We start from the raw sequence: 71,183 nt of genomic DNA, 5'->3' as shown, positions 1-71,183 counted from the left end.
TTTAATGTTTCACAGATAGTGATTTTCATGTCATATATGATGGTGGTGATTCATTAAGTGAATGCAATATAACATGCAAACTTTAATATCAAAGAGAGAGAGAGAGGGAATTCGACAGAAACGTACCGATTCAGACGTTCAGATGAGAATTACTCGATCACGGAGGTTCTGCGACAACAGAAGAGCAAGTAAAAAAGAAACAGTACACCAGGGAGTTTCTGTGAGAAGAGATGAGGAATAGAGAACTTGATGTCTGGTAGGTATTTGGGTGTTATGACTAGGGTTCATTCATAACTCCATTGACAAGAAAGGCGCCACTGTCAGGAATAAGAAAGGCGCCATTTTTTCGAACCAGGAGCGACTTGACACCTCTGATAAGGGGAAACGGTAGCCAACCGGTATGCAACATAAGCTTGCTTTTTCTCTTCAACCGTTCAGATGCATTTCAATGACTGCGAGTGATTCTTATATAATGTTCTCACATAAGCGTTCTCACCTTATCCGGATGGTTTAAAAAATCCCTTAATGAGTCTTGATCCATTTTAGGCCCAATCCAAATTTTCTATGCACACCATTTGCTATTAATTAGGTTTAATTATTGATTTGCCCTTGAAATTCAATTTTGAGTCTTACTTGACCCCTTACTCTCAATTTGCCTTACTTTTTTTATTTTGGTGAAGAAAAAGAAGGGGATACGACAAGAAGAAAAAAAGGAGAAATGTAAACATCATTTCAATTTGCCTTACTTTTTTTTTTTTGGTGAAGAAAAAAAGAGAATGCGACACCAAGAAAAAAAGGAGAAATGTAAACATCCTCTCAATTTCCCTTACTTTAACCCGTAAATGTGTATGTTTTATTAATATCGACTAAAAAAATACTAAATACATCCTTGTAAAAACAATATTAAATATAATTTTCGCTTTTTTTAATAAAGAAATTAGTTTTTTTGCTCGAAGGAAAAATTCAGTAAACGGTTTTAAATCTACTCTCGTTCGACCACAATTCCCAAACGCCTGACTTCCAATTCGTTCGTGCACATTCTCACCCCCAACTACAGAATGTCTCTCTTCTCACCTAATATTGAATTTATTTGATATTTATATTCAAGCCAATATAATTCTTAAATATAAATGGATCTAAAATATAAATACTCATACTTAATATTGGTTTTAGGATTTGCCGACCAGGTCTAGTCCAATGAAAAAATTGCATTGACTTGCGGACCAGAAGTCTCGGATTCAAACCCTCATGCCATCTTGGGTGTGTGTGTGAGAAACTCCCTCCCCTCTAGTTTAGACTATCGCTTGTACTCAAACAAACATTGGTTTTATGATTTTTATCAGAAATGGTCCCTAAACTTTTCACTTTCCAAATCCTAACTTCCCCTAAGTTTACGAATACATAAGAAATAAAAAATTTATGTGCGTTTTAATGTTAAAATTCGTAATCAAATACCCTCAAAACAAGAAAATTGTCAAACAAAGTAGGGCAAATATTCAGTTATTTCAGATATGTATTCTTCTCCAATATGGATGTATTGTAAAACCCTAAATAAAAATATGAAATAAATCTAAATTACAATATAAAATAAATCTCTATTATAATATGACTAGACAAATAGTTAAGTAACCAAAATTCTAATATAGTAAGGAACCAAAATCCTAACTAAATAAGGACTCGCCAACAGAAATTATCTCAACTTAGGGGGTAGTTGATCCATCCACTTCCTTAAAAGTAGGGCAAATATTCAATTATTTCATATATGTATTCTTCTCCAATATGGATGTATTGTACAACCCTAAATAAAAATAGGAAATAAATCTAAATTACAATATAAAATAAATCTCTATTATAATATGACTAGACAAATAGTTAAGTAACCAAAATTCTAATATAGTAAGGAACCAAAATCCTAACTAAATAAGGACTCGCCAACAGAAATTATCTCAACTTAGGGGGTAGTTGATCCATCCACTTCCTTAAAAGTAGGGCAAATATTCAATTATTTCATATATGTATTCTTCTCCAATATGGATGTATTGTACAACCCTAAATAAAAATAGGAAATAAATCTAAATTACAATATAAAATAAATCTCTATTATAATATGACTAGACAAATAGTTAAGTAACCAAAATTCTAATATAGTAAGGAACCAAAATCCTAACTAAATAAGGACTCGCCAACAGAAATTATCTCAACTTAGGGGGTAGTTGATCCATCCACTTTCTTAATTCCCTTATTTTCAAGTTCCTTGATTCTTGACTTTCACATTCCTATAAGTAAACATGTCTTCAAATTGATTAATTTTTTTTTTAAAGATGACCTCAAATCAATTAATGTGATCCTTCATACTTTGGTCCACACATCAGGTTGGTCCCTCTCATCGTATTTCGTCAAAATCTTAGATAAAATTAATGACGTGACAAATTTTAAAGGGGTATTTTCGTCAATATACAAACTATCCAAACATTACACAAAGTAAGCTCACATAATTTGCTCAATAAGGCTATCTGCCCCAAACGTTGGAGGGAATATGGCCTTATTCACCAAAAACGTGGATTTTAGAACTAAAATGAGCTATATTTATATGACAATATCCCTTTAAAGTTGTTCACGAGATGACACATAATCAATTTTACTTGACGTTTATCGGAATGCGATAGGAGGGACCAAATTGATGTGTAGATCAAAAGATGAAGAACCACATTGATTGATTTGAGAGTTTGAGAACTAAAATGAAGACTTTTAAAAGCTAAGGAACCGCTTGTTGTTTTTATTTTTCCGGAGACAAAATATATAATTATTTTTCTTTCTTAATTTGAGTTTTGTAGTTAATTGTGAATTTTTTTTAAAATTTTTATTTTTTTTGAGAAAGAGATTAATTGTGTTAAATATTCATTCCGGTTTAGCTTCATTGAAATTTGACAATGTGCCCATTTGAGGAAAAGAAACAAACATATGTTTATATATTTTAGGATGATGTTCGACAATAATTATATAGATTATAGATTTGACAGCTACAAGGTATTCCTGGTTTTTTTCTTAACCCCTAATCTTAAATGAATTACATTTAATTTCTCAATATTACGTGGGAAAGTTGCCATAATTCACTGGCTGAAGTGTTCATCGCCCAAAAACCATCCAATTGCTCAATTGTCCAGAACCAGATATTCATACGTACTCATTGCCATATACAATGCCTCTCGTCATTTTGCATCCCCTCATACTTCTCCACATATCCGCCGAACCCGCTTCCCCTCTGTTCTTCATTGTCTCAGTGATCACCTGCATTTGAAGTTTCTTCACGAACCCAGGTTTTTATTTCTCTCACCCTCTTCATTATTCGGCCATTTTTGTTCACCAGTGCCAGTTATTGATTGCAACGTTATAATAAAGGTCTGATCTTTGCGTTTCGTTTCTGCCTTTGCCTTTTGGTGATATTGAATTGATATTCGTGTTTTTCATGACAATTTCTCAAAAGGGTATTCATTAAATTGTGCAATTAATTAGATGATCCTTTTGTTGTATGATCTGAAAACGCGTTTGAAATGGTCTTCTCTGTGTTGCAAGTTTCAGCTTCCATAGTTCAAATCGAACACAACTTGGCAACAACGCAGCAAAGAATGCGAAAGTTGGTCTGAATGAGAGGTTCTGTGTTGCCTTCGGTCCAGATGAAAAAATCCTTTGCATGGCGGCCGCAATTGATGAAGGATATTATGATCATGTCCAAGTCAAGGCCTCGTCCACCATTGAAAAGACCAACATGGATTATTGCATTGGTTTCGTTCGTCTGTGTTTTTTTAATTGTAGCCTATTTCTACCCACCGAGAAGCTCTGCCACCTGCTATCTCTTTTCTTCTAGTGGTTGTACTGTGTTTGGAAAGGATCCACCTGGTCCTGCAAGGGAATTGACTGATGATGAGACTGCATCTGATGTTGTAGTTAAGGAAATTCTCAAGACACCTCCTCTTCAATCAAAGAACCCCAAAATTGCTTTCATGTTTTTAACTCCTGGTACATTACCTTTTGAGGAGTTATGGGAAAATTTCTTTCAAGTAAGGTTTTACCTTTATGTTATTCTTTTTTCCCTTTTGAGTTCATCACATTTTGGTATTTTTTATTTCCATATGCGGTCGTTCTTTGTTCATATATTTACGAAAGAATCGTATGAATGTATTTGTTGAACTGCATTAAGAAGTTTGGTAGTCAGGCGCTGCAGTTTAGGCATATTTCCTTGAGCTGCCATTCACTGAGAAGTACTGGCAGATGTTTAGTAGCTAAAATGCTCAAGTAATTTGATGGAATTGATGCTCACCTCTGCAATGTAATGGTCTCTCATGAGATTACAGTTTCTCTTTTTCCAGAGTTAGAATTAATGTCGAACTAGGGCCAGTCTTTTGACCACCTGAGGAAATGTCGAACTAGGGCCAGTCTGTTAACTCAAGAGACTTATCGGAGGAGTATGTTATGCAGGAGATATGATAAACATGTGCCAGGCTTGGTGTGTTCAACACCATTTTCAATGAAAACAGTACGAAATTCGTTTTAATGTAATCTATATATAGCTCTTGAATCTCCATTTCTTTATGCTTGGTGTTGAGTTCTCTAGCATCTAGTGAGAACTGGAAGTAAGAACTCAAGCTAGGGTAAGTAATTGGTTTACCTTTTTATGATTATATTATAGATACATGCTAAAGTAAAACGCAGTGCCTACTTGTGTTGATATTTTCCTAAATTATATAAAAAGCCATTTATTTTGTAAGCTAATTCACAGTCTAACAAAAATATCATGGTGCCTAGGGCCATGAGGACAAATTCACTGTTTATGTACATGCTTCTAAGCAAAAACCAGTACATGTGAGCCGTTATTTTGTTGACAGAGACATACATAGTGAGCAGGTACGTAGAAGCCCTCTATTAGCATTCTTACAGTTCAACATTATTTTATCAGTAACCAGTACACATGGTTTTCTTTAAAGATGCCATTAATAATAAATTTGCAGGTCGTTTGGGGAAAATTTTCGATGGTTGAGGCAGAGAAAAGACTTTTGGCAAATGCACTTTTAGATCCTGACAACCAACATTTTGTCTTGCTGTCTGATAGGTCATTGCATTGTAAACATTTACAATTGTGACTTCTGCATAAGGTTCTTATGATGGAATTTTGCTAGTTCTTTCATTGATTTTTTTTTTTACATTTTTGGTTTCAGCTGTATACCACTACATAACTTCGATTATGTATATAACTATCTCATGTACACAAACGTCAGCTTTATTGATTGGTAAGCAAACTATATTTTAGGAAGTACACCAAATGGAACTCTAAAAATACTTTCCAATTATTTATGTTAAATCTCTTATTCTGGTGTACTTGAACAATTGCTTATTCCATGTATTTAGCCCTCTATCTCTCTCTCTCTAGTTTTGTTGATCCTGGTCCACACGGAACTGGCCGGTATTCAGAACATATGTTGCCTGAAGTTGAAAAGAAGGATTTTCGGAAGGGTTCACAGGTACATTCGTGAATTTATGTAGAAACTTGTGGATAAAGAACTTTCATGAATTTATTTACTGGTGTCTCATACAAGCCTGCTTATATAATCAACCGTCGAGCCAACTGCTAAAGTCCCCTCTACTATAAGAATTTCTTAGAAGTCAAAGGTTCTAAGGGGTATAAAACAAAGTTGGTTACTGCAGGTAGTTTCATCTATGTCAATTTAATAACCTTGTTGTTGACTCAGCTAATTGCTGTAAGCCTATTTCTTGAATGATAACTGGAGTTTGAAGCACTGGATTACATGACCTGTAAGTTAACCTATGACCTATGCTAAACGTATAGGATTTGACTAGTGCAAAATTTCAGACTGGCTTTAATTTAGATCTGGTGTCATCTGGGAAGTAAAATTTAGTCTCAATACAATGTGGTAAAGCTTGGTGGATGGGGCAAGATATTCCTTTTCAGGCTCCATGTGGAGCCACAAAAGAAGATGGATTACTTGCTATACTTACAAATATTTGCCTTCCATTGAATTATCAATACGTTTCTAAAATCATTTCTTAAGTGTATATTTCCATGTTGGACACACAGGTGCAAAATTTCAAATTGGCTTCATTTATATCTGGTTGCATTTGTGAACTAGAATTATTTCTCTGTCAAATTCCATGCAATATGTTATGTTTCTTGGATGGAATGGATGGGGGAGATTTTCTTTGTTAGCCCCACCCCCCCTCTCCTTTATTGAAACCAGAAAAGAAGCTGGATTACTTGTTTTGCAAATAGGTCTCAGAGTTGTAAAATCAGTTCTTATGAGTATATTCATGATTCGTAGAATCTTGTCACTTGTTCTTTATAAGTCACATGAACTTGCTTCTTTATCCTATCTTTCTTGTCCCAAGTGTATGAATGATTGCAATGTTTGGATTGATTTCTTGTTCTTGAACACGTTTATTGTCTCCTTTTGACAGAGCATTTGATCAACAAGAGCTTTGGTATATAATGCGCTCATTGATCAGATGCAGATTTGTGCAAGGACAGTTGATATGTCTCGTATATGGTTGGTTTTAACTGACATTTGCACTGCAGTGGTTCTCTATGAAGCGGCAGCATGCAATTGTCATGATGGCAGATAGTCTTTACTATACAAAGTTCAAGCTTTACTGCAGGGTAATCTGTTTGTTGTGATATGCTTTTGGCATCATTAAGTTAGGCCTTGTCTAGAGTAAATTCTTTGAACACCAAATATTTTTATTTTATATTTTAAGAATCTTACTTCAAAATTCAAACTATTTACATCTGTTAGTCCTGGCTTGCTAGTTTTGGATTGAACTCGATGCTGTTTCTGACTTTCTCAGCCAAACATGGATGGGCGCAACTGCTATTCGGACGAGCATTACCTACCAACTTTCTTTCAAGTCAGCACAACAAACCTTCTCCGTTTGCTTGCCATTACGACTACACTTCATTCCTTTCTAATTTCTTTGCTGCCACTACTTCTCGTTTTCTTTTTCCATTAATGGTTTTCAGATGAAAGATCCTAGTGGACTTGCGAATTGGTCAGTAACATATGTTGATTGGTCTGAAGGGAAGTGGCATCCAAGAGCATATAGAACTCAGGATGTTACTTATGACCTCCTTAGGAACATCACGGTATGGTTTCCAAATTTTTTCTTTCTTAACCCTCACTTCATTTTCATGTGACATGCCATTCACTTAATGCCACTCTCTCACCCATTTCAGTCCATCGCTGAGAGCACACATATTACAAGCGAAGACAAGGTACAAATAACCCTTTTAGAGTTGGATCAAACAAGTAGGCTTGCTTGTGGTAAAAGTAATCAGTAATGCTAGGGTCATTAAATTTGTTTGCAAAATGATGTGGCAGCGCTATCGCACTTCATTCATTTCTAACTACATATCGTATCATCCTGCACACATCATTTGGTGAATAAATTTGACAACTCTAATAACATTTTTGTTGTGATAATGCTTTCTGTAATTTGGGAAGACAGTGTTTGAAATTTTGATTTCGGTCTGCACTGAATGCTGCAGAAGCAATTACTGACCACTCCTTGCTTGTGGAATGGGATGAAGAGACCCTGTTTTCTATTTGCCAGAAAGTTTTATCCTGAAACTTTGGGGAAACTGCTGCAGCTTTTCTCCAATTACACAAAAGTCTAAATTTTCTTTTGGTTCTGTCAATGTCAAATGCTTCCTTGTCATCCCTCAGTTCTGGTACATAGCTCCCTTGATTATACTTTGCCACTTTAAACACACATTCTTCGGATCCTTGGTTGGATAGATTTTTGCCATGTCAGTGAAGCTGTCAAGAGATATGGCTTGGATTGGTGGTTGAGTTGAGAGGATGCTTGTTGTAGATTGGTTTTTATTTATGTATTCTAAATTACTGAATATTGAATGATAAATGCATTCAATTTCAGGTTTTTGACATTGTTCCAAATCTCCCAGCCTTAGAAATAGGCTAGAAGTTGTATTGAATTGCAAGTGTGCCACTATTAGCATTTTAAAACCCTAATAGACTTGAATAAAATTAAGTAACTTGCGCACCAAGAAATCTGACTTCCAACCAAGCAATTGTGTATTGAATGGGGAATTGGTTCAATATTGGTTCTTTTCTATGCCTCAAGACAAATGAGGACTTTAATATTTCTCTAATACAAACTAAAGGAAATAAACGACAATATTGAGCAAACAATGGGCCAAATCTAAGAGATCTGATTAGAACTGAGACTGCTATCACCTTGGGCTACTTCTTCATTGCAACAATGGTTTCATAGTGTTGAGAGGTCTAGTAACAGTCAAAAGATGAGGTCAAAACTTTGTACTGCAATTGAGTACAACACCTTCAATTGATATAGATCAATTGGGAATCGATACCAGCGTCGGAATATCAATAACCTATGTGCCTTGAAGGAAGGATTAAGGTTTGTATTGAGGCTATTGTTGATAAGTTGTGTGTATAGGCAATGAATTATTCTCTTATTTTTATATTACTTTTAACTTAACTCATAGGTAATGGTCAGCTAGGGATAGGGAATGACATTGATGAAGATCATACCTAATCAATTAAGATAAATTGTCTAAGGCTTATTTATGGATATGCCCCTGTGCTTTTAAAATAGTCTCAGATTACCATCAATTATTTGAAATGTCTCAGTATACCACCCATACTTTCATTAAGTGTCTCACATAAGCGATTCCGTCAGATTTGAGAGAAGTTCCGTTAACTGATGTGGCCCCCACTTCTTTTGAATCTCTTAACAAGTGAGAGGAATGGTTAATCAGGTTGAGAATAGGGGGAATTTGGGAGAAGAAGGTTAGGTTGAGGGAATTTCATATTTGGGAATCTCTGAAAGAAGGGCTTGAATCTTTGAATAGGGAGGAAGGCCGCTTTTTGTCTGTATGAATATTGATTGAGTCAATGTGTTGGGTTATCTGGGAAGGGGGTCGCACGATTTACTTAAGAAACTGTTTGGCGTTGGACTTTAAGGTGGAGGTTCAGATTTGGGAGAATCTGGATCTTCATATTTGGGAGAAAATGGGGAATTTGATTTGGGGATTTCATATTTGGGAGAAGAAGGAATGGGGTTCATTCATTCCACTTGAAAGAAGGGCTCAAATCTTTGAATATGGTTCATTGCACTTGAAAGCTACTTCTTCTTTTTGTGAATGCTGACTGAATTTAAGAAGACATGGAAACAAGTGAAGCAAGGCATGCCCAACAATGTCATTGTGGGAAGGGGGCCCACATCAACTAACAAAACTTCTCTCAAATTTGACGGAATCGCTTACGTGAGACACTTAATGTTAGTATAAGTGGTATATTGAGACATTTCAAATAACATAGGGTAATCTGAGACTATTTTGAAAGCATAGGAGGCATATCCATAAATAAGCCATTATCTAATTACCTTGTCTTTGCTGCTGCGAAGAAAAGATAAGATCCATCTTTAATTCTAGGTAATTATCCAATAGCTTTGAGCTGAGGGTTGTAAACGGGCAAACTTTGCGCCCTAAGCCCAATAGGCTCAATTTGAGTTGTTTCCGTCTTCAATTAGAGTGATTTTGGCCGAGGCAAACGCCATTTCCGTCTTCAACTCCTTTCGAAATTTTACAATCCTGCCCTAGATTTCCTTTGAAAGGTCACCATTTTGATTGAGTCTGAAAGGTTGGAGCTTTACCTATGAAAGAACCCACGCCAGTTACCGTTTTAGACCCAATACTTATTTACTCTTCATTTTATATCTTTTTCTTCTTTAATAAGCATTTAAATTTCTTAACTTTCAATACCATGTTTCCTGCACTGCTAACTTTCAGCAACTTGGCATTAATAATCTTCTCCAGGAACCAATACTTCTACTCTGTACCAAAATGTTATCGGTAGTATATGCATAGAGATATGCATAGTTTTAAATCTTGAAAACATTCTTGCATGTCGCAATGTACAAAACTTGCTTTTCCTCTCTCAGTTTCTTATAACAAAATGCTCACTGATAACACCAGTTTCTTCTTTCATGGTACAAACAACAATATCTTGTTTGAACGAAAACTATTGACCAGTGAACCCTGGTGAGCTCATATAGGTTATGTTTCGAGCATCTCACCTGTTGTTGCGATGGAATTGCAAAATCACACTTTCCACGTCCCTTTGATGCTAATGGTTTATGGCTGAACAAGACTGGCGCTAAAAATGAATAAATAATTATATATAAAAAATTATCATCTCCAGGATTTCCAAGCCTTGCTCATTTTAGCACCAAGATATCTCGTGGCATTAATGCCACCAGCAGCCAGGAGACCAGACATGGCCTGTCTTGCACTCGAAACCATGACCTTTCGCCGCAGAATAGTCTGCATGCATTTAGCAGCCTCGTCTTTGGAGCCAATCACAATTTCCTGAATAACTCGACCTGCAATTGAAGTACTAGATATGTGTAATGATTGACTAAAATCCAGATTCAAGAGTTACAAGTACGTATGTTAAACTACCACCCTAGTTAAAACACTATCCCTGTGGCACATAAATCTGGAAGTTTTCTATGAACTTTCACTTTTCCATTTATAACAAACAAGTAATATTTTCCTAAAAAACTTTGGGTCAGGTATAATCATTAAATCTGAACTCAGATCAATCCTTAAGAAACCTTTTTCCTTATAAGCCACTGCAGATGAGTTAAGGTTCATACCAGAGTCACACAGTACTTTCTTTTCTCCTAGCTTCATCCCCATTTGGCTTCTGACCATTGGGGGCAAAGAAGAAACAAGAGATCGAGCTGCTAATAAACCGCCATCCTGTTTTAACAGGTAATAATGTATCTTAAGCTTCAAAGCATTGAACTGTACACTACATAGCATAACTTTCAGAAGAATTAGCCATATAGTGAAGTGTTAAAGTTGGTATCTAGCTTATGTTCTAAAACATGCAACGAGGTTCCATACACCCATTAAATCAACGCTTCTGTTTTTTCTTTTTCTACTTTTATAAGAAGCTATAAATCAACCCTTTGCCAGTAAAAGAAATGTTGGATCAACTTCACACTGCAACCTAAGGGTCAGAATAGACCTGAGATATGATTGGTTGAGTATTCCCAGATAAAGAGCATCTCAACAACTCTTTGGTCTCATACTCTTCAATAAATGGCTTATACATCGGCCGGAACAATTCAAATTGCCCTTGTACTATTTTCTTCACCTGCAGTAGATAATGTAATTTTAAAAAATTTGGTTATGTTTGGCCATATAATTACAAGACCCACCAACTGAATGCAAGTTTGTGGATTTATGTAACCACTGATTGAGCTTTAACTTATTTCTGTCCTCTGCAAAAAGCATACGCAAGTCGCCCATATATGAGAGGCTACATATTTTGGCATACAGTTCTTCCTGCATTAAATGGTATATGTTATACAACTCCAAAAATTTTAAAATCATTGAGCAGTGACAAAGAATCAGACCTCAGTGAACTTGGACGGCAAAAGAAGAAGAGCTGCAGACATTGCACCCCTCAAATTAACCGAGTTTACATTTGCGAAATCCAAATTATCCAAAAGTACATGAACCTGTAGAAAAAAATATTGAAAACTCTTATGTTGAACATAAAGATAATGTATCATAACATGAACTATATGAGACAATCCGAGTCTTAGGTCTTCAACAGCATGGTATTTTTTTAAGCCATAGCATAAGACCATGTATTTTAATTTTCATTAGTTTCAGGCAATTTCCATGTGCTAAAAAATATTTCAACAAGGTAAAAAATTGTTATACCGAATTAGCAGAGGGTTTTTTTTTTTTTCCCCAAGAATTACATCACTACAAGATTATCATTGAATATGATTGAAAGTTCTAAAACTTAGACCATCTTCATGCAATGTTAAGGGTGGTGCTAGTTATAAAATAATGTAACTAAACAGGAAGTTAACTAAAATCAAAATGAAAGAAGGACAAATATGAAGTTGAAGATTAATCTTCCGCAAACATAAAGACAAAAAAAATGAGAATCAATGAAGAAGACATACTGGTTTTTGTAATCGGCTGCTTAAATAGAACTTCTCCCAATTTAGTATGTCCTCAACCAAGTCATGCATGCGAACAACCCCATACTTGAACATCTGTAAAAAAATTACTTGAGTGTGACTAGTGTGTAACAAAATACAAGATGTGAAAGAATACAGAATGTGTAACAAAACACTAATGCAGTATCAGTTTAAAATATGGCACGAAAGCTCAGACACCCAAGAAATAGCCTAAACTTGAATCTACGGGGTAGCTGAATGATCAATACCTTGTCGTTCCAACTAACAAAAGGATTGAAGTGCACCCCCACACCTATTTCATCTGCAACGTCGGTAATCTAGCATGGACGATTATATTGTGTCAGGATCAATGAAAATAGAACTGAACATGGAAGCAGAGAGAGAGAGAGAGAGAGAGAGAGAGAGAGAGAGCAGTACCAGTCTTGCCCCACCAAGAAGCACCATCCACGAAGAATAATGATCGTTGTTCAATGTCAGATTCTAGTTGTACATACACAAATTAGTAAACACCATGATTGATTATTGAATCATCAAGAAGAGACATATAGTATGCGTGGAAGTCTAAAGCTTACCTCAGAATGCCATTGTCGGGGATTGGATACACCAAGAATGCAATCTACCATGGTTGACTATCAACCCAGAATTCACAAATGCAAAGCAAAGGTTCAAAATGAATATTACTTAAGTGAACAAGCAATTGCTAAGAGAGTGAAAAAGAGCTATAGAAGTAGAGTAGAAACCTTTGCACTGCCAGGGTTGTTGGGATGAAGAGACGAGCCATAGACACAGGAGAACTCAACAGGGGGAAGAGTTTTGAGAAAACTTTGAAGCTGGGCTTTGTTGCGATTTTCCATACTAAGCTAGCAGTGCACAGGGCATTAGTATTATGAAGAAAGACTGAAGAGGGATTTCATCAAACACATCAAATGCAAGCCAAAATGTTTGCCTGATGTGGTCTTTCACAGTCAAACTCTTCGTTCTCAGCTACACAAGTTCCACATTATTATCGTCTTTCCAATTTTTCAAGCGGCCTCGGAGGCCTCGATTCTCACCAATACTTCCCTCAGCAACTCCTGAGGCATCTGAGCCCAGCAGCTCTGCTTCAGTGACTCGCCCGACCCAGCCGAGTCTTTGACCACCCGCTGCGAGAGAGAGGTCAGGGGGTGAGAACGAGAGCAGAGAGAGAGAGAGAGAGAGAGAGAGAGAGAGAAAGAGCAGATTGGGAGGTGGAGGTGGACGGCGCTGCGTTGAGAGGTGGGGAAGGGTGCGCAGGGGGACGGTTGCTTGGCTTAGCTGAGGGATATATATATTTTTGTTTAAAAAATATTAATTTTTAATTAGTTTTTCTTTATTATTTTATTTTACACATCAGCATGAAACTGAGTATCCTACCTGCCACGTCACCAATTTAATGGAATATCAAACGGCGAAGTTGACAGAGTGGAGCTATTACATATGCTAGTTCTCTCTCCTTCTTGTGAGAGCATCCCTCTCCTTTTGTGAGAGCCTACCCTCTCCATTTGTGAGAGTTACTACCATCTTGGTAAGCCTTAATGGCTGCTACTGGATCCCAACCACCCTCTGCTACAAAATATCAACTTCACTACCCTTCGGATCTCAATTTGTAGGAGCAATTAATTCCCCCCAACCACCTGCGAACTTTGAGATTTGCCCCATCACTACACCCCCAAAATCCCGCTTCTTAAACTTTCCCAACTACTCCTTGCCTCAAGAAGCAGGAAATTATCATATCCCCTTATTAATTGCGATTCTCTTCACTCAGGTTTTTAAATCTTTTCTGCATCTCAGTGTCTATAAACAACTGGAAGTCTCATACTGGGTGCAACACCAACTTCGTGGAAATACCCCCCCATATAGCGCAGCAAGCAACATTATCCCACCAACCCAGATGACTTCTACAGGAGCTGATGAACTCGTGGTTCAATTGGAGGAATCTTTGGGCCTCTCAAATCTGGAGCATGGTCCAAAACTAGTGGGAGCAGTCATAGCCGACAAAATGCCCAACCGGGGAGCTATAAAGAACATCCTGAAGGCAGCGTGGAGACAGTACGGTGAGGCAAAATTCATCTGGGAAAAAGATAATCTCTTCTCTATAACGGTGCAAGATGAAGACATGGCAAACAAAATCTTGGATAATGGGCCATAGTTAGTCATGAAGCAGTGCTTTTCTGTCAAGAGATGGCCATCAGAGCTTGCCATTGAAGAAGTGGATATGATGAATGTTCCCTTCTGGGTCCAGATTAGAGGTATACCTCTTAACCTCTGTACGGAAGACAATGTTCAGAAACTGGGGAACAAAATTGGAGAAGTACTGCAATACGACAGTCCCAACCAAGCTCGCGGCTTTCTCCGGGTTAGAGTCCTGGTTGACACACGAAACCAGCTCCCTCCAGGCTTCTGGCTTTCTCGGGCAGACGGGGAACGAGACATGGGCTGAATTCCAATATGAAAGGTTATCTGACTTGTGTTACAAATGTGGGAGAATAGGCCATCTTAACACTGATTGCAGCTACGAAGCTGCTCCGGAGGGGACGGCGGGCTATGGCACGTGGACAAGGGCAAAGATTATTCGAGAGCTGGAAAACCAGCCCAAACCCACAGCTCTTTCAACCGGAGAGCGTCGGAAAGTGGGTGCTGTTCGGAGTAAGGAGCAAGTAAGAGTTACGCGCCTCGAAATGGGGCAAACCTCGAGCCGCGAAGCTGACTTTGCCCATACACCACAGGAGGCAAATCAGACCCAAAGTACAAGGATCAGGGCAATTAATTCTAAGAAGGTCCCAATCCTATCAGCACCAGTCTATGTTGTCGGGCTCGATGCAGACTATTGATGACCCTAATAACACAAGTGGGCCTTAAGGGAGTTTGGCCCAATTAAGTAAGGATAGAAACTTCAACCCAAATTGTAGCACTCTTGGGCCCTTAATAACGATCTAAGCAACCCACTTGGTCCTATGCAAATGAAAGATGTCGTGTGCCAAAGGACCAGGATAAGGGAAAAGCTCACCAACCTGGGACAAAAGCGTGGTGTTGTGGCTGATAATCCCATATCCTTTCAATCCCCAGAAAAAAAGGCAAAAACAGGTCAAGAGGAGGGATCCTCAAGCGGGGGAGAAAGGAGGAGGATCACTGATTAGTTCATAATTGTATATCATTTTGTACCCCTCTAGCTTATGATTTGGTTATGTTATTGAGTTAAACTTGTGCTTTTAATCCCTTTTCTGTTTATCATTCAGTTCATTGGGCCTTAGATAATAATGGTGGCTTTGGATAGGAAAAGATGCAAAATGGTGCAAAAACGAGCAGACTGAGTTAGCAATTTGTTTCGGCCTTAACTTCCTCCTCCCAACATGTATTGGCCCAATTAATATGTGGTTGGAAAGAAGAGATTCGGAACTTCAAGATGGACTGCTAAAACGTATCAATTGATGAAGCCAAGCCCAATCCATGGGCCCATCAAAATGCACACCATACATTCCAGTCTATTTTCGGCAGTCAACTTGAAAGGCCCAAAACGTACACTTATACTGCTCAAATGGGAATGCATTCTTCATCAAAGTTGTTCCAATGGGTGTCTATTATGACATATCCAAATTTGAGCCCCATTGGATACATATTGAAATCTCAGGCCTTCATACACCAAGACTGGTTCAGCAGCATCTTTTATTTCCAGCAACCAAAAGAAAACCCACATGGGTTGGCAGCAAAAGGCAGCCACAATTGAACACCCATGTGAAGAAAGCTTGAGGTGTAGCAAAAGAAGTATGGGATGGGATTGATTCCAACCACACTAACATAGACAAAATGAAGTGGGAGTTATGAGTTGTATTAAATGAGGAATGGTGGTGTTGGATTTCATCATGATGTTCCTCCCTCTTAGCCCTATAAATAGAGGAGTCTTCAAGCTACAAACTTGACTTCAGCCATCCTCCACACTTCCATCATTCCATCAACACATCCAGAAATCATCCTCATACATTCCCACAACCCCAAACACTCAAGCAATCAACCCAATACTCTAAATTGCCCCAAAATCACCAAAACAGCTCCAGAAAACCTCCCTTCCATTTTCCTACGAATTTCCTCTTTCTCAGCCATCACCACTCACTCAAACTCATCCCAAATCACCTCCATATCCTTCATACATCCTTCTAGACGTGGAGAAGCTCTTGGAGAAGCATTGGACACCACAAGAACTTCAAAAAAGGGTTTTTCTACTCTTATGGCATTCATTATGTTTTCCCATTTCTGTTTTAGTTTCTTTTCCATTATGAGTAGCTAAATCCATAACTAGGGCTTCGATGTAACCTAACATGAATATTCTGGGTTTATAAGTTTGAAGTTTGGAGTTTCAAGTTTGATTCATGATTCATGTTCTTATTCATTATGCTTATAAGTTAACATGCTTGTTTGAATGATTGATCACCATTAGAACTTGTTTGTTAACTATCTTGGTTTGAATTAAGAGTAGACACCATGCTTTAATTCGAATTGAACTATGAATAGGAAGAGTATGTATGGACATTCGACAACAGGGATTAGATACATGCTTGGTTGTTTAAATTGTTCTTCTATGCTTAATGGGTTCCTAATGCTTAATTTTAGGTTAGACAACAAATGATCAAATTAGGGAATTAGGAACACAAGGTTAGGACCAAACACCATGGCCTAATCATACTTTAGCTAGAATCAATCTTTGAATATGAATTAGACTTGTTACTTGACTCCTTATAACCCAGAATTGAATTGTTATGGTGATTCGAATGCCCTAGTCTCCAAATCTGTTTTCCATCTCTTAAAACCACTCTTTGTTATATTTGTTTACTTGTTTTTGTTTGCAATTTCATTTTGCTTATTTTGTTCAACAATCACAACCACTCTTGCTTTAAATTCTGTTTTAGACATAACCTCCTACTTTCTTGAATTTGGTAAGCTAAGTACATAACTAGTTTTAACTTCTCAGTCTTCGTGGGTACGACCTCGTACTTGTCTTGCTATACTACTAATTGCCCCGTACAATTGCGAGTTAATATAATAATTAACAACAAATTTTGGCGCCGTTGCCGGGGACTGAACGAAAGTTCTTCCCTAGTTATGTGCCCAAGGTTACCCTATTCTTTTTAGTGTTTCTAATTAATCTAATTTTCTGTTTCAAGTAGTTTATGTCTAAAAAGCCATTACTTGAACAAGTGAGGTCTTCATTCCAACGTTCTAGATCTTTGAACGCAGGACCATCGTTGCAACCCAGACGAGTGACCTCTGAAATTCAGAGTCGTCTAGAAAGAGAGTTGTCAACTGCAAAAGAGCAAGCTCTGGCCACATTTTCAAGTCTTGCTCTCCACACTGAACTTCCTGGTACTTCACTTTCAAATTCGGAAGCAAGTTCAGACCAAGAAGAAGAAGAAGAGATGGCTGCCAATGAGTTCACGGGAGAACTTGATATCCCAACAATTCCAGCATCTCCTTCAAGCATTTTGCTGCCCACTGTAGCTCGAAATTATGAGCTTAAATCTTCTCATCTTAATATGCTGCCTTCCTTTTATGGTTTACCTAATGAAGATCCATTAACTCATATAAAGGATATTTTTAATGTTGTGAGTTCTTTTCCCTTGACAGGTGTGACAGAAGATCAACTTCGAATGAGAGTGTTTCCATACACTTTGAAGGATAAGGCGAAATATTGGTTGAATTCTTTGAAGCCTGGTTCACTCACTACATGGGCTGCCATTCAAAAGAAATTCTTGGAGAAATACTTCTCCACGCAAAAGACCGACATGCTTAGGGATAAGATCTTGTTATTTGTACAGCAAGATGACGAGTCGTTTTGTGAAGCATGGGAGAGGTTCAATGGGCTGCTCAATCAATGTTCTCATCATGGGATTCCATTGAAGCTTCAAATGCGTTTGTTTTATAAAGGACTAACCCCTTCTAGTCATAATATTGTCACAAATTTTGCAGGTGGTTCTTATAAAACCAAAACTCCAGAAGAAACGTACGAACTCTTTGAGGAGATAGCAATGGAGACCCAACATACGGATACAAGAGGTAAACATGTTGTTAGTGGTTCTAATGATGCTTCTAGTGTGCAGATTTCAAAACTGGAACAAAAGCTAGATGCTCTTCTTGCATTAAACTCAAGAAGCCCTCCGAAGGAAGTGTGTAGTATTTGCGAAACTCCTGACCATGCTACCATAGCTTGTCCACTTGGGGCTGGATATCCAGAATTTGTGCAAGAGCAAGCTAAGTTGGTAAATTCCTACAACCAAGGTCCAAGAAATGATCCATACTCTCAAAGTTATAATCCAGGTTGGAGGAATCATCCAAACTTTTCATTGAGGAATACTCAGAATAAAGCCAATCCCCCTTCATTCCAAAAGCCACAACAAACATCATCATTGGAGGATATAGTTAAGCAGATGGCAATCAACCAATCCAATTTCCAGCAAACTACACAAGCTGCCATTGCCAAATTGGAATAACTCAAAGAGAACCTGGGAAATGGCCAAGCCAAACCGAGATCAATCCAAAGAACCAAGAAGCCAAGGCCATTCATGTGCTCAGATCAGGTAAGATCATTGATAATAAAGTTGATTCTAATCTTTCAAATGATGTTGTGATTGTAGAAGATAAAGAGGAGGAGACCACGGCTACAGAAGGGGAACATCTCAAAACTTCTCAATCTGCTCCTAATGCCAAATCAGATTCTCAGGAATCCAAACAATTCCAATTGCATAAGAGAGATGACAAATTTGTGCCACCACATCTTCAAGAAGATAGATACGTGCCACCCACTCTATATGTTCCACCGATTCCATTTCCAGGCCGTCTTAAGAAAGCAAAGCAAGATAAGGCTTTTAAAGAGATTTATGATATTTTGAGTAAAGTTAATATCAATTTGCCTTTGCTTGATGTTATTGAACAGATTCCTGCATATGGAAAGTTCATCAAGGACTTGAAAACTCACAAGCTCAATTTCGCTCCAAATGAAGATGTAAAGCTTGACCAGAATGTAAGTGCTGTGTTGCAAAGGAAGCTTCCACCAAAACTAGTTGATCCTGGCAGCTTTGACATTCCCATTAACATTGGAGGCAAGAAGGTTGGAAGAGCCATGTTGGACTTGGGAGCAAGTGTCAACCTAATGCCATATTCATTGTATCAAAAGCTTGGCTTAGAAGGGATGAAGAAGACTTCAGTACGACTTGAACTAGCTGATCATTCTATAAAATATCCAAAAGGTATTGTAGAAGATATTTTAGTTCAAGTTAATACACTAATTCTCCCTGCTGATTTTGTAGTGATGGACATGGAAGACAATCCAAATGGAGATCATGTTGATCGCATTCTCCTAGGCAGGCCATTCATGGCCACTGCAGACACAGTTATCAAAGTGAAAGATAGCACCCTTTCCATGACTGTTCTGGGTGAAACTGTTGAATTTAAAATGCTTAATGCTCTATCTCAACCTTCTAACTCTCTTGATTCTTGCTTTTCAATTGATGTTGTGGATCATGAGGTTTCTTCCAAAATTTTGCAGAGAAAGTCTAATGATGCTCTAGAAGCTGTCTTAACAGAAGAAGAGGAAGATCTTTGTGAACCGGAGTTCCAAGAAGTGGTGGCTGCCTTAGAAGTGTTTCAACCATACCCACCATCCTTTAGGCCACCACTCGAGCCTCTTGGACCATCATCCACGAAATTGGAGCCATCCATTATCACCCCACCAAAGCTAGAACTTAAACCACTGCCCAATCATCTTAAATATACTTATTTGGGTGCTAACAAAACTCTCCCTGTTATAATTGCTGCAGGTCTCACCTCACATGAAGAAGAGAGCTTAATTAAGGTTCTAAAAGAGCATAAAACAGCCATTGGGTGGACCATAGCAGACATCAAAGGAATTAGTCCAAGCATGTGCATGCACCGGATTCTAATGGAAGAAGACAGCAAACCATCCCGTGATGCCCAAAGGAGGCTAAATCCCAACATGAAAGAGGTGGTTAGAGCTGAAGTTTTAAAGCTACTCGATGTAGGAATCATCTACCCAATTTCAGATTCTAAGTGGATGAGCCCTGTACAAGTTGTTCCGAAGAAGTCCGGAATCACCGTTGTGAAGAATGAGAAGAATGAGATAGTTCCTACACGAACTATCACTGGTTGGAGAGTTTGCATTGATTACAGGAAGTTGAACACATCCACTAGAAAAGATCATTTCCCCTTGCCTTTTATTGATCAAATGCTTGAACGTTTATCTGGCCATGCTTACTATTGTTTTCTTGATGGTTTTTCAGGTTATAATCAAATTCCCATTGCTCCGGAAGACCAAGAGAAAACCACATTCACATGCCCATTTGGTATGTTTGCTTACAGAAGGATGCCATTCGGTTTGTGCAATGCCCTAGCAACTTTCCAAAGATGCATGATGGCAATCTTTTCAGATATGGTGGAACGATTCATTGAGGTATTTATGGATGATTTTTCAGTTTTTGGTTCCTCTTTTGATGATTGTCTTCACCACTTGTCTCTAGTGCTTAAAAGATGCCAGGAAACAAATCAGATTTTGAATTGGGAAAAGTGTCACTTCATGGTGAGGCAAGGCATTGTGCTAGGCCATGCGATTTCAAGCAAGGGAATTGAAGTGGATAAAGCCAAGATCGATCTCATCTCAAATCTGCCACCCCCTACCTCTGTGAAAGGAGTTAGAAGCTTTCTGGGTCATGCTGGATTCTATAGAAGGTTCATCAAAAATTTCTCAAGCATTACATGGCCATTGTGTAATCTCCTTGCTAAGGATGCTGTTTTTGAGTTTAATGAAGCTTGCATGGAAGCCTTTACTACCTTGAAGAGGGAGCTAACTTCAGCCCCTATTATCATAGCTCCAGATTGGTCTTTACCATTTGAAATAATGTGTGATGCCTCTGACTTTGCTATTGGTGCAGTTTTAGGTCAAAAGAAGAACAAGCTCCCCCATGTGATTCATTATGCTAGCCGGACCTTGAATGATGCTCAAATCAACTACTCCACAACAGAGAAGGAGTTCCTTGCTGTGGTTTTTACTTTAGAAAAATTTCGTTCTTATCTTGTTGGTTCTAAAGTAATTGTTTATTCTGACCATGCAGCTCTTAGATACTTGCTCACTAAGAAGGACGCCAAACCGCGCTTGATTAGATGGATTCTCTTGCTGCAAGAGTTCGATTTGGAAATTCGAGACAAGAAGGGATGTGAGAATGTGGTAGCTGATCATTTGAGCAGAATTGTGGTTGAAGAAAAAGGAGAAGCTGTGCTACCCTTGAATGAGACTTTCCCTGATGAACAACTATATGTTGCCCAAGTCAAAGAACCATGGTATGCTGATTTTGTTAATTATCTTGCTTTGGTGTTCTTAGAAATGATCTAACTTCTCAGGACAAGAAGAAGTTCTTTTCCATGGTGAAACATTATGTCTGGGATGAACCTTTCTTATTCAAGCATTGCCCGGATCAACTCATCAGAAGATGTGTTCCAGAAGAAGAGCAAGAAAGCATACTTAGGCATAGCCACGAATTGGCTTGTGGAGGTCACTTTGGAGCTAAGAAAACAGCACTTAAAATTCTCCAATCTGGTTTCTTTTGGCCCACTCTATTCAAAGATGCGTTTAATTTTTGTGTTAAGTGTGATAGGTGTCAAAGGATGGGGAACATAAGTCGCAGGAACGAAATGCCATTGAATAGCATACTTGTTGTGGAGCTCTTCGATGTGTGGGGTATTGATTTCATGGGACCATTCCCATCTTCCTTTGGTTGTACTTACATACTTGTTGCTGTTGATTATGTGTCTAAATGGGTGGAAGCCATAGCCACCAAAACCAATGATCATAAGGTGGTGCTCAAGTTCTTGAAGGATAATATTTTCACAAGGTTTGGTACTCCAAGGGCTGTCATTAGTGATGGAGGCAGCCACTTCTGTACCAAGCCATTCGAAGCACTCATGAAGAAGTACAACATCACCCATCGAGTCTCTACACCATATCATCCGCAAACTTCTGGTCAAGTGGAAATAAGCAATAGAGAAATTAAGCACATCCTGGAGAAGGTGGTGAACAATACAAGGAAAGATTGGGTAGCCAAGCTCAATGATTCATTATGGGCTTATAGGATTGCATATAAGACTCCCATTGGAATGAGCCCTTATCGTCTTGTGTTTGGGAAAGCTTGTCACCTGCCAATGGAGCTTGAACACAATGCTTTTTGGGCCATCAAGAAGTTAAATTTTGATCTAGACAAGGCAGGCCATGCAAGAAAGTTTCAGCTCAATGAATTGGAAGAAATTAGACATGAGTCTTATGAGAATGCAAAGCTTTACAAAGAACGAACCAAGAGTTACCATGACAGAAACATTCAACGGAAAGAGTTCTCCAAAGGTATGTCAGTTCTTTTGTTTAACTCACGATTGCGTCTCTTTCCAGGAAAATTGAAGTCTAGATGGCAAGGCCCATTCACCGTGGTCAATGTTTCTCCCTATGGAGCTGTGGAGATTCAAAACCCTAAAGATGGCTCGACTTTCAAAGTAAATGGACAACGTTTAAAGCCATTCTATGAGGGAGTTTCAGCTGGCATCCAAACTGGCCATGTGGTAGATCAACTTCCCTTCGTACCATCAACTTAGCTGATTGCACAATGTCTTGCCAAGACAGTAACTAAGGCGCTTCTTGGGAGGCAACCCATGTGTTCAAGAAGAAGGTGCTTGGTAGCAATCGACCTAATCGCATCAAGGGGGAGCATTTCTATCCTTTCTCTTTACTTGTTTTGTTTTTATTTTAGTCATTTTAAGTTTCTGTTTCTTTAAATAAATAAATAAAAAAAATTTTAAAAAAAAGAAGAATTTTTTTTTTTTTTCTTCATATGAGCTAAGTTTTGGTAACCCCAGTGAGCACCTCCGTCAATACAGTGTCTAGGAGTTCTTTAGGCGACACCTTCAGTGTCTAAGAAGTTTGGGTTTTAAGCGGGACCATTGTGACCCCTCCAACCTTCCCGGATCCCCTGGCTGTGTTTTCTGAGGCCCTTAACTGGTCATTCGTGAGTTGCTTGTATATTTATTTATTTATTATTATTTTTTTCTAAACCTTTTTCTTAACTTTTTCCTTTATCATTTACTTGTTCTCAATCATCTTTACTTTGCTTTAACATTGAGGACAATGTTCAATTCAGGTCTGGGGGGAAGGTTTTCAACTTTCATTCATTTGTGTTTTCAATTTTCGTTCATTTGTCACTAATTTTTTTTTTTTAATGTCACACAATCGATGCTATGGAGCTGCCATTGAGGTTTCATATTAGAATTTTGCACTTCACAAAGCTTTGGCTCTTAGAATTCTGGTGGCTAATGTTAGAAATGTGCCCTAAGAGCCAATACATTTGATGTAATCTCCTTAGAATACATTTCGTATATGATAAATAAAGGGCAATATTATTTTGTTATCTTTTATGTCGTGTAAAGAAACAAAAGTCCAGGGTGTACTAAATAAGAGATAAAGTAATCTAAAGAAGTTTAGATTCGGGAGACCTTTAATCTCTAACTGTAGTATCCCAAAATGTTCCTAATCATAAGGTTATCAAATGGGCATTGATAAACCGTCAAGATTGGCACATACTATGTATGCTCAATGATGAGGATGGTTGGTCTCAAACCATTTGTGTAGTTGACACTAATACAAGTATGTGGGTGCTCATTAGTGAATGAGTACACTGAACGCGATCAACCGGAGTTCTCGTATGGAGTATCTATCTATATGTCAAACGAGAACTCATAGTTGCAATAATGCAAATTAGTCCTTAGACCTGAGGCATCATGGTTGTCTTGTGATGCGTTATTTATCTTTGATAGCTCACAAAGGCAAGTCGTAAAAGATTTTCCTTATGTGTTATTGGGATCTCTTAATTCATCATAGAGGCATGTGAATGTACAATAAGGAATCTCTACCTTGATAAAGAAAGGAGAATGTTTCAAGATATGATTCAGTGAATCTTCGGCCGAAGTACTTGAACATGATTTAGAAAGTGGTTTTTAATTGTGTTCTATTGAATCATATGAGTTTAATCATATTAGGGGTTTGACATTATCAATCCGTACCCTAACAATATGATTGGAAACATTGTATAAGAGAAGGACCGTATTGCATTGCAATTCCAACTGAATAGGTTCTTCATCTATTCTAATTAGCTTGGGTAGCCATGATATATTGCTAGATGTCACTCTTGGCTTGTGGAAGTCCTAGGATTGATTGTGATCGATCCAAATAAAGGAAGAATTAAAAGGGGGTTTTAATTCCAGTTGGTTAGAAAGAGTTCTAATGTATTCCCACTGCCTTGCTAAATTAGAACCTAATGGATCGCACACCTTAAATGGTTAACTTTGAGTAATACAAATGAGAATGAGGAAATCAATTTGATTGATTTGATGTGGATGATTTACTACGTGTAAAAATGTATTTGGGCCTCGGTAATAGTTAATGAGAAGCCCAAATGATTGGGTATCAAGCCCATGGACTTAAGACACCTAAATTATGGCTTAAGTGTCATAAGGCCCAATTTTGGAAGCCCAATGGGGTTTGGCCGAAAATGCTTAAGTAAAGGTGTATGGGAATTGTTTCCATAAGCTCAATTACACACAAACACAATCTAACATCAACCAAATAGGTTTGGGAGATCAAAGAGAGACAATTGTGAGTTTTCAAGAGTGAAACACAATCATCTTTCAAAGGGGTTTAGATTGAAACCAATCTTGAGGATCTTGCACTAGCATCCTTGTATTCTCAAGATACTTCTTCTCATCTCAAGGTTCCATTGGTGTGGAGACTTAGAGGCCATATACTTTTGTGGCTCACAAGGAGGAGAAAGATCAAGAGGAGATCAACAAAGGGAAATCATCAAGAGAAGACCAAAACACAACTTGGTTCATATAATTGCTTCAAGGGTAATTATATCTTATCCTTTCTCTTGAATTTTCATTTATGAAAAACATATCAATGTTCATGGCTTAAGATACTTGGAAGAAGTTTTGTTTTGAATTTAAACAACCACCTTATTCTTCCGCTGCAATTAATTTGATTAATTTGTATGTTTAATGTTCAAATCAACTTCTTAAAAATGTTTTAAAACCAACAATTGGTATCAGAGCCATAGGTCATGAACTTGATATGATTCTAGGGTTTAGAGATGCATATGTGGGTTATAAATTCATTTAAAAGTATAATGGTTATACTTGATTTATTTTGATATGATTGAATGTAAATCAAATGGAGTGAAAGGGGTTGTTTGGGATTTTGAATTTCTGGATTTATGTTTTGATGATTGATGCTCTCTTTGTATGCATATATGTATGTATGAACATTAGAGCATAGTTGCATTAAAACCCCATGATTTTAACTTCATGAAATATATGATATTAAGAGCATGAGATGGTTAAAATGGAATATGGATTTTTCCGGAAATAGCATGAACATTCATATAAGTTCATATGCATGTTCTTGGTGTTCTTGATGTTCTTGTTATGGGATCTTTTTGATCCATAAGTTAGGTGACTAATTTTGATGATTGTGTTTAGTGGAATTTTCCACCAAAATAGGTCAAAAGATGATGATGGTGTTTTATTATAAAATTAAAAGTTTTTCAAAAATGTTTCCACTTAATAAACATTTACCCACCACACTAAATTTAATAAGATTACTTTGGTGAGTGTGTGGGGCTATCTAGATTTAAATTATGGTGATTTGATATAAAATGCAAAAGTTGTTCAAATTATTCCCATCACTAATTTTTTACCCACCACACTAAAATTAATTTTGATTACTTTGGTGAGTGTGGTTGGCCTACCTAGTCACATTCATGATTATTCACCTTGTTGGAATAATCATGATCACCACTTTGTATTATACAAATGCATGCTTTAACCCCACACCCTAGTGGATCAACTTTGGATCCATTATTAATTGTTGAATAGTTTTGGACCTAATTACTATATATGATAAGTGTAACTATGTCCAATAGATTTCCACAATTACTTTTGCTATTGTAGTAAAACGTTTTCACTCCATGGTAAATTTATTTTGAATATGGTTACCACTTGAATTAAACCCACATATGTATGCAACCCAAGAGCATGTATTTACATTGCTAGTTTAATTGTTTAAAGCGTTTAAATAATTAAAGGATGGTTATGGACTTAGACCAAACAATTGAGCTATGTGATTGGCCGCTTATTGGATATGTATTCGTTTTTGATTGGCTATGTAATAATGAAATGGCTTTCATGCCTAATTTATTTGGCTATGTAATAATGAAATGGCTTTCATGCCTAATTTATTTTTTATGCGCGCGTAATTAAAATGAATCACCTTCCAAGACCATGATCCAACATGGTGGCTCGTGTTGGATCAACAAGAAAGTCCATAATCATCCTCTAAGCCCAACGCAATTTGAATGTTCGGTAATGACAATAATTAACCAATTAGTAGCACCATATATTCTCGCTATCTTAAGCAAATGGTTTCTAAAATATTTAGTGGGAGTATTATGTGCTACTAATATGTTGCATTGGGAACCATTTAATGAGATTAGATAGGTAATTTTAACAGGATTAAAATTGGATTAAAATGAGACCAATTCAACTACCCTCAAAGCAATATTAAGTTGATAAGCGAAATGGCATTTTGAATGCTATTTTGTGGCCTTCCACCGTGGTAGTCTCTTATTGGGTGGCACATTTACACTTTGTTGTACCTCAGTGAGGCAACATCCAGTACTTGTAACCATCCAAGGGAAGCCTATTACACATACTTGATGTAGTGCGGATAGATAACGAGTGTGGCCAACAAATCGTTAGGTTGAGGTCATGCTTGAAACCCTATACCCACAAGCATGGTGGGAATAACTTAACTAAGACGAACGAAACCAACAAACTGTTAGGTTGAGGTCTAGTTCTCTAGAGGCCATAGTGATGGGTATTCACATGAATGATGTGATTGGATAAGAGTATCCTCTCATTAGTAAGATAGCAATCCAACAAACTGTTAGGTTGAGGAAAACTATATGAAAATGAGACTCCCATCCCCACTAAGAGTTTCAACGGAAACTCTCGGATTTCAAGAGGGATATGAAATTTGCCAAAAATAGTGGGAGCTACCATCATGACTTAAAGACCCTAAGTTTTTGGTAGAAGATTAATCTAAACTAAATTTTTTTTACGTTGTTGCAGAATTTTCAAATGGCCGTTAAAAACCCAATCTCATCGATACTTAACAATTACATCCTTGATGGCACGAACTATCCGGGTTGGCTTCGCAAAATGAAACTTGTCCTTAAAATGGATGAGATTGATTATGTGTTGACACAAGCCCCACCACATATTGCTCCTGACGAAGAAGCTAATCAGGAAGAGATAACTGCTTATGAGAAGCATGTTAAGGATGATAGTAGAGGTAAATGTTACTTACTAGCATCCATGAATGATGATCTACTAAAACAACATGAAGATATGGAAGATTGTGCTTCCATATTGCTTCACCTTAATGAACTTTATGGTGAAGCTACTCGTAGCTTGCGATTCAATACAATATGTGAACTTGTCAACACAAAGATGACAAGAGGGACTCCGGTTAATCAGCATGGTCTCAAGATAATATCATTGCTTGAGAAATTAGAAAAATTGGATTGTCCATTTAATGCTGAAGTTCAACAAGATTTTTTTCTTTCGTCCCTCTCATCAGATTTTTCCCAATTTGTTATGAACTATAATATGGGAAAGATGGAAAGTTCTTTATCTGAGCTACTCAATATGGCTATAGTAGCTGAAAAGAATATCTCAAAGGATAAAGGGCTGAAAGGGACAGTTGCGGTGTTTGAAAAGAGTTCTTCCTCCTCTTCCAAATCCAAACCGAAAGCTAAGGATAAGGGAAAGAAGAAGAAAGGTTTTCTAAAACCCAAGGAAAGAAAAATAACAAAGAAAGGCAAGGAACCGAAAGGAACTTGCTTTCACTGTGGAAAGGATGGACATTGGAAGAGAAATTGCAAGGATTACCTCGCAAGCTTAAAGAACAAGCCTTCGGAAGGTAACACTCTTGTTCTTGAATCAGTTTTTACAGTTAATACTTCTACCTGGATAGTTGATTCAGGAGCTAGTCAACATATTTGCAATTGTGTGCAGGGACTAGTAGGAAGTAGAAGACTCGGAAAAGGAGAAATGGTGCTAACTGTGGGTAATGGCACTAAGGTAGCTGCCAAAGCTGTAGGCACCTATCGTCTCAATCTACCTTCCGGGGAGACCCTGAATTTGAATAATTGTTATTTCATTTCTGGTTGTGTAAAGAACTTAATATCTGTCTCTATGCTTTTAAGAGACGGATTTGTTGTTTTGTTTGACAAACTACTTTGTTCTATTTCACATAATAATCGAATTATTGCTTATGCAAATTTGATTGATGGTCTTTTTCATTTAGAAATGAATGGTAGTATTAACTGTATAGATAAAGATGCACCTAGACCTAAAAGGCCTAGAGAAGTGGATAACTCAACTAAATTGTGGCACCTCAAACTTGGACACATTGGCCAAGATAGGATTCACCGGATGGCAAAAGATGGATGCCTTGGATCTTTAGACCCTGCTCCTATGCCTACTTGTGAATCTTGTCTACAAGGTAAAATGACCAAGTCTCCTTTTACAGGAAAAGGAGAAAGAGTTACAGAGTTGTTGGGGTTAATCCACACAGATGTTTGTGGACCTTTGTCTACAAACGCAAGGGGAGGTTATTCATACTTCATTACCTTTACTGATGATCATTCACGGTTCGGGTACTTATACTTAATGAAGCATAAGTCTGAATCTTTTGAAAAGTTTCAGGAATTCAGAAATGAAGTTGAAAACCAAACAGGCAAGAGTATTAAAATCCTTAGATCCGATCGAGGAGGTGAATACTTAAGCACAGAGTTTCTTGATTACCTCAAGGAACATGGCATCTTATCACAATGGACTCCACCAGGGACTCCACAACATAATGGGGTTTCTGAAAGGAGAAATCGAACCTTAATGGATATGGTTCGTTCCATGATGAGCTATACTGATTTACCTATATCCTTTTGGGGATATGCACTTGAAACAGCAATTCATTTGTTAAATAGAGTGCCTTCCAAGTCTGTTCCACAAACTCCATACGAAATGTGGTTTGGGAAGAAACCAAGTCTTGGTTATATCAAGATTTGGGGTTGTCCAGCATATGTCAAAAGACAAGATGTGGATAAACTAGATGCAAGGTCAGTGAAGTGTAGATTTATCGGGTATCCCAAGGAAACTATGGGATATTACTTCTATCACATCGACGAGCAAAAGGTGTTCGTCGCAAGGTCAGCTACCTTCCTGGAAAGAGAATACGCTCTTGATGGGAAAGGGGGACATGAGATAGAACTCAAGGAATTGTCCAAAGAGCTAGAAATCAACACTGAACTGAATGCAATCCCAGATCCACAAACTGATATGACACAAACTCCGCGTAGTTCAAGTAGGGTTAGAAGAATGCCTGAGAGGTATTACGGTTTCCTTCATGAAAACGAAGGAGAGTTAAATCTCCTAAGTGATTGTAAGGATATTGAAGACCCTTCGAACTACAATGAGGCAATGTCAGACATTGACTCACAGAAATGGCTTGGAGCCATGAAATCCGAAATGGATTCTATGTATACCAACCAAGTCTGGACTCTAGTTGATCCGCCTCCTGGTATTGTACCAATAGGAAATAAATGGATCTTTAAGAGGAAGATAGGCTCAGATGGGAAAATAGAAACCTACAAGGCAAGGCTAGTAGCAAAGGGCTACAAGCAGAGAGAAGGGATTGACTATGAAGAAACCTTCTCTCCTGTTGCTATGACAAAGTCTATTCGGATTTTGCTTGCAATAGCTGCATACCATGATTATGAGATTTGGCAAATGGATGTGAAGACGGCTTTTCTTAATGGCCACCTTCAGGAAGAACTATACATGGATCAACCTGAAGGCTTCATTTCTACAGCTGATAAGCATAAGGTATGCAAGCTACATAAATCCATTTATGGGTTGAAGCAAGCTTCTAGGAGTTGGAACATCCGCTTTGATGAAGTTGTCAAATCGTTTGACTTCATGCAAAACATGGATGACCAATGTGTGTACAAAAGGGTCAGTGGGAGTTCGGTAGTATTCCTAGTGTTGTATGTAGATGACATACTGATTATTGGAAACGATATAGGAATGCTATCTTCAGTGAAGCTGTGGCTCACTAAATCATTCGCAATGAAAGATTTAGGAGAGGCATCTTATATACTTGGTATAAAGATTTATCGTGATAGATCTCAGAGAATAATTGGATTATCTCAATCCTTGTATATAGATAAGGTGCTAAAGAGATTTCATATGGAACAATCTAAGAAAGGGTTACTTCCAGTTAGACATGGACTTCACCTTTCTAAGAACATGTGTCCGAAAACTCCTGAAGATATACAGCAGATGAGTAAAATCCCTTATGCATCAGTAATAGGGAGTCTCATGTATGCCATGGTTTGTACAAGACCAGATATCAGTTATGCTGTTAGTATAACTAGTAGATATCAGTCAAACCCAGGATTAGATCATTGGGGAGCCGTTAAGTGTATCCTTAAATACTTACGAAGAACTAAGGATATGTTCCTTATTTATGGAGGAATATCAGAGTTACAAGTGGAAGCGTTTACCGATTCTGATTTCGCATCTGATGTTGATGATCGTAAATCCACATCTGGGTATGTCTTCATTCTGAATGGAGGTGCTGTTAGTTGGAGAAGCTGTAAACAAAGTGTTACAGCCGACTCCACCACTGAAGCTGAGTACATTGCTGCCTCAGAAGCGGCAAAGGAAGCTGTTTGGATGAAAAAGTTCATTACCGAACTAAATGTGGTTCCAACCATAATGTCACCAGTGCCTTTGTACTGTGACAATAATGGGGCGATAGCTCAAGCCAAGGAACCAAGGTCTCATCAGAGATCCAAACACATTGAAAGAAAATTCCACAAGATTCGAGAACTCATTTCGAATGGTGATGTGTGCATCCTAAAGGTTGCATCAGCAGACAACGTAGCAGATCCACTCACTAAGCCTATGTCACAGTCACAACTGGATAGACATACAGAGAAAATGGGTATTAGATACATGGCTAAATGGCTCTAGTGCAAGTGGGAGATTGTTAGAAATGTGCCCTAAGAGCCAATACATTTGATGTAATCTCCTTAGAATACATTTCGTATATGATAAATAAAGGGCAATATTATTTTGTTATCTTTTATGTCGTGTAAAGAAACAAAAGTCCAGGGTGTACTAAATAAGAGATAAAGTAATCTAAAGAAGTTTAGATTCGGGAGACCTTTAATCTCTAACTGTAGTATCCCAAAATGTTCCTAATCATAAGGTTATCAAATGGGCATTGATAAACCGTCAAGATTGGCACATACTATGTATGCTCAATGATGAGGATGGTTGGTCTCAAACCATTTGTGTAGTTGACACTAATACAAGTATGTGGGTGCTCATTAGTGAATGAGTACACTGAATGCGATCAACCGGAGTTCTCGTATGGAGTATCTATCTATATGTCAAACGAGAACTCATAGTTGCAATAATGCAAATTAGTCCTTAGACCTGAGGCATCATGGTTGTCTTGTGATGCGTTATTTATCTTTGATAGCTCACAAAGGCAAGTCGTAAAAGATTTTCCTTATGTGTTATTGGGATCTCTTAATTCATCATAGAGGCATGTGAATGTACAATAAGGAATCTCTACCTTGATAAAGAAAGGAGAATGTTTCAAGATATGATTCAGTGAATCTTCGGCCGAAGTACTTGAACATGATTTAGAAAGTGGTTTTTAATTGTGTTCTATTGAATCATATGAGTTTAATCATATTAGGGGTTTGACATTATCAATCCGTACCCTAACAATATGATTGGAAACATTGTATAAGAGAAGGACCGTATTGCATTGCAATTCCAACTGAATAGGTTCTTCATCTATTCTAATTAGCTTGGGTAGCCATGATATATTGCTAGATGTCACTCTTGGCTTGTGGAAGTCCTAGGATTGATTGTGATCGATCCAAATAAAGGAAGAATTAAAAGGGGGTTTTAATTCCAGTTGGTTAGAAAGAGTTCTAATGTATTCCCACTGCCTTGCTAAATTAGAACCTAATGGATCGCACACCTTAAATGGTTAACTTTGAGTAATACAAATGAGAATGAGGAAATCAATTTGATTGATTTGATGTGGATGATTTACTACGTGTAAAAATGTATTTGGGCCTCGGTAATAGTTAATGAGAAGCCCAAATGATTGGGTATCAAGCCCATGGACTTAAGACACCTAAATTATGGCTTAAGTGTCATAAGGCCCAATTTTGGAAGCCCAATGGGGTTTGGCCGAAAATGCTTAAGTAAAGGTGTATGGGAATTGTTTCCATAAGCTCAATTACACACAAACACAATCTAACATCAACCAAATAGGTTTGGGAGATCAAAGAGAGACAATTGTGAGTTTTCAAGAGTGAAACACAATCATCTTTCAAAGGGGTTTAGATTGAAACCAATCTTGAGGATCTTGCACTAGCATCCTTGTATTCTCAAGATACTTCTTCTCATCTCAAGGTTCCATTGGTGTGGAGACTTAGAGGCCATATACTTTTGTGGCTCACAAGGAGGAGAAAGATCAAGAGGAGATCAACAAAGGGAAATCATCAAGAGAAGACCAAAACACAACTTGGTTCATATAATTGCTTCAAGGGTAATTATATCTTATCCTTTCTCTTGAATTTTCATTTATGAAAAACATATCAATGTTCATGGCTTAAGATACTTGGAAGAAGTTTTGTTTTGAATTTAAACAACCACCTTATTCTTCCGCTGCAATTAATTTGATTAATTTGTATGTTTAATGTTCAAATCAACTTCTTAAAAATGTTTTAAAACCAACAGCTAAAGTACCATGCTCAAATTCTCGAAGGAGAATAGTGGAGACTACCCTAGTGAGCTATATTGAGCCTAATTGCTTTCTTGAGAGGGTTTAAAGTGTTTCTATTTCTCATCCCAATTTATTTTCTTCATTTCACTCTAAATGATCTCATTATTCCATTTTGACTGAATACTAAGGATGATTCTCTTTTGCAGATATCATGTGCTTGCTCTCATTCATGAATGAACTCATTGAAGTGATGCTAGGCTATGTGTGCATAACCATTCAATGTGCTTTCTTTTCACCCTACCTATATGTGTGTTCCATCAACCCTCTTGAAGCCAAACACTTAAATCCTTTTCTTCTATCATCCTCATCATTTCCCTACCTTTGTATCTCAATCTGAGATACTTGACCTATTGTAGCCATACCCTATAGCTTAGAAATATACCAAGGTGTGCTGTTCGGTTCATTTTTACACATGATTTTTCATGTTATTCACCCACTATTTTGAGTTAGTTCTTGACATTTTATAGCTTTTTACTTCCTTTTTGTGTTTTCTTAGATTTTGCCTTGGTTGGGATGAAAATGAGCTAAAAGTGCATTATTAGTTATAAATTCTGTTTTTGTTCATTTTCGTAGGTCAACTTCTTGGCCTGGGATCAACATGCTCTGGTGCTCGGATGAGGTCATGATATTCATGAGACTTGTTCCAATGGATGTTAACTACAACATATCCAAATTTGAGCTCCATTGGACAAGTATTGCCTATCCAACCAATCCATCATGTTACCACAGTTCTGGAAATCCGGATTTGGCCAGCTTTTACCTCCCTTGTGTCATCTTAACTTCTTGTTACCATAACTCTTGGTAACAAGGAATTACATTTGTAAAATAGATATTTTCTGAGCTTTTGGCATCTTTGTGAAGTCAAAGCTCCATCATGGCAAGGGGACAATGGGCTAAGGCTTTATCAAAGGTGGTAGTTTTATATTAAAAGGTAAAAGCTGGAAAGGAGGAGAGAGGGAGGAGAAGTCAAAATTGCAATCTGATATTGGGAGCCTTTTGATCGTGGGAAATCAGGCTATTCCACATTCTACACAATTGAGAGCAGATTTTGGAGAGCTTGGAGCTAGGAGAAAGCCAAGGTGCAGCCAAGAAAAGTGGAGAAGAAGACTTCCACCATTGATGATCTTGAAGCTCTCATCATTTTCTGAAAATCTGTAAACTCTTTCTAATTTCATTTTGAGTTTGTATTTGGAATAAGTATGAGCAACTAAACTCCATAGCTAGGGCTTAGGTTGAAGCCCTAAACATGATTACCTTATTGTTTTGATGCTTGAGTGTATGAATTTCTAGATATTGTTGATGAATTCCAATTCACCAAATTAATCTATCCTTGATGTGTGTTTTTCCTTGGTTGGCCATCTTTGAAAGCATGCTTCTTGAGATTGTTGGGATTATGTGTATCTTCATGTTCTCCTAAGCAATAAATGGATGAAGTAAGAATCATCCATGTGAATTGGTTTCTTGAATACCTAATGTAAACACCATGCTATTAGGATTCTTGTGATGTTCATATTCTCTTTGAACTTAATGGGTTCTCCTTGTAATTGAATCGAAGTACGAACCATACCTAGGTTCGGTTATGGGGAGGGCACAAGTATTGTAGCACGAACCATGCACTTTACGTATATTAGAGAGGATCAATGCGTCTTGAGCCACGACCCATGGTCTTGATTGCGAACAATTTCATCAACATGTTTAGAGTTCATCATTTGAGTATTCATGAACATGGGTAGAATTGTTTAGGGTGGATTCCGAAACCCTAGTGTTTGTTACATTTTGATTTCACATCTTGATAATTCATCTCTGCCATTCTCATTTAAATTCGAAGTCCATTTACTTACATGCAATAGAAATAGATCACTTGAACCAAATCAAAACCCCCCCCAATGTGTGTGTGAGTTGCGTGTTTGACACGTTACGTGTCTTTGTTACTGAATTTTATTTCTTTCTATAATTGTTTTGGACTTTTGGTCCGCGTTGTGTTCTTCCATTTTCTGTGCTGAATCCAACCGTATAAAGAACATGAATTTTGGACGTACGGTTGGAAATTTATAGGCAAAACACTGGACAGAGGTCGAAACTGAAAAACAGAGAAAACGAATCTGCCCAAAAACGACCGGTCGCTTTTACCTGACGACCGGTCGCTTTTCAAGTCAAATTTTGAGTTTCGAATCTGCCCAAAAACGACCGGTCGCTTTTACCTGACGACCGGTCGCTTTAGCACTGTTCATAGGTGATAAATGGGTGATAAAAGGGTGATAGAAAATGCTGTTTGTGTTTTTGTTTAGTTTTCTTGTGTTGTTTCATTTCTTTTACACTTCTTTACTCATTTTTAGTTTCCATTTTGCATTTGTGCATTTGTGGTGTGTCAATTAAGTGTTCTTTACGTACTCAAATTAGAACTTATAGGAAGCCGACAAGTTCTTCGTGGGATCGACCCCGTACTTACATAATCTATACTTCAATAGATTCGTGCACTTGCGGGTATTTTTAATTGGTTGTTTGCACATTAATTTGTGTCCTCTTAGGAATGCAACAGTGTGCCAAGATAAAGTTTGAAGCAAGGAAGTTGCTGCCATGTGCCTAAATGAAAGATGGTGTGAATCTGTGCAATGAAGTTAATGAAGATGCAGATCAAATCAACGAAGATGAAAGTATTTCGATTTGATCTAAGTGTAAAAAAAAATAAAAAAAATAAAAAAATAAATAAAGTCTATGCCAGGTGGTACCATGAAGTTTGCAGCCATGCCATTATAAGTCAATGATACCTTGCAGATCAATGAAGAATGCAACCTTGGTATGTTCTTAAGTTACTTGTTTTTCCTTCCAATTCTTCCATTTCCCATAACCTTAGCCTTTCATTACAACCTTGTGAAAGACCTACCTGATCTTTGAGGATGTATTCATGGGTGCTGGTAAGTATGTGTGTATCTCTATTCTTAGTATTTGATTCCCTTCTTGAGATCTAACCAAAACTTGTGTTTCTACTTCATACACTCACTTATGCTTTCTTGAGAAAATTAAACCTTAGGTTCTGAACGATTGAGTGTTATCTGTGAGAAATAGAGTCGAAGCATGTTCTATCCTCAAGGCTTGAGTGTGCTTGCTTTGAAACCGTGTGCCTTCGAGCTATAGCTTCCACATTACACATGCACTGATTGATCACCTATATTGGCAACTCTATGGTGTTGGAGGTATAACTAAAGTTTTCTTTCGTTCTCATTAGTTGATTTCAAGTTTTACTAACCACTTTGTTTTGTAGAGTTAGTAAAGCGTTTGTGGGTATCGTTTCTGTTAAACCCTCAGGAGACACAACTCCTCCTACTAGGGATGCCTAGAGGTTTAAAGGCTTGTTGCATGCGCTCAATGCAATCGAGTTACCTGCGGAAGTGGTTTAGTTAACTTCTTGTTTTGTTTTTAACTTTGTTTTGTGTTGTTTTGCTCGAGGACTAGCAAAATCTAGGTATGGGGGTATTTGATCAGTTCATAATTGTATATCATTTTGTACCCCTCTAGCTTATGATTTGGTTATGTTATTGAGTTAAACTTGTGCTTTTAATCCCTTTTCTGTTTATCATTCAGTTCATTGGGCCTTAGATAGCAATGGTGGCTTTGGATAGGAAAAGATGCAAAATGGTGCAAAAACGAGCAGACTGAGTTAGCAATTTGTTTCGGCCTTAACTTCCTCCTCCCAACATGTATTGGCCCAATTAATATGTGGTTGGAAAGAAGAGATTCTGAACTGTAAGATGGACTGCTAAAACGTATCAATTGATGAAGCCAAGCCCAATCCATGGGCCCATCAAAATGCACACCATACATTCCAGTCTATTTTCGGCAGTCAACTTGCAAGGCCCACAACGTACACTTATACTGCTCAGATGGGAATGCATTCTTCATCAAAGTTGTTCCAATGGGTGTCTATTATGACATATCCAAATTGGAGCCCCATTGGATACATATTGAAATCTCAGGCCTTCATACACCAAGACTGGTTCAGCAGCATCTTTTATTTCCAGCAACCAAAAGAAAACCCACATGGGTTGGCAGCAAAAGGCAGCCACAATTGAACACCCATGTGAAGAAAGCTTGAGGTGCAGCAAAAGAAGTATGGGATGAGATTGATTCCAACCACACTAACATAGACAAGATGAAGTGGGAGTTATGGGTTGTATTAAATGAGGAATGGTGGTGTTGGATTTCATCATGATGTTCCTCCCTCTTAGCCCTATAAATAGAGGAGTCTTCAAGCTACAAACTTGACTTCAGCCATCCTCCACACTTCCATCATTCCATCAACACATCCAGAAATCATCCTCATACATTCCCACAACCCCAAACACTCAAGCAATCAACCCAATACTCTAAATTGCCCCAAAATCACCAAAACAGCTCCAGAAAACCTCCCTTCCATTTCCCTACGAATTTCCTCTTTCTCAGCCATCACCACTCACTCAAACTCATCCCAAATCACCTCCATATCCTTCATACATCCTTCTAGACGTGGAGAAGCTCTTGGAGAAGCATTGGACACCACAAGAACTTCAAAAAGGGTTTTTCTACTCTTATGGCATTCATTATGTTTTCCCATTTCTGTTTTAGTTTCTTTTCCATTATGAGTAGCTAAATCCATAACTAGGGCTTCGATGTAACCTAACATGAATATTCTGGGTTTATAAGTTTGAAGTTTGGAGTTTCAAGTTTGATTCATGATTCATGTTCTTATTCATTATGCTTATAAGTTAACATGCTTGTTTGAATGATTGATCACCATTAGAACTTGTTTGTTAACTATCTTGGTTTGAATTAAGAGTAGACACCATGCTTTAATTCGAATTGAACTATGAATAGGAAGAGTATGTATGGACATTCGACAACAGGGATTAGATACATGCTTGGTTGTTTAAATTGTTCTTCTATGCTTAATGGGTTCCTAATGCTTAATTTTAGGTTAGACAACAAATGATCAAATTAGGGAATTAGGAACACAAGGTTAGGACCAAACACCATGGCCTAATCATACTTTAGCTAGAATCAATCTTTGAATATGAATTAGACTTGTTACTTGACTCCTTATAACCCAGAATTGAATTGTTATGGTGATTCGAATGCCCTAGTCTCCAAATCTGTTTTCCATCTCTTAAAACCACTCTTTGTTACATTTGTTTACTTGTTTTTGTTTGCAATTTTATTTTGCTTATTTTGTTCAACAATCACAACCACTCTTGCTTTAAATTCTGTTTTAGACATAACCTCCTACTTTCTTGAATTTGGTAAGCTAAGTACATAACTAGTTTTAACTTCTCAGTCTTCGTGGGTACGACCTCGTACTTGTCTTGCTATACTACTAATTGCCCCGTACAATTGCGAGTTAACATAATAATTAACAACAATCACCCCGATATGAAAACCACGTAGACACATACAAGTATGAAGTGCGAACTTGATTGCTGAGGAAAACCTCCAAGATGTTCCTGTTCTACAGTCAAGGGAGTGGGTGGCACATGAGGCAGAGACGGAAGAAGATATTTCAGGAGAAATTTCCTGGGGTGGTGGCTGCGGGCCAGGAATAGCCGCAAGTTCCCAATGATTTTCTTGGTATGGAACTGTCAAGGTCTTGGGCCAGACCTGACAGTTCGAGCCCTCCATGGGCTTATCTGGAAGCACCGCCCTTTGCTATTTTCTTGATGGAAACGAAGATGAAAACCAGCAAAATAGAAGGTTTACGAAGAAGAATGGGATACCATATGGGTTTTGATGTGGCTCATGTTGGCACAGCTGGTGGCTTAAGTTTATGGTGGGATACATCTGTAAGTGCTGAAATTCAATTTAGTTATACAAATGTTATTTGCTCTATGATGAAATCTATAAATACTGGGAGATAATTGCGTGCATATTGGATTTATGGTACTCCTTATAGGGAGGCAAAGAATGAATTTTGGTATTGGATGGAGCAATCTTTTGCTCCAACAAATCATGCTTGGTTTTGTGGAGGAGACTTTAATGAATTTTTGTGGGGTCACAAAAAGAGCGGTGGAAGTGAGCCTTCTCACTCTCGCCCAAAATTTCTACATAACTTTATGTCAAAGACGGCTCTAATGGATCTGGGTTATGTTGGGCCTTGTTTTACTTGGAGAGGTAGAGCGCGCAATGGAGATTTGGTTCAAGAACGGCTTGATAGGGGTTTGGTTAATTATGAATGGCAAACTGCTTGGCCAAACACCACCATATACCATGAGACAGTTGTGGGGTCTGACCTAGAGGTGTCAAACGGGACGGGCCGGCCCAGCACGGCACAAGCCCAGCCCGTTTAAATGAGGCACGGCACGGCACGAGCACGAATATTAGTGGGCCGTGCTCGGCACGGTACGAAAGCTTGGACCGGGCTGGGATTTAAAAAAAGGTCCAATGGACCGGGCCGGCCCGTGGCCCGAAATTAAATGGACTTGGCCCGAGCCCGCTTCAAGCACGGCACGAGCCCGAGCCCACGGCACGGCCCGGCCCGAGCCCGAGCCCGCTTCAATCCTCTATTGCATTTTTTTAAGACAAAAAAAAAGTTGGAATAACAAATAAAAAATTGAGTAATGAAAATAAAATATAAAATAATAAAAACAAACTTGGAAGTTGGACTCGTTGAAAGTTGAAACACCCCAGCATTAATAATGACTTAACAAACAGAACCAACTTTGTTGGACTCTGGAGTCAGTTGAAGGGTTGGAACTTGGAGAGGCATGAGGCCATGCGTGAGGCCATGCGTGAAGTACTTTTCAGTAAACAAACCATCATCTCCTCCTCTTCCTCTCGATTTCTGCATATTCTCATATCATAAATCGTTAGGAAATATCCCTAATTATATAAACCCCAAATCAGTGTTGGAACTTGGAAGATCCATATAGCATCATAAACCAAAACCTGTGTTGGAGGCATCTAAATAGCTTGCGAACCATCAGCACGAACCAATTCTCTAATTCTACAGAGTTGGATTTGCAAGGTAAGAGCTTTAACATATAGTTTCTATGTTTAGTTGCTCAAAATTTGTGAGAAACATTGATTGTAGGGTTTGATTTTGTTTTTATTTTTATTTTTAATTATTTATCAAAACAACAGTCTAAATTTTTTGATTTTTTGGTGTGGGTTTTGCAGATTCTACCTTCTGGGTTCAAATTGAGAGATAAGAAGGCGTGAAATTCTATGGGACTATTCTTCCAAAGGCTATGTGTATTTATTGCAAGCATACTTTGACTTGTAAAACTGAAAATGGTACTGGGCATCTTCGTGGAAAAAAAATCAAGGGAAAAAAAAAATTCAAATTAAATGGGTTGGTTCTTGGGCCCGAGTATGGCACGAGCACGGCACGGGCACGACACGAGCCCGGCACGGCCCGTTTCAATTTGGACATGGGCTTTGGGCCGGGCTGGGATTTATGATTTTACTAAATGGGCTGGCACGGCACGGCCCGATAAGTTAAATGGGCCGGCCCGGCACGGCACGAAAATGTTAAAAGCACGAGTTTAAATGGGCCGGGCCGGCCCGGCACGGCCCGTTTGACACCTCTAGTCTGACCACTGTCCCTTAATTGTGAATTGTGAACCACGATCTCGTTGGAGCAAAAGGCTTTTCAAGTTTGAAGCTAATTGGGCACGAGAAGAGGAGAGCTATAGACTAGTTGGAAAGTGCTGGAGTGATACTCTGGAGGGGCCCTAGGTCAGGAGATGGAAGTACAAATTGAATCAATGCAAGACCCAATTAAAAATCTGGAGCAAGGAAAAGTTTAAGAACAACAATGTGGAGATTGATTGTCTAATGGAGCAGCTGCGCTTCATGCAAGATAATTGGGAGATGAATTATCAAGACATAAAAGTGATAACACACAAGATCAATGAGTTATGGGGGAGAGAGGAATGCTACTGGAGACAACGGTCTAGAATAAAGTGGTTGAACGAAGGGGATTCAAATACCTCATACTTTCACCAATCAATGATCCAGAGGCGGAGGCAAAACAAAATTGCTCGGATAAAATACCATGAGGGCCGGTGGGTGGACAATCCAAAGAAGATCAGGCACACCATTGAAGCTCATTTCAAGGAGCTATTTACAACAAGTGGAAATAGAGATTGGAGTGAAGCTATTGATTGTGTTCCAAGTGTGGTCACTGATGAAATGAATATTGTGTTGACTAGTCCAGTTACAGAGCAAGAAGTTAAAGAAGCTGCTTTCCAAATGGGAGGAATGAGAGCGCCTGGGCCAGACGGCTTTCAAGGCATTTTTTACCAGTCCTATTGGGGTATCATCCATGCTGAAGTACAAGGTACATCAAACGACTTTTTCAATGGTACTACCTCCCCACAAACTCTAAATGCCATCCATATTGCCCTTGTACCTAAAACTGCATGTCCAGAATCTGTCTCACAATTTCACCCTATTGGTCTCTGCAATTTCTCACACAAAATCCTCTCCAAAATCCTGGCAAACCGGCTCAAACCTCTTTTGCCCAGCTTAATCTCTGATAGTCAGAATGTATTTGTCCTGGACCGTCAGATTTAGGACAACATCATAATTGCTCATGAGGTTTTCCACTACCTCAAACTGAAAAACTCCAAGAAAAATTTCGAAATGGGGGTGAAATTGGACATGAATAAATCTTATGACAGGATAGAGTGGGACTTCCTTGAATCAATTATGCAGAAGATGGGCTTTGCTTCCTCTTGGATCCAATTGGTGATGACTTGTGTAACTACTGTCTAGCTTGCGGTGCTTCTCGAAGGTCATCTAGGTCGGAGGTTTAAGCCTTCTCGTGGTTTAAGGCAGGGTGATCCTATCTCACCCTACCTTTTCCTCTTTGTAAGTGAAGTGCTTTCTCTAATGATCCAAAAAGCCTATTTAACTGGTGTTTTGCAGGGAATCAGACTTAGTAACGTTGCCCCCACAATTTCCCACTTGATGTTTGCTGATGATACTCTAATTTTTCTGAAAGCTTCAATGCAAAATAGCAGGAATCTGGTCCACATTCTGAATAATTTTTCTGAAAGCTTCAGTGCAAAATAGCAGGAATCTGGTCCACATTCTGAATGCATATTGTAATGCCTCTGGATAGCGAGTAAACTTCTCCAAATCCACCCTATACTTCAGCTCCAACACTCCAGTGAACATTTGCGAAGAGATTTGTGGTGTTTTTAGTATGCCAGAGGTCGACGACCCAGGAAAATACCTTGGTCTTCCTACCATTTGGGGAAGAGCCAAACGTGAAGCTTTGCTCTACATAAAAGAAAGGATTTTGTTGAAAATTCAGGCCTGGAAACAACAACTTTTGTCTCAAGCTGGTCGTGAGGTCCTAATTAAGGTAGCGGCTCAAGCTGTCCCTCAATACCCTATGAATATTTTCTTGCCTCCCAAATCTATATGTAGAGAAATTGACTCCCTGCTATCCAACTTCTAGTGGGGCCAATCAGGAAGGGAGAAACGAATCCATTGGCTTAGTTGGGAGGCTCTAGGGAAACCAAAGAACAATGGTGGCATGGGCTTTTGCAACCTCCATGAGTTCAACCTTGCCCTGATAACCAAACACTGCTGGAGACTTATAAACGAGCCTAACTCTCTATGGGCGCAAATTCTAAAGGCTCGATACTTCCCAAATTGTAGCTTCTTGGAGGCCACAAAAGGAGGACGTGCCTCTTGGGCTTGGTCAAGCTTGCTGCAAGGGAGGGATATTATTTGTAAGGGTGCATTTTGGCAAGTGTTAAATGGTTCACAGACAAGAATTTGGGTTGACAAGTGGTTGCCAGGCCACCAAAATGGTAGAATCGAATTGAGGAATGTGCAAGCTTTGGATCTTATTCAACTTGTGGAGACAATTATCAACCCCATCACCAGAGAGTGGGAGCTTTCATCTGTAAGGAAGCAAATATCGAACCAGGAAGCTTCTGTAATCTCTCGCATTAGACTTACTGGGGAACAAGATTGACTGATTTGGCCTTTTGAGAGGTCGGGGAGTTATTCCATGAGGTCTGGGTATCATTGGCTTCAGCAAGAATCTGATCATATTCAAGGACGGGCCCCATCTTCTTCTTCAGTGTCTGATCCTAAAGTTTGGAAGCTTGTTTGGAACTTGGAAGCCCCTCCGAAAATTCGTAATTTCTTGTGGAAAGCGCTCAGGAATTGCTTAGCTACTAAAGAAAACATGTTCAGGAGGAAGATTAGTTCATCGCCTACTTGCCCCATTTGCTGCAATGAGCTAGAAACGGTGGAACATATGCTTCTTTTATGCACTTGGGTGGTGCCAATTTGGTTTGGAGGGTAGCTAAATCTGAGAATTGATAAGTTCTCCATTTCCACTTTTGCTAATTGGCTCCTTACTACAGTTGGTGATTTACCTTGCAGTCCCATTGACTTTGGCAGGACTATATCTATAATCACTTTCACATGTTGGCATATTTGGAAATTGCGTTGTAAGATGGCCTTTGAGCAAAGCAGACCCTCTCCGGATATTGCTATACGAGAGTCTCAAACAGCCTATGCAGAGTTCACTAATGCGTAGATCCACAAGAATGTCATCCATAGGCTGCCTCCTCAAAACATATCCCCAACTCAGCGATGGATGCCTCCATGTGTACTGATTTTGTAGAAGTTAATGTGGATGCCTCTTGTAAGCAAGGTATGGATGTGACTAGTGTGGGGGTCATAATTTGAAGAGCTGATGGGTCTTTCCTGGCAGGTTTCTTAGGCCCAACCAATGCATCCTCCTCAATTGAGGCTGAGACTTCGGCAATATTGGAAGGCTGCAAGTTAGCTCTCCATGAGGGGTTGAATAATGTGATAATTGAATCTGACTCATGCGAGGCGATTTCTAGTGTTCAAGGAAGCATTGCGAGAGGAAGGTGACAATTATACCCTCTTCTCAAAACCATTAAACAATTCTCTAGTAATTTTCATCAATGTCATTGGTCTGGGATTCCCAGAACCGCCAACTTGGCAGCTGATCACTTGGCCAAGCTATCTTCCTCAAGGATGCGCTCTTTTGTCTGGGTTGACCGACCCCCATCCTCTCTGACAGGCATTCTAAACAAGGATGTCCTACCATGCCCACCGCCACAAAATGGTTAGACTGATGCTGGTTGGTTTGTTACGTCTTTAGGCTTTTTGAAGCAGCGTCTCTTTCTTTCCAATTTGTATCCACAAGCTATGTTCACTTTGATGTTTCATTTCCTTGTAGTCCCTTGTCATTGGACTCCTGCCTGTTTGTATTTGGTGCTTTTGTTGCACCCTGGTTTTATTCAAGTACCAGTTTGTCCAAAAAAAAAAATTGACAGAGTGCGTAATTTGGGCAGATTTAAAAACATTAGGTTATGGCACACATGGGCTTCGCCAATTTGGTTAGAGCGGATGTCCTCTCCACTCTGCACCGAGTTCAAATCCCCTCCTTATAATTTAGATTATATTAAAGTAGAATACCCATTTGTATTAAATAAAATAAATAAAAAATATTGGGTCATGAAATTGAAACCTACAAGGAGTAAAATGTAATTAGAGATTTTTGTATAAATGTCACCTGAACTTATATCTCAGTTTCAATTTGTCACTTTAAAGAAAAAAATTAAGAGAAATGTCATCTTAATTTTTCAAAATCCATGATTTGTCATCTGACTTTAACACCATCCATTTTTAAGGGTATTTTAATCTTTCCATTTTCAAGGAAAAAGAAGAAAGTAATATATACTCCTATGTTTGGTATACATGTATATATGAATATTTGTATGTGGGTACTTAAATATAACAAATAAGAAATGAAACATATATAAGACTTATAAATTAAAAATAATGCAATTAAAATTACAAATCATAAAATATTATCATAATTTCGGAATTTTACTGAAAAAAAAATCAGAAAATCGGATCGGAATGGGTTTGGAAAACTTCATAAATTTTCGAATCAGAATTTTGGAATTTACAAATAGATTCTGATTCCGATCCTGATTTTATCCGAAAATTTGGGATTTCGGCACTTTCGGATATCGAATGTATCGGAGTTGGATTTTTTTGGAAATTTTCAAACATATCGGATGTATCCAATCCAATTTACACCCCTACACCAACCAGATGATAATGATCGCAAATTTCATTGTCCATTTTAAGAAAAAAGAGAAGAAGTATCAATATCTAACAAATCCTGCAAAGGTTCCTTAAGGTCAAGCTCCATATGTCCTTTTAGAAGTGTTTAAGTGGTTGCGAAGGTGGTTATATGGACCGAAACTAGGGCAGAGAGACCTAGAAATCAAAGTGGAAGTGCAAAAAAATAATTGGATACATAGTCCACAGTATAATAGAAACCAAGCTTTGTAAAACTTACAGATGGTATGGGAACAATTTTACTAGCTGAAACAGAAAGAGACGTTATTCCCCAATGGTTGTTTTGACTTCCTTGAATTTTGACTGTGTATGAACCCAAGTATTCTCGTAATGCAGCTTGAAAAAGACCAAGAGCATCTTCTTGTATCTTGGCAGTCCCCTACCTTAGGGGACAATATTTCGAAGGAAACTTCTTGTGTGAATCTGAATCACTGACCTGAAGGCTAACTCATGATCAGGACAAAACCAAATGGAAACAAATCATAATAAATTGGTGGGGAAAAAATTAGAGGGATAAAAGAAAGGTTCAAATACAAAACAGATAAGTACCTCGTATGCGGTAGCATGCAGCACTAGTGTATGAGCAAACCTTTCGTTTTGGTCCAAGTCCAATTGAAGGCATTCACTAAATTCCTCACAAAGTTCATGAAGCCAATGTTGAACCTGCAAGAAGAGCCAGAAACCAGGTATGACGGCCATTGAGGAGAATATGTTCTAGAATCCACTTTCGTCCAAGGTGTAAGAAAAGAGGGATCCACATGCCTTATTTCATTTTGGTAAAAATATGATTACATGAATGACAACTGCAATGCCTTACGCTTGACTGGCTAGAAAGTTGTTGTTTTTTTTGTCAAATTATAGGTTTTTTTTTAAAAAAAAAAACTAAAAGGAGTTGGGATCTTCCAGCACATGATCTTTCAAGAAGCTTAGACTCTTAGATATTTTTGTAAAGGAATGATGAATATTGAGCTTACTTCAACACTCTATTTGGGGAGGAGTGAGAGCTGATGTCAGAAGCTCAAGGTCGACCATATACCTTTTGATTTGGTAAACATTAAGCTTACTTTGATACTCTATTTGGGAAGGAGTTAGAGCGGATGTCAAAAGCTCAAGGTGGACCATGTCAATACTTTTTGATATTCTATAAAGCTTCATTTGAACAACTCAAATTCTCAAAAGAAGCTGTGATGTGGACACAGTAAACCTATACGTGGCATTCCCCATTCTAGCATGCATTTTCTATCTCTCATGTCATGTCAAAATGAGAGAACTATAAATCTGTGAGTATCTTGTAAACCTAGTGAATCCCAGTACAACAAACAAGGCACAGCTGACATAGAAAGTAGTGACATTAGTGCAACTTGAGGTGATATTCATATTGAACTGAGAAATTTCAATAGTAAGGAGATTTAGCACATTTATATTTCTCCTAAGTTGAGTGACATTATTGACCCAAAAAAAAAGTTGAGTGACATTAAAGACACTAAATCCCTTAACTGCTTAATTCATGAGTTCAAGATTGTCTATTCGAGAAAATTACATACAGAAGAAATTGTCTTCAAAGCCCGAGGTTCAGGAAATGTCTTCCCAGAACCATGGCTCTTCGGAAGAAGGCGCCCCTCTACATCTTCCCCACTTTCCCTCTAGCAATATTCCATAACCAGGTACTGTGATTCATGAACAATGTAGAAATCAGAAATGCGATCCTGACAAGCTGTTGAATCAGTTAAGAAAATGAGACATGTAGTAACTTTAAATGTTGAAGGTGCTTCTTCAGATTAGATACAGCCTTGAAAATGGAAATCAGAAAAAATTCCAAAAATGTCAGCAAACTTAGAAAATACAAGGGAAAACAATTATTTTTATTTCATTAGGAAGAAAGACATTTCTAAAATCAATATGTTGAGCGGAAATGTGCAGAAAGCTATATGTTTGAGGATGTACACAAGATATACATATATATACCAGACAACGCCTATAAGTTTTAAAAAAAGGAGAAATTTATTCAATGATAGGTGGTCACCCAGTATTGATTCCATAACGTTCTTGTAGCTTTTCTTCTTTTGCATGCATAGTATTTTGCCACAACTATTTTATTCCAGGTAGAACGATACAAAACTTACATTTTCTTAATTGCATGGAATCTAGCAATCCTTTCACAGATGAGACCGGAACAATAGTTTGTTGTGCAGGTTTATTCATACCACTTGCAAGTTTGGCTAGTATTATTAGTGGATTTAGTTTTATGCTCATACACTCTAAATATGAAGGGGGAAATACAATATAACGTACTAAATAAATAACATATATTTTTGGAGATGTGAAGCCCGAAGGCTACACAGAGCTCCTACACAAACTTACTTGAGACAAACCTTAGTAAGATTGATACTTCAAATACTCTACTACAACACACACTTGATACTCCTGATACACACAAAACATAGAGTGGATATAACACCTATTTATAGGTCATAATATTAACTCAACATTAAACATAATCATAACCATTATACTCACTAAACCTCACATTAACTTCAACTCATAAACTAGACATAATAAGATTCTAACTTTTATTTCCTAAACTTCTGACCTTTGAAATTACCCCAACAATCTCTCCTATAATTTTAAAGCTTATTAACGTAGATGTTTTCCCTCTTACTCGTCTATGTCACTTATGTTCATGATACTTTGACGCTGGCCAAGACCATTTTCTTCTGGATTTTCATCTTGTGTTAGCATTCCAATTTCTAGCTCTAGATCCATCACTTGATCTTGTAGTGTTTCAATATCTTCCTGCAGCTTTCCATATTCGATCTTGAAATTCATCAACACATTAAAGTTGACATCAAGCACTTTAATGATGTCATGTTCAATCCCATAATTCAGACAAAAATATGCCGCCAAGTGTTCTGCCTCCTTCTTTGTGTTTTTCCATCTACTTGAAAAATTCGGATGTGCGCCTCCATCAAAACTAAATGATACATGACAGGACCCAACCCAAATTCCAATTTGGAATCTGAGCTGAATCCTGTGTGTGAACGACAACTGGTATGTTTTGAGCACTGTTGACAAAAATGCCCTTATAAGTTTCAAAAAAAATTCCCAAGGTTGGCTTCTGCCGAAAATTCGGCAGAGTCTACCTTGTAAAATGCTAATTTCCCAAAAGTTTTTACCTGTACAAAACTCAATTCTAATATCCACAATCTTTAGCAGGCATTAGACAAATAATTTTAAATGGCCTCATGCCTCAATAAATCAAATAAAACATTTCAACCTTTAAAATTGAACTCAACTCTTAGAACACTGTTAATACTTAATCAACTTTCAATAAAACCCAACTGAACAAATTCTATGCACTTGATTTTATGGCTGCACCTAGTAACTCCAGGTTGCCTACGTACCCTTACAAAGGGATCAAGCCATACATAGTTCTTCCACTTTTTATTATATAGCACTTACATATCTTTGTCTATTGTTATTTTTCAATGTGATTGCAAATCAATCCAAGTTCTCATGTTAGTGATATGTTGAATAATACTCACAAACTCTAAAGCAATACTTTCCAATTTTCCCAATTCTCAAAACAGTTCATACTTGCACATAAGTAGGCTACTCACTAAATTTCCTCTAATTCATAAATCAATTTATATATTACTGGCTTAAATTATATATATATAAAATTAAAATTAAACAAACAAGCTCCGAAGACACTTTTAACTTCGAAGCTCACATAAGGCTCATTTATAAATATATATATATATATATATATATATATATATATATATATATATATATATAACTTATTACAGATAAGTAGGAAAACGAAAAAATTAATAAAATAGCATTGACCATGTGAAATCTTAATGTCAATATCAAAAATTTAAATAAAACATGTTTTTCCCTCTTCTACTTGTAAAACAAACTCATCACTTAAGAAAATAATTTTGAACTGTATAAAACCCTTAAAACTTAGAAAGTTCTCAATCCTTGTCTCATAAGTCGGAAAACATGTGTTTAAACCTTCACCAATAAGTAACACAAAGTCATCCTGAGCCACATTCCTCGCAGGCCTCGGAGACACAAAGTCAACCCGAGCCGCAATCCTAGCAGAACTCGGTAGACATGTAGTCAGCTCGAGAACGCACATCCTCGCACCACATGTTCAGGCGTCCCGGAAACTCGTGGGGCGGCAACTTGGGGGGGGGGGGGGGGGGGCGGAACTTATCATAAAATTCCCCTTATTCCACAAACCATATTTCAATTTTTTTCTCAACTATCTTTGAATTTATACCACATACTATTGAGAACTAGTGTCCATAATTCCTCATTTTCAACTATTGAGTATATATATTAAATATAGACATGCACTTAGATATTTAATTAATATATTAATCACATCGAAATCCGATTAACAAACCATTCCGATACTATAATAATAATCTTAATAGTAATAAATGAATAAATAAATAAAAAATAAATGAACATTACCCCTAGAGATTCCATCACTTCCAATAATGCATAATCTTCAAATATCGAAGATAGCATTTAGGAATATCATAAAATACTATAGCATAGACTCAAAATCCAAACTTAGTCAAACTAGTTCACAAACAACCAAGCCTCATTTACACAGTCATTTTAGCACTTCTCGAATGGTGAAACTACCTCGGAAGACTCACGGTCAATTGAGGGTCAAACTTTCTACATTGGGTCAACCGAGCCCGTGTTGCGTAGATTTAGCTCCACCAAAATGGATTAAGCTGCATCCTCAACTTGTGATACTCGCAAGTGCACGAACCGTTGGTAGTATAGCATATGTAAGTGCGAGGTCGATTCCACAGGGATTGGTGATTGAATGATCCAATTTAGTTTCCCTACACAAAATAGAAACAAAAACAAAGAACATAAAACAAGGAAGAAAGAAATAAGTAACTCAAGCAAATAAGTTCCCAAGTTCAATTTAGATTAATGGATTGATTCTAGCTAAAGTATGATTAAGCCATGGTGTGTGGTCATAACCTTGTGTTCCTAATTCCCTAATTTGATCATTTGTTGTCTAACCTAAAATTAAGCATTAGGAACCCATTAAGCATAGAAGAACATTTTAAACAACCAAGTATGTATCTAATCCCTGTTGTCGAATGTCCATACATACTCTTCCTATTCATAGTTCAATTCGAATTAAAGCATGGTGTATACTCTTAATTCAAACCAAGATAGCTAACATGCAAGCCTAAATGGTGATCAATCATTCAAACTAGCATATTAACTTATAAGCATAATGAATAAGAACAAAAACCATAATTGAAACTTGGAAACTAATTCAACTTGAAAACTTAAGAAAAGAATTTACATAACAAAGAAAAATAAATTACAACTAAGAAAACATTAAGGAAACTAAGAGAACTTTGAGGAAGAAAGGAAGTGTTTGAGAACTTTGAGGAGGGAGAAGAAAGTGTTTGGGAACTTTAGAGAATTTTGGAAGAACATGTGTTTGAGAGCTTTGAGGATTTTGGAAGGGAATGTGTTTAAGACATGGGGAATTTGGAAGAGAGTGTTTGAGAACTTGGAGGATTTGGAGAAGAAAGTAGAGAGGTGTTTTGAGAGCTTTGTGGATTTTGGAAGAGAGTGTTTAGGAACTTTGAGAATTTGGAAGAGAGTGGTTGAGAACTTGGAGGATGTTTGTGAACTTGGAGAATTTGAGAACTTAGGGAAGGAAGAGAAATGTGTTTGTGAAGTGTTTGAGACATGGAGACTTTTGGAAGAGAAGGGAAGTAGAGAGATGTTTGAGAACTTTGAGGATTTTGGAAGAACATGTGTTTGAAAGCTTTAGAGAATTAGAAGAAGAGAAAGGAAAAGTGTTTGATATTTAGTACAAAGAAAATTTAATAGAATGATCTTATTACAACAATTGAGAACTACAAAGGGAAACTAAGAGAATTTGAGGGAGAGAAGGGAAGGGAGCTCTAGAGAAGTGTTTGAGAGCTCCCCCCCTTGGGGTGTTATTACAAGCTTAGAGAACTTCCCTATTTATAGGCCTAGGGGAAGTGAAAATCAGAATTCAATAAGACTAATGCATACAACACTTGAATTATAAAATCTGAAATGGTTGATGCACTTGTATTAGAAAATCTGAAATGGGTGATGCACTTGTATTAGAAAATCTTGAATTGGTTGATGCACTTCACCACTAAATCCCACCAGCAGCCCTAGCTCATCTTCATGTCACCATGACCAAGCTTCCAACCAGAAATGATAGCTCATACCTAGCTCACCATGACCAAGCATCCAACCAGCACATGCTGAGGTCAGCATGACCAGCAACTTCAAGGGCTTACAACTTGGGCTTCTCTTAATCAAATTAGGACTTTAAGCACTCTAAATTGAAGTTCAGAATGTCTTCTTTCCAGCCATATGTTATTTGGGCCAATCCAAGGTCGGAGGAAGAAGTTAAGGCCGAAACAAATTGCTAACTCATTTTCCGCGCTGATAAGATCCATCCTGAGCATGGTTCTGTGTTTGCTAGGTAACGGACTCCAGATTTATCCAATGGGGCTGAATTTTGGATATGTTATAGTACACACCAATTGGAGCAACTTTCATGAAGAATGTGGCCTCATCCGAGCTATGTAGGTTGCTGAAACAAAGCTTGCAATATGACCTACGGAACTGGACTGGCAGGGGGCTGTAGCCATAATGAATTTGTCTTTAAGCTCTTCATCAATTCATCCAAATTAGGCCTTAACATGCTTGAATTGCATGAATTATGTTCTCCAAAGCCATCATTGTTACCTAAAGCTCAATTAACTGAAAGATAAACACAAAAAGGATTAAAAGCACAAGTTTAACTCAAAAACATAACCAAATCATAAGCTAGAAGGGTAAGAAATAATATACAATTATGAACCGATCAGCCCGCTGGGCCCACGACCTCCCAATTCCGATTTGAGAGTTTCCACGGATTCAACAAGGTTTACTATACTTGTCCTGCAAGTTTGGTCCGAGTCGAACGATCGGATCGCTCACAATCACATGATCGGATGGTTATCGTTGATCTAAACTTTGAATTATTGAATTGGAGTATCTGGGACACCGATTCTCAATATGCGAATTTCTATACGATCCTAGAAGTGCCTAGATCAACATAATTGAAAATGAAGTCGATCCAACGATCCGAACATATCAAACTTGGATAACGCCTAATATGCGATATTTGATTGACAATCAAACGGTAACCAAATTCATATCCGAGCATACCGTCGTGCTTGGGACGACATGATGATTATTTTAAGACTCAAAGACTGGCCAAAAAGGGGCCCACACTCCACCACACGCGCCGGCAATGCGTGGGTGTCCAAAGCGATTCTAGAGATCGAAAAATCACCAAACCGCCGGTCAAGACTTATACATACATGATCAGCACATAGAGTGGAGCAACTTTTGTTCTTGGACCTACCTAAAAGTCGATGGTAGTGGCCGGAATCGAAGGTCGAAACCGGTCAAAACTTCTATCGCTTAAATACCCACCAAAACTCATAAATTTCTCCTAAATAACCCAACCAGCAGCTAGAACACCTCGAGTGGATGAGAAAGCATACCTGGATCGCAAGATTTGGTGCCCGAAATCGTTTGAACGAGCTTGAGAAAAATTCACAAAAACTGGCAACTTTTTCTCGTTTTTCCGGCCAAACACGGCTGCTATGGCAGCTGGGCTGGGCTGGGACTGGAAGAGAAGAGTGGTGCTGTCCTTTTGAGACAAGTGCCGCCAAGAATGGTGGCCGGTGGTGGCAGTGGTGGCTCTTGGAGCCACCAGCTGTTAAAAAAAAACGAGGGGGAGGGGGCTGGTTCACGGGGGGAGAGAGAGAGAGAGAGAGGTTTCTGATTTTTATTCAAATCAAATTCAAATTATTTATGGTTGTGCCACTGAGTGTAATTTTATCGTATCTTTTTAGTTACAACTCCAATTCAAGTCCACTACGTGTCTACAGATTCATCTCGGTATGACCTACACAAAAATACCAGTCATTTCCCCAAAAATCCTTCCGGATTAAAAAGTGACCAAATTACCCGGGGGCAAAATTGTAAATTCATATTTAAATTTAATTAAACTCAAGAATATTTATATTTTTGGGTCGGGATGTTACAATACATGAATTGCATTTCATGAGCCGGTCTCTTAGTTACAAAATTAAAATATGGTTCAACATTAAGGTTGCGTGCAGCTTCAATCAAAATGGGCTTGAATGACACAACGACTGATATACTCATCTCTTTCCTTTTCTTGCTGCAAGTGAGAATACAATTAATAACCAAACACTTTCCTTCATGAATCAAAAAACACTCCATTTTCTTTCCTTTTTTCTTCTAGGTGCACATTTGCCTTTCTCTCTTCATTTAGCATCCATGTGCCTTTTTCTCTTCCTTTTTTTTCTTTCGGCATCCTTGTGCCTTTCTCTCTTCATTTAGCATCCATGTGCCTTTTTTTTTTTTTTTTTCATTGGCATCAATATGCCTCTCACTTACAACCAACACACAAAAAAATAAATTTTTTTCTACACATCTCAAGCCCACAATAAAACTTTTAAATAATAACCAAAAATATTTTCATCATGCCAACACAATTTAAATATAGAACCACAACCAACGCTTCATGCTACATGCCAAAAATCATTTAAAAAATTGGACCATGCTCCAAACGCCACTTATTGGTGGATTTAGCTTTATGCTCATACACTCTAAATGTGAAGGGGGTAATACAATATAACAGACTAAATAAATAACATATTTTTGGAGATGTGAAGCCCGAAGGCTACACAAAGCTCCTACACAAACTTACTTGAGACCCTCAATAAGATTGATACTTCAAATACTCTACTACAACACACACTTGATACTCTTGATACACATGATAGAATTTTTAGTACCTATGCAAAGAGGGTTAAAATCACTGAAAATACTTGCAAGAATACAAGGTAATTGTAGTATAAATGCTCATGCAAGGTCGTTGTCCCCAAAGATTGTTTGACTAATTTGTAATTAAACTAACTCTTAATTAATGATTAAAATAGATTTTATCAAAGATCTGAAATTTATGAATTTGAAAAGATTAAATTAACAATAAAAGAAATCTGAAAGTTGGGAAATAATAACAGCAAAGACGTTATAGGATTTTTAAACTTCACAATTTAGAGAAAACTAGGGTTTAGCCATCACCGTCACAATCCTGTGCAATTCTATCAGTTACTTATGAATTTCCACATATATGCTTTGAAGGTTAGGTTTTCCTAATGCATATGTTCCTTGTGATGTTCAAGCGAAAACATATATCTAACATGCAATCCGTCTGTGATGTTCAGATCAAATATAAACGTGCAAGACTCATTAAGCTTGTGAATGAAAAACCATGCAACCCTTAAGAACGTGATGTTCGCCTTAAGTGAACTTACAACTACTAACCACAAGAAGCCATCCTCAATGTCAGGGTGATGTTCCAACAGAAATTGCATCAAATTACTTGTCTAAATATCCTAATGGTGATCAATCACTAAAATAGATAGATAGTTTTAATCGCAGTGATTAATAATTCAAAGCAAACATGCATCCATTCATAAGCAAATTAATAAAATTACATATTCATGCTAAGGCTTATGGCCTCGCCCTAGCAATTTGAATTAGTTACGCATACTCATAATTAAAATCAAAGAAAATATCATGCGAATGAATAAGAATAAAAACACCTTGAAGTAGAAGTTCTTCAAAAACCCTACACTACTACATTTTAGCGTTTGCGCGACGAATCAAAAATAGTCGCGCAAAGAACAAATCTGTCGCGGAAACAATAGCGCGACAGATATATCGTCGCGCAAAATCAGTCGCGCAAATACCGTCACGCTAGACTTTGCGCGACAAAACTATAAAATATCGTCGCGCAATACCCTTCGTTGCGCCAATAGTTCAGGGACGACAAACAATCCGTCGCTCAATATTTTGCGCGACGAGAGTACAGGCGTTGCAGCAACTACGCGCGACGACACTTCAATCCGTCGCAAATATTGTTTGCGCGACGAATTAACAGACGTTGCATGAACATAATGCGACGACATATATTCGTCGCGCAAACAATATTTGCGCGAGAAATATTTCGTCGTTGCAAATACCATGTGCGATGAATAACGATCGTGACTCAAACCTTTGCGCGACAATGATTTATTTGTCGCATTTTCTTTAGGGGACAAATACGTCCGTCGCGCAAACCGAGGATTATATTCGTTTACGATATATTTTTATGGTTTTTTTATTTTTTAAAACGTGATTTGCGCGACGGGTCATTTTTTCGTCGCGCAAATATTAGTAATTAATTTTTTTTTTAAATTTATGTGAAAAAAAAGAATTTTGATTTATTTTATTTTTATAATTAAATCAAATTGCAATTGAAAAATGTAATGAAGAGAAAATAGTTTTTTAAAACATAATATAAATGTATAATATACAAGAGAAATATTTAAAATGTAATTAAGAAAGTAAAAAACTAATTAAACAATGTAGCTAAATCTACTTCCTCGTCTGGCAAATGCGGCTCGGAGGTCTGGACATTGGGGACAGGGGCAGAGGTTTGGTGGCCATGCGCAGAGGTGGACGGGGGAACAAAAGATGGTATGGGAACGCCGGACTGGGCCATTGACTGTATAATCTGAGCCATCTGTGCCATCTGGGTTTCAAGCTGGGCCACCTTTGCTGTCAAAACACTATTTGACTGCGACGATGAACGGGATCTAGGTTCCCGCCGCCGGGCATTCCCCATCCCTCGACAGTATGTCCCTGGCCGCCTCCCTAGAGTCTGATCCAAGGTGTCCGTCAAGATCTGAAACCCTGCATCCTGTGGAGGAGCCACAGACTCGAACGGCGTATCGGGAGGAAGCTGGGAGGCGGACTCCTGAAGAACCAACTGGCTCTTCTCAATCATGGTCGTCTGTTTAACATAACATAAAATATAAATAAAAACATTTATATAATAACTATGAAACTTGAACGCGTAAAATAATCATTAAAATTAAAGAGTACTTACATGAAGGGACTCCGCCAACTCATTCCCAGGTCGAACATAAACGTCGCCGAAGACGTCAATCTCTGGGAATTTGGACCCCTCCTAAATTGAACAAGAGTATAAAAATGTTAGTACAAAAAAAAAAAAATTAACATTAATGACATATTAAAAATTAAATAAAAACAACTTATTATTACCCGACGTCGCGCATCCATCCTATAGGAGAAGGGCCTGGAACCTGAATGATGGAGAAGAGCCTTCTTCTCCCTATTGCCCTTATTTGCTTTAGCCATCTTCTGTTATACAAAAATTAAAACGTATTATTTGAAATTGAAATGAAATATTAAAAAATGACATAAATCATTAGTAAGAAACGTGTAATAATTTTGAACTTAATATAAAAAATACCACATAATCAGCCTCCTGAAAATGACCACAGAGCCACTGCCAACTATCCTCCCGCCCTTCAAGCTCCTTCGGGTAACCCTCCTGAAGAGCAACCTGCGGATCATCAAATGCCTGAAAGTGGTGGTGCAGGTCGCTCTTCCACTGCTTGTACCTATCAGCGAAGAGTCTGTTGATGTACCCCAACAACTCATCGTTGACATTCTCTAAATTGTAATTCATCTACAATAAAATAATTACATACATTAAATATTTAAAATATATAAAATTGGAAGGAAAAACAATTAAAATGTAAGATACATACCGACAGGTGTCCATGCATCTCGTTATGCACCGCATCAGGCATGGCCTTCCAAGACTTCCATTTCATCGGACAATAGGTCCGAACGACTGCACCAACATCGTGCGCCAATGAGCTATGTTGGTCTGCCGTTGGGGCAGCCCGATGACGATCATCGTATCTGATGTTGATACGAGAGTTGTTCACCCGGGTGACCTTCGATGTAGCCAACTGGCGACACGGTCCCCGGGTGTTCTTCTTGGCTGCAAAGAAATATGAAATTAATGTTAGTTAACAAATTTGACTAAAATATTGGTACGAAACATATGTAGTTGAAGGAAATCTTTACCTGGTCCGCTCGAAGTGGCGTCGGTGGTGCTGGAAAGCCGATGACGCCGCCTGGCGCTCATTGGTTGCGCCACTGATGACTCTGATGACGCCGGCGCATGGGGGGCACTGGGACCCACTGGCAAGTCGGGCAACTGTGGTGGGCCATAGGCCGGTGACATCATAGTCGGGGGAGGCAAACTACGTGAAGGTTGCACCGGCTTATGACTTCTGCTGATTAGGTTTGACATCTTGCAATAAAAACAAGCACCAAAGTTTAAAAAAAATAGTTACTGTAATACAACAATCTAATAACAAATATAACATTTATTTCATTTCATTTAAAATAGAGTCAACGTCTAATAACAAATATAACAAATATAACAAATAAAACAAATAAAATATAACAAAAATATAAAACATTCTTCATTAATTATAAAACATAAAAATTATTCCAATTTAGGGTCATTATATAAACTAAGCTAACAAACATACAAATAAATCAAATTTACCAATATAAACTAAGCATATTTTAACAATATTACAAATTTAATTAACGCATATATGTTGGCGTACGGTTTGCGATTTCCGAGTATCCGGGACTCCAATCCACAATCCGTTGAATCCTATACGATCCTAGACATACAAGGTACATCATACATGAGTTTGAGTTTCATCCAATGGTCCGAACAAATCAAACCGTTAAATCGCACAATAGGCGAAATCCATTCGAGGCTGAAACGGTATCCAAATTGGAAACCGAACACACCTACACGCTCATGACAACTAGTGGATTGCATTGGGACACAATGTGATTTTGCTACAGTTCCATAGCGCTGCCACACGCGGCAGCAGCGCATGTATGTGAAAAAGCGATAACGATCGCCGGAAAAATCTCAAAATGAAGGGCCAATCTTCCTACCCTAGGTTCAGGACATCGAATAGAGGCAGTTTTCTTCTCGGACCTAGGCCAAAAAATGGCCGGAAGTGGCCGGAATTTCATCCCGAAATCCGGCCAAAATCTTAGTTACAAAATTAGACAACGTACGCTACAAATTTAACAAATCCTATCCAACCATCAGCTAGACAATAAAAAATAGGGGGAAATGCATACCTCAGTCGTCAGATTTGGAGGCCGGAGGAGGGAGAACGAAGCCGGAGATATTCGCCCAAAACCGGATAAATTCCCGCCGGTTTCTCGAACCCAATCGTCGCGGCGGCGGCTTGGAAAGGTCTGAGTCCGTTGGCGGTGATCGCCCGGTCGTTAATGTGGAAAGTTGAGGTGGTGGCCGGAGGAGAGAGAGAGAGAGAGAAGAGACAGCGGCGGCAAGAATGAACCAGAAGGTCCGAAACTGTCGAATTATTATCAGACCTTTGCGCGACGAAATATAAAGTGTTCGTCGCGCAAAACAGTAAAGTGTCTAAACGGTGCGTTTTCGATTAAAATTTTCGCGCAAAACTGAAAATATTAACTTTGCGCTATGAAATAAACTCCCATCGTCGCGCAACGTCGTTGCAGTAGCGGCAATTGAACCGCCAAAAATTTCACGACCTTACGCGACGGGGACAAAATTTTCCGTCGCGTAAACATCGTACCCTAAACCCTAAACCCTAAACCCTAAACCCTAAACCCTGAACTCTGAACCCTGATCACATAAAACCCTTAACGACATCTTCCCATTGCGCGACGAATAAAGTTGTGTTCGTCGCATCTACATGTTTTGCGCGACGAGAGTTACCCGTCGCGCAATTTCTTCTATAAAATTTGAAACAAATTGTTTTCATAGCATACACATTCTACGAAACTAGTTTCAACGATCCAACCGTCAAACGTATTTGCTTATACTTAGAGATCGTATACACCAAAAATGGAAAAAAAAAAACGTGTAGAGATCAAGTAACGGGACAAAAGTTTTCGACGGTTATAATGGAAAAATCACGATTTAACGGTCAATTTTACTCTGATTTCGATAATTTTTTACGGATACAATCCTTCACCCAACTTGAATTCAATGACAGTATTTGATCTTCATTTCAAATTATTTACACTAGTGGATATCACAAAATCTTATGTTCTACTTAACAAGTTTATATATAAACTTTTAATAGTTAGTGACTATACTGTGTGAATCATAAACGCATTATAGAAAACTTTTTTCATCGATCCAACCGTCACACTTGTTTGTTTCTACTTAGAGATCGTATACGCCGAAAATCGAAAAAAAAAAAAGGTATGTAGATTGCGTAACGGGACAAAAGTTTTCAACGGTTATAAAGGAAAAATCACGATTTAACGGTCAATTTTACCCCGATTTCGAAGATTTTTTACGGATACACTCCTTCACCCTATATGTATCCAATGACAGAGTTTGATCTTCATTTCAAATTATTTATACTAGTGAATACTGAGTTAAAATTCCTAAGTGTCATGTATAGAAATATTTTTTAAAAAATTAAAGTGGTTTACGCGACGAAGTGAAATATTTCGCCTGTAAATAGTTTGCACGACAATGATTTTTCGTCGCGCAAACATTTTTGTGTCGAGTTATTCGTCATATCGTCGCGCAAAGATCAGTTTTAAATTTTTTCCTGACACTTGTGTTTTTTTGGGAAAATTAACCTTGCGAGACGAAACTTATCGTCGCGCAAGGGTTACTATAACGACGCTGGTGTTGTCCGTCGCGCAAAAGACACTTCGAAACTATTCCCGGACACTTGTAAATTTTTTTGGACAATAATTCTTGCGAGACGGAGATAATCGTCGCGCAAATGGGTTTGGGCGACGCCATTAGATGTTTTCGTCGCGCAAAATTTTGTTTTATTTTAAAAAAATTAAATTGATATTTAGTGTAAATATTTGTTGATACTATATTCGTATTTACTATATATGCAAAAGATGATCACAACTTGTTTTAGGGGACGTGATAAAGCATATATTTATATGGTTTGGATATCATATATTTATATGATAAAGCATATAATTGTCATACTATATTTATATTTTTTCATACTATATTTGTATTTTGTTATACCTTTATTCATTTGTCTTTTTACAAAACTCTATGCAAATATATGACGTTAATTAGGAAAAGTTACTGACACAAAGAGAAAACATGTACATTTCATTAAATTACAAATAAATTACATTATTCATCAGATGAACATGTACATTTCGTTAAATTACAAATAAATTACATTATTCATCAGATGAACTATAATAACCTTCGTTATCATCACTATCATGACTATCCGTCTCCCAATCCTCTTCCTCCTCCTCTTCCTCCGCCTCCTCCATAAGTACATCATCGTCGTTGTTGTCCCCCATGGTTGGATCGTATCGCGGAAGATCACCGAGGTCAATTGTAATTGACTGAATCGGTATTTCTCTTGAAGACACTCCGTCAATCTGAAATGGTTCTTGAACAACATTTGTATCGAAAAGTGTATGTGCATCATTTTCCATGGAAGAGTCTAAACGTTGGTCAACGACGTCGACGTCGTTGTCCGATGGGTCTAGTTCTGGTATATCATACACGTTCCTCTGATCCATATGCTGAACCACTTTCCAATCGTTCCCCGCTTTAGGGTCATTTAGATACACAACTTGTTTTGCCATGTTTGCCAAAATGTAAGGGTCGTCATCATACCAAGTTCTGCTCATGTTCACAGATAGTAACCCATGATCGATTTTAATACTTCCCTGCCTATTTGGGTTCGTATCAAACCATCGACACTTAAACATGATCACTTGGTATCGGTCTTTGTAAAGCAATTGCACGACAGTTGTGAGTTTGCCATAGAAATCAATGTCTGTACTTTCCCCTCCACCTGGAACATGGACACCGCTGTTTTGCGTACACAACTTGTCATCTCGTGCATGACCTAAAAACTTGACGCCGTTAACATGGCAACCTGAGAACAATTCTTCTCGGAGTGGGCCGAATGCTAAGTTATATAGCTCTTCACTGTAAGTGGGGGAATTCTCTGATTTCAACTTATTCACCTAATATTATAAAAAAAAACATTCATAGGTTAGTTTGGAAAAATGTAATAGCACAATATATATATGAATTAGAAAACACTTATAACTTACATATTCCAAAAACCATTGTGGAAACAATTCACGGTGTTTCTTGGAATACAAATGTGATGGATGTTCTCGCTTCATCATCTCTTCATGTTCATCTAAGTATGCCAATATCTCATCACAATTGTTCAATATGAACCAATGAGCTACCTCCATGTCATTTCTGGAAAACGATTCTCCTCGTACAGGATCTCCAAAGGGTCGTGCGCTTTGGGCAAAAACAGAAAGTTGCTCATTTCTCAGACCTCCGTCATTATTGCGCTGAGGTCGATTGAAAGCCGTGTCCACATCCTTTAAATACATTCCACAGAAAGTAAGCGCCTCATATTGAACCCAAGCCTCTACAATTGATCCTTCGGGCTTCGCTCTGTTGCGTACGCTTTTTTTCAGCTCTCCGAGTAGCCTGCCAAAATAAACCGAAATTAGCAAGTAGTAAGCATGAGATAATGATGCATACACAAATGATGATGATTATATACCTTTCTATTGGATACATCCAGCGATAGTTGACTGGACCAGCAAGCAATGCCTCTTCTGGCAAGTGAACCATCACGTGAATCATACTCGTGAAGAAAGCCGGAGGAAATATCATCTCAAACTTGCATAAGACTTGGACAATGTCTTGGCGCAACTGATCAATGTCTGTCTTTCGCAACGTTTTTGCCGTCAGTTGGGAAAAAAATCTGGACAACAATATGATTGGCTTGACAACATCTTCCGGCAATAGGTGTCGAATCCCCACAGGAAGTAAGCGTTGCATAAACACATGACAGTCGTGACTCTTGAGTCCAGTAAATTTACCCCCGTCAACCCTCATGCAATGTGCGATATTAGAAGCATACCCGTCAGGAAACTTTACAGAAACTCTTTGTTGTCATTCGGTTTCATGGAAAAAAATGCAAGATCCCGTATAGCTTTATCACTGCCCCTTTTCAGCCATAAACCCTTTCGTATGCCCATTCTTTCCAAATCAAGACGCGCTTTCGGAGTGTCCTTTGTCTTGCCCTTGATATCTAGAATCGTTCCCATCAATGTGTCAAACACATTTTTCTCAACATGCATAACGTCGAGATTGTGCCTCAATTTTAGTTTCGACCAATATGGGAGCTCAAAAAACATAGACTTGTGCGTCCAGTTCATATGTGTAGCAGGTCTGGTCCGACTAACTGTTTTCCCAAACGGAGCAAAATCCAAATGGTTAAGCTGTTCTAAGATCTGATCACCGGACCATTCTCTAGGTTTTGCGCGATGCTCTTTGTTCCCGTCGAACTCTATATCCTTCTCCCGCCACTCGTGGTCCCATGGCAACCATCTTCGATGCCCAAGGTAACACACTTTTCCAGCGTGCCAACCGGAAGTTACATCTTCCTTGCATACAGGGCATGCCATATAACCCTTTGTGCTCCACCCCGAAACCATTGCATATGCGGGAAAATCATTCACAGTCCACATAACTGCCGCCCGCAAAGTGAACATCTTCCTAGTAGATTTATCGTACGTGCGCACCCCGTTTGTCCATAAATCTTTGAGCTCATCAACCAACGGCCTTAAGTACACATCGATTGACCTACCAGGATCCTCAGTTATCAAAACAGTCATCATCATGTACTCTTTTCTCATGCATTTCCAAGGGGGCAAATTATATGGAAATACGAAAATCGGCCAAGTGCTGTGGTGTTGGTTTAGAACCCCGTACGGATTGAAACCGTCAGTCGCAAGTCCCAACCTCACATTTCGGGGATCAGCAGCAAACTCGGGGAACGTTCGATCGAAATCTTTCCATGTCTGCCCATCTGCAGGATGCCACATCACATCGTCGTCTACCAGTTTTTCCTTATGCCATCTCATGTCTGTGGCAGTATGCGTCGACATATACAATCGCTGCAACCTTGGTTTCAGGGGCAGATAACGCATGACTTTTTGTGGAATCTTACTCATTCTATTCTGAGATGTCTGTTTGAACCTCGATTCATTGCATATAGGGCATGTATCCAACGTTTCATACTCTTTATAGAATAACATGCAATTATTTTTGCAAGCGTGGATCTTTTCATAACCCAATCCAAGACCACTCAACATCTTCTGTGCCTGTCTGTGATCTTTCGGCAAACAATTGTCTGTTGGAAGCATTTTCTTGAAAACCCCCAAAAAGTAATCGAAACACAAGTTCGACATACGATACTTTATTTTCCCGTGCATTAGCTCCACAATCGCCGTCAGAACGGAAAAGCGCTCGCACCCCGGGTATAACTCCTGGTTGGCATTTCTTAACAGGTTTTCATACTGTTCGAACTCTGCACTGTCCATTGGTGTAGGCACATCATCTTCTCCTTCCTGAGTGCTGCTGGTCGATGCAAATGGAAAAGCATCATGTATAATATCCCTGACTTGTTCATTAGGATCCACAATAGGTTCAACATTGTCCATTCTTGTGGCCCCTGAAGACGAAGCGATGTCTACTTGTTCCCCGTGATGGTTCCAAGTGCTGTATGTCTCAATCATTCCATTTCTTACTAAATGAAATCGAACATGTTCAACTGTCTCCCACAACATGTTGTTACACCTCCTGCAAGGACACCGGATTCTAGTTGCACCTAGGTTGTGTGTCCGTGCAAAGTCAATAAAATCCTCGATTCCATCCAAGTATTCGCCTGCGCACCTATCCGGGTTTTGTATCCACCTCCTGCTCATCTTTCCTGGAACCACAATCACAATACAACAATCATGTTGTATTCGTACAAAATCTTTCCTTATGCCTCCGGTAAGGGCCCTATCCCATTCGGAAATGCATAGCCATGTCATGTAATTTACAGCTACATGAGATTAGATTTCGACGTGGATAAATTTCGGCAGCATCTCGGTACAGTTCTTGAGGTGTACCGTAGATATAAAATACCTACGTACCACCCGAAGAACGTACCGAGACGACACCGAAATCTCCACAATCGAAACCTAATCCTGTAGCTGTAAACTACGTGACATGACTATGCATTTCCAAACTGTCCAAAATATGGGACAATTCAAGAATTAATTGGACCGTAGTCGTGGTTTACCCACCCATGCGCGGTCCAACTAACCTCGAACGGGAACTAAGCTTTATAAAAAAAAATGTACAAAGTTAATTTCAATTAACTTTGTACATTAACGTACATTCATAATTTAACATCATATTATAAACATAATTTCATAAATCAATATAAATATAATGTAATACATTTTATATTATAAAACAACGAAAATACCTTCTAAATCGTTCTCCTCCAATCGCTAATCACATATAATATTCCTATATACAAAGAAATTAATGGTGTTAGTATGAATTTACAGTAAAATTTTTACACTAACGATAAAAAATGCATACCTAATGACCGTATCAGAGGCAGAAGTAGCTCAACTCATAAACGAAATGAAAATGACGAATTTTGTGTGCCGAAACCTCTTGAGAAAGATGCAGCAACAGCAGAGGCAAACTGCAATTTTTTCTGCAGTTTGCCTCTGCCATGGACGTGCTAAGCTTAGTATAGAAGACGAGTTTGCGCGACGGATACCTCTGTCGTCGCGCAAGATTCTTCCGTTTTGCGCGACGAATAATTAGTTCAGCATATGTCGCGCAAACCACGTCACCGTCGCGCAAAGGTTATTTCCCAGTCGCGCAAGGTACTGTCGACATCGATTTTTTGCGCGACGATGTAGTTCTATCCGTCGCACAATAATTCGTCGCACAAACAACGTGCGACGAAAAGTTTGTCGCGCAATCCTCTGTCGCGCAATTTTTTGGCGCGAAATGCTATCGACAGTAGTCCGTTCTTCGCGTCTTTTTTTTTCGCGACGAAAGTTTTTACTTGTCGCGCAAAATACCTTAGCGCGACGAGAAATATTGTCGCGCAAAGTTCACCGCCAAATAAATTTTTCCGCGCGTTTTCCCAGCTACTTTATGCCACGCTCTTTGTTTTGGTCGCGCAAACAGTAATTTGCGCGACGATTAATTTTGTCGTACAATTTTGCGCTACGATTTATGTTACCCGTCGCGCAAAACATCTATGTGGGACGATTTATCCTCCGTCGCGCAAAAAACCGTCGCGCAAAGGCTAAAATGTAGTAGTGCTAGCAAAAGTCTCTGTCTCCCCCCAAAATTGCATAAAAGAAAAGTCTCCCTAAAATAGGGCCGGCTAAGACCTTAAATACTTCCCTAAAAGCTAGCCGCCTAATCCTAGTCTCTTATCTCCACTAGGAAGCTAACTAATAATAAAATATATAAAAACATAAAGTCCTAATTAAGATAGGATAAACTGCTCAGAAACTGTCCAGCCACGTTTTAGCCTCAAATCTCCTCCAAATCCGGCCCAAGATAGCATGTTTTAAAGATAAAAATGTTCTGAACACATCTTCAGAAGGCCACGAACCCATCCGAGGTCATCTTGGGCTCCAAAAACGCAATTCAAGCCCAAACCGTCACTATTTCAGCACTGCACATCGCTCCTTTATTTATTCGCCAGGAAATCACCGCTTTGTGGAAGAATATGATATTTTGATACTATAAAGCCAACTAACTCACGAACGTCCTCCAACTGGAATTACTCCAAAATTCATCCACTTGACCACGTTTTGCATCAGAAGAAATCGAAAGTCCTATATTGAAAATACAATTTAAAGTATCAAAATTCTTCCAAAATATTAACCAAAATATACTAAGAATAGGGTTAAATGTATAATATAAAATCTACTCATCAACACACAAAACATAGAGTGGATACAACGCCTATTTATAGGCCATAATATTAACTCAACATTAAACCTAATCATAACCATTATACCCACTAAACCTCACATTAACTTGAACTCATAAACTAGACATAATAACTAAACCCTTTAGATTCTAACTTTTTATTTTCTAAACTTCTAACCTTTGAAATTACCCCACCAAGTATCTGATAACAAAATCACATATAAGCTGATGACACAAAAATCAAAATGTGACATAAAGGTACAATCTTTGACACCATAATAGTCAATGAAGGAAAAGACAGAAGAAAATTTGAAACTAATGACCGCTTAGGTTTCTACCTTATTATGAACAATGCCAACAGAACAGGTAAATTCTGTCAACTTCAACACTTGCAACCTAAAGTTCTGCAACAATGAAGGCCCCACAAAGCCATTTTCTCACACTTTCTTTGGCATCACTGCCGTCCTACAATCAAATGCGGATGCATGTTGAGATTAGAATGATAAATTTTAATTTTTTTTAATCTTATTTTTGTGGGAACCGAATTAAATCAAAACCCTAGGTCAGATAATTCCTTCCATTTGGGGATTATTTGACCTAATTGGGAATTACTCAACCTAATTGGGAGTTACTCAATTTAATTGGGGGATGTCCAATTAAATTGAGAATTACCTAATTAAGTTGAAAACTTATTTGATTCCTACCACATTTCCCAATTAAATGAGGAGTTACCTAATCAGATTGGGAATTGATTGGATACCTACCACAATTAGGGATTTGATTTAAATCCCTAACAAATCAAATGCCTAAGTACACCAATCTCACCAACCTCGTCGAGGCCCCCTATAAATACTTGGCTACGCACAAGGATTGAGGTACGTCAGAATTAATATTAAAACTCTGTAGAGATCTTCCCCTCACAAACCCTAGCCACCTCCTCTCTTTCTCTCTTTTACATAAGGCTCCGGCCGCCCGGTTTACACCATAAACATATCTCCGTACCCTATTAGCTATTGTTTTCTATACGATTCAATTGAACTAATTTAGGCATCGGAGGGCCTTAGGCCAACACCCCTCGGGTGTGGTCCTCTTATTTGTTCTATTTTGCAGGGAGAAAGAGGCGGCGAAGAAGAAAGGGGAATCTTTCCAATCGAATATTCTCGTGGGGAAATTTGCTCCCACAAATTGGTGCTTTCATTCATGCATTTCAAAGGGGATTCTGATCCCGAGAGCCATCTAAAGCACTTCAAAAGTGTCATGATCTTCTACAATGCCAACGACGCACTGATGTGCAAGGTGTTTGCAATGACCTTGCTAGGAGCAGCCCAAGACTGGTTTCACACCCTACCATCCGGGTCGATTAGCAGCTTCAAAGAGCTATCTTACGCCTTCACCAAAGAATACACTTCTTACCGGATGATCAAGAAGAACCCTGACCACTTGTTCAACATGCAAAAGAAGCACGATGAATCCCTCCGAGATTACATCAAGAGGTTCAAAGCAGAAATGGCAAACATTATTGGATGTGATGATCGAATCGCGTCATCGGCCTTCAAGAGAGGCTTGCCAATTGAGTGTGAGCTGTATCGCAAGTTGACCATCTCTTCCTGCCAAACACTAGTAGAAGTCTTTGCGACAGTAGAGCACTACGCACTTTGGGATGATGGTCGGATTGCCGCAAAGAAGGCTGCCAAGCAAGCCAATCAACCGGTTGAGCAGGCAAGCTAAAGGAACTACAGGATAAATGACAAGGATGGAGGCAAGCGCGGATTATAGCCTCACGGAGGTGCTCCAGCAGCCGAGAGCTATACCAAGTTCACTATCCCGATACACCAGATCCTGGCCCAAGTAAAGAACATGCCTTGGTTGAAGAAACCATCGCCTTTGAAGGGAAACCCCGCCAAGAAGGATACTAGTAGGTACTGCAAATTCCATGAAGGGCATGGTCATTACACAAATGACTGCTTTGCTTGGAAAAAACACCTCGAAGAACTAGTCAAAGACGGCCATTGCACGGAATTCATCGCAAGGGGGGCCGTCTAGCAAATCAAGGATCGTGACATAGCTGCCAACGAGCCTCCACGAAAAAAGTCATACGAATCAGCACGATCCTAGCCGACTCTAAAAGCCCAAGCTGACCACCAGGGAGCAGCAGAGAAGGATCAATCAAGCGACCTTTGTCTCCTAAGCTGTCACCGGCTACCTAGTCATGGAAAACGATCCTGGCATCATCTTTTAAGAGAAGGAAATTCCAATGGAATGCCCATCATCTCCGGAGGTACTATCCACGAAGCTCCTGCCCTATCAGCTCGGCTCCAAGCAGGCGGCCAAGCCTCCCTCACCTCCATTGAAGACAAGTTAGTTTTGATGTTACCCCTGCAACTCATCTCTTTTGTTCAATAAAGCAATGTAGTCACGCTGACATCAATACAGTTCAAGCTTTTCTCTCTAATAGAGTGTTCACAAATGCGATCGACACGTCTTCGGACGTAGGCCAAACGGGCCACACTCACCGACACGTCTCCGGACGTAGGCCAAACGGGCCACTCTCACCGACACGTCTCTGGACGTAGGCTAGACAGGCCTCACTCATTGACACGTCTCCGGACGTAGGCCAAACGGGCCTCACTCATCGACAACAGGCCACTCTCATGACACGTCTCAGGACGTAGGCCAAACAGGCCACTCTCATTGACACGTCTCCGGACGTAGGCCAAACGGGCCACACTCATCGACACGTCTTCAAATGTAGGCCAAACGGGCCACACTCATCGATACGTCTCCGGACGTAGGCTAAACGGGCCACTTTGATCGACACGTTTCCAGACGTAGGCCAAACGGGCCTCACTCATCGACAACAGGCCACTCTCAAGACACGTCTCAGGACGTAGGCCAAACAGGCCACTCTCATCGACACGTCTCCGGATGTAGGCCAAACGGGCTACTCTCATCGACACGTCTCCGGACGTAGGCCAAACGGGCCACACTCATCGACACGTCTCCGGATGTAGGCCAAATGGGCCACACTCATGGATACGTCTCTAGACGTAGGCCAAACGGGCCACTCTGATCGACACGTCTCTGGACGTAGGCCTAACGGGCCACTCTGATCGACACGTGTCAGGACATTGGCCAAACGGGCCACACTCATCGACACGTCTCCGGACGTAGGCCAAACGGCGGGCCACACTCATCGACACGTCTCCGGACGTTGGCCAAACGGGCCACTCTCATCGACACGTCTTCAGATGTAGGCAAAACGGGCCACTCTCATCGACACGTCTCCGGACATAGGCCAAACGAGCCACTCTCATCTACATGTCTCTGGACATAGGCAGAACATGCCCGGAGTCCCTCAAGGGGGACCTTGGCACTGATAAATCTCCCAAGGGAGATGCACAATCAAAATACAGGCTGGTTACTCAAGCAGTTCACAAGTCAATATGCAAATTGAAGTTGAAAAAATAACTGAAATTTCCATAGCAAGTTGACCAATAGGCCAAATTCAACAAAAGGAAAATGGTCGAATAAGACCAATTATTCTGAACAAGAAAAGCAGACTACAAAAGCTGGAAAGAAATAAAAGAGTCTTCATCTACTCTGAGACGCCAACAGGAGGTCCTTGATCTACAGCCCTTCGTCGTCCGCCTGATCAGCCACGCTCTTAGCAGCTCCACCTGTCTGATCCGCGACATCTGCCATCATCTCATCTACTGCGTCCTCCTCAGCTCCATTCGCTCCAATTGCCTGCTCTTCAGTTCCTCCTTGCACATGGAATGAGTCAAGGCAGAGCGTCTCGATGTCTACATCTTCAATTTCATAAAAGGGAGCAGTCCCATCCGCACAGTGTAGGTAGGCCAACTTGTACGCATCTATGGTAGGCACGAAATCTAGCCAAGAGCTTGTCAAGACAGAAGAAGACATCTTTTCGACTAGCCAAATCAGCAGCAGAAGAGCTGAGCTCAGAATCCTTGTCTCCAAGGGAGCTCTTCAGCTCCGATAGCAGAAGAGCCAAATCAACATTCTTCTTCTCCAGCTCGCTGAGTTGAGCAGAAGAGGGGGCAACAGCAGATGAGTTCCGAATAGTCTCAACAGCAAAAACTAACTCAGCACAAGTGGACGGGCTTGAAAAAAAAAGGTCGCTTCCTTTTGTTTTTCCAAGGAAAGACAAAAGAAGGTGCCAAGATCGCCGGCCTGGCGGACGTGATTAACCAACTCAGCACAAGTGGACGGGCTTGACAGAAAGTTCGTCTTGACCAGATCATACACGTCTGCATCTCCTGTAGGGCTGGGCTTGTCAACCTTGGGATCAATCGCTGACGTTGCAGAAGAACCCTTCGCCTAGGCAGATGACTCTCTTGCTTTCTTAGCCTTTGCCAACCTCACTTCCAAAGGAATTGGCGACGACGAATCAACTCCACACTTGACTGCTCGTGACTCAACAACTGGATCATGATGGTTAGATGGATGAGCAGACCTCCTAGATCGACCCTCACTCTTTGACTGGTGCAAACGACCCGAACTTCGGAGAGGAATATCTGCATCTCTTTGCCTTTCAACAGGTGAACTAGTTCGCAAGCAGACCACTCCACGGAGCAGGTCACGGTTTCCAAACTTGTCAGCAGGAGGCTTAAGTAGAACATCCCGAGCGCTGCGCATACCACCAACCTTCCTATTATCTGCACCAACGAGATGTTTAACCCTAGTAGATGACGAGGGAACAGCTCCTACTTGAATCTTCTCAGTAAAAGGGAGCTTTGGCTTCTTCCTCAATGGAGACACATCATTCGCCCGCGAAGTCGCAACTCCATTTCTTAAAGACTTGACATCAGCCTTCATTTTTTAGGGAAGTCCGGCAGAACACTTCTGCCCAGCTGGCAGATCATCAGAGTCTGGACCATTCTGCTTCCATCTCTCAACATCCTGGGTAGGGGGCAGACCACCGAATTTCTCCCGATACTTGCCCAGCTGATGACGCCCGCAACGCATGAGGCCAAGCATGCTCTAGCCCAGACCTGCGACGATAGGCAGTGGTTGGTCCACCTGCACACTTGCTCCACCACGGCTGCTGCCCATTGCCAGCCG

At 38.9% G+C, this 71,183-nt stretch overlaps 6 protein-coding genes and 1 non-coding gene across 9 annotated transcripts; 4 read left to right on the top strand and 3 right to left on the bottom strand.

Moving 5' to 3' along the window:
• Window positions 1–3,033: 3,033 nt before the first annotated feature.
• LOC110773042 (glycosyltransferase BC10-like) lies at window positions 3,034–8,063 on the top strand. Of its 3 annotated transcripts, none has more exons than XM_021977526.2 (11): window positions 3,034–3,317; window positions 3,580–4,058; window positions 4,804–4,902; window positions 4,983–5,107; window positions 5,214–5,285; window positions 5,426–5,516; window positions 6,587–6,667; window positions 6,856–6,915; window positions 7,028–7,150; window positions 7,241–7,279; window positions 7,553–8,063. In XM_021977526.2, exons 2-11 carry the CDS (start codon window positions 3,645–3,647, stop codon window positions 7,679–7,681), a joined length of 1,233 nt encoding a protein of 410 aa, XP_021833218.1. In that variant the 5' UTR covers window positions 3,034–3,317; window positions 3,580–3,644; the 3' UTR covers window positions 7,682–8,063. The 3 variants fall into 3 exon arrangements, with proteins under 3 accessions (XP_021833218.1, XP_021833216.1, XP_021833221.1); XM_021977524.2 differs by having other exon boundaries at window positions 3,574–4,058; XM_021977529.2 differs by having other exon boundaries at window positions 3,036–3,317; window positions 3,574–4,058; window positions 5,007–5,107.
• A 1,832-nt stretch (window positions 8,064–9,895) lies between these two features.
• LOC110773037 (uncharacterized) lies at window positions 9,896–13,356 on the bottom strand. Its single transcript, XM_088244754.1, has 10 exons — window positions 12,798–13,356; window positions 12,630–12,686; window positions 12,475–12,537; window positions 12,306–12,374; window positions 12,040–12,132; window positions 11,476–11,580; window positions 11,329–11,404; window positions 11,085–11,215; window positions 10,708–10,813; window positions 9,896–10,431 (listed from the first exon to the last, which is right to left on the bottom strand). Exons 1-10 carry the CDS (start codon window positions 12,909–12,911, stop codon window positions 10,241–10,243), a joined length of 1,005 nt encoding a protein of 334 aa, XP_088100880.1. The 5' UTR covers window positions 12,912–13,356; the 3' UTR covers window positions 9,896–10,240.
• A 998-nt stretch (window positions 13,357–14,354) lies between these two features.
• Window positions 14,355–25,802, top strand: LOC148292930 (uncharacterized). The gene is made up of 5 exons (XM_088244507.1): window positions 14,355–14,820; window positions 18,897–19,267; window positions 21,475–21,582; window positions 21,718–22,680; window positions 25,797–25,802. Exons 1-5 carry the CDS (start codon window positions 14,355–14,357, stop codon window positions 25,800–25,802), a joined length of 1,914 nt encoding a protein of 637 aa, XP_088100633.1.
• LOC148292931 (small nucleolar RNA R71) lies at window positions 17,850–17,956 on the bottom strand. The gene has a single exon (XR_015825918.1). It is a non-coding gene; the product is annotated as a small nucleolar RNA R71 (small nucleolar RNA).
• Window positions 25,803–41,083: 15,281 nt separating the features above from the next.
• Window positions 41,084–43,067, top strand: LOC148292929 (uncharacterized). The gene is made up of 4 exons (XM_088244506.1): window positions 41,084–41,623; window positions 41,852–41,947; window positions 42,201–42,446; window positions 42,543–43,067. The coding sequence occupies exons 1-4, from the start codon at window positions 41,084–41,086 to the stop codon at window positions 43,065–43,067; spliced, it is 1,407 nt and encodes a 468-aa protein (XP_088100632.1).
• Window positions 43,068–55,757: 12,690 nt separating this feature from the next.
• On the bottom strand, window positions 55,758–57,470 carry LOC148292928 (uncharacterized). Its single transcript, XM_088244505.1, has 6 exons — window positions 57,308–57,470; window positions 56,983–57,221; window positions 56,682–56,900; window positions 56,471–56,569; window positions 56,295–56,375; window positions 55,758–56,198 (listed from the first exon to the last, which is right to left on the bottom strand). Exons 1-6 carry the CDS (start codon window positions 57,468–57,470, stop codon window positions 55,758–55,760), a joined length of 1,242 nt encoding a protein of 413 aa, XP_088100631.1.
• Window positions 57,471–67,298: 9,828 nt separating this feature from the next.
• Window positions 67,299–67,826, top strand: LOC148292927 (uncharacterized). Its single transcript, XM_088244504.1, has one exon. It carries the CDS (start codon window positions 67,299–67,301, stop codon window positions 67,824–67,826), a length of 528 nt encoding a protein of 175 aa, XP_088100630.1.
• The last annotated feature ends 3,357 nt before the right edge of the window (window positions 67,827–71,183 follow it).

This window comes from Prunus avium, chromosome 7, assembly GCF_965620075.1.
Source record: "Prunus avium chromosome 7, drPruAviu1.hap1.1, whole genome shotgun sequence".
Lineage (NCBI taxonomy): Eukaryota > Viridiplantae > Streptophyta > Magnoliopsida > Rosales > Rosaceae > Prunus > Prunus avium.
Note: the sequence above shows the minus strand (reverse complement) of the source record. Positions and strands in the feature narration are given on the sequence as shown.

What these genes read in the sequence shown, in the direction of transcription:
- LOC148292930 (XM_088244507.1), top strand. Translation starts at nt 14,355, where the DNA reads ATGTTCAGAAACTGGGGAACAAAATTGGAGAAGTACTGCAATACGACA. An exon ending in GGAGGCAAATCAGACCCAAA is followed by an intron (nt 14,821 to 18,896) that starts GTACAAGGATCA and finishes TTCCATTTCCAG; the next exon opens with GCCGTCTTAAGAAAGCAAAG. An exon ending in AAGGGATGAAGAAGACTTCA is followed by an intron (nt 19,268 to 21,474) that starts GTACGACTTGAA and finishes CTAACTTCTCAG; the next exon opens with GACAAGAAGAAGTTCTTTTC.
- LOC148292927 (XM_088244504.1), top strand. Translation starts at nt 67,299, where the DNA reads ATGCATTTCAAAGGGGATTCTGATCCCGAGAGCCATCTAAAGCACTTC.
- LOC110773037 (XM_088244754.1), bottom strand. Translation starts at nt 12,911, where the DNA reads ATGGAAAATCGCAACAAAGCCCAGCTTCAAAGTTTTCTCAAAACTCTT. An exon ending in ACAACCCTGGCAGTGCAAAG is followed by an intron (nt 12,687 to 12,797) that starts GTTTCTACTCTA and finishes CTGGGTTGATAG; the next exon opens with TCAACCATGGTAGATTGCAT. An exon ending in CCCGACAATGGCATTCTGAG is followed by an intron (nt 12,538 to 12,629) that starts GTAAGCTTTAGA and finishes ATGTACAACTAG; the next exon opens with AATCTGACATTGAACAACGA.
- LOC148292928 (XM_088244505.1), bottom strand. Translation starts at nt 57,470, where the DNA reads ATGATGTCACCGGCCTATGGCCCACCACAGTTGCCCGACTTGCCAGTG. An exon ending in AGATGCATGGACACCTGTCG is followed by an intron (nt 56,901 to 56,982) that starts GTATGTATCTTA and finishes ATTTTATTGTAG; the next exon opens with ATGAATTACAATTTAGAGAA. An exon ending in TTCAGGAGGCTGATTATGTG is followed by an intron (nt 56,570 to 56,681) that starts GTATTTTTTATA and finishes TTTGTATAACAG; the next exon opens with AAGATGGCTAAAGCAAATAA.
- LOC148292929 (XM_088244506.1), top strand. Translation starts at nt 41,084, where the DNA reads ATGATCCAGAGGCGGAGGCAAAACAAAATTGCTCGGATAAAATACCAT. An exon ending in CACCCTACCTTTTCCTCTTT is followed by an intron (nt 41,948 to 42,200) that starts GTAAGTGAAGTG and finishes GCCTCTGGATAG; the next exon opens with CGAGTAAACTTCTCCAAATC. An exon ending in GTCGTGAGGTCCTAATTAAG is followed by an intron (nt 42,447 to 42,542) that starts GTAGCGGCTCAA and finishes TCCAACTTCTAG; the next exon opens with TGGGGCCAATCAGGAAGGGA.
- LOC110773042 (XM_021977526.2), top strand. Translation starts at nt 3,645, where the DNA reads ATGAGAGGTTCTGTGTTGCCTTCGGTCCAGATGAAAAAATCCTTTGCA. An exon ending in ATTTTCGGAAGGGTTCACAG is followed by an intron (nt 5,517 to 6,586) that starts GTACATTCGTGA and finishes TTTGCACTGCAG; the next exon opens with TGGTTCTCTATGAAGCGGCA. An exon ending in ATATTACAAGCGAAGACAAG is followed by an intron (nt 7,280 to 7,552) that starts GTACAAATAACC and finishes TGAATGCTGCAG; the next exon opens with AAGCAATTACTGACCACTCC.